The 72,089-nt window shown below is 44.1% G+C and overlaps 1 non-coding gene and 1 pseudogene across 1 annotated transcript; one reads left to right on the forward strand and one right to left on the reverse strand.

Annotated features, from left to right (window-relative positions):
• Positions 1 to 20,172: 20,172 nt before the first annotated feature.
• Positions 20,173 to 20,233, forward strand: LOC112204660 (U7 small nuclear RNA). Its single transcript, XR_002938332.1, has one exon. It is a non-coding gene; the product is annotated as a U7 small nuclear RNA (small nuclear RNA).
• A 14,332-nt stretch (positions 20,234 to 34,565) lies between these two features.
• Positions 34,566 to 35,316, reverse strand: LOC101057918 (peptidyl-prolyl cis-trans isomerase A-like; annotated as a pseudogene).
• Positions 35,317 to 72,089: the final 36,773 nt, after the last annotated feature.

The raw sequence follows: 72,089 nt of genomic DNA on the forward strand, positions 1-72,089 counted from the left end.
GAAGTGTACAAACCTTACCTCCCTTTACATTCCTTTAACCTCCCCATTATTGGATAATTGTCTTAATTATTTCCTCTTCATGCATTGGAACCACATCTGACATTGTTATAATTTTCACTTTAACTATCAAACACAATTTAGATAACTCCAGAAGAGAAGGAAAGTCTATTGTATTTACTCCTATTTTCACTTTTGTTGTTATTATTTTCTTTTCTGATATTCCAATATTTTTTCTTTTATTACTTCTTTTCTCTTAAGAGAACTTTCTTTAGCCATTCTTTTAAAGCAGGTCTACTAGTGACAAATTCTCTTAGTTTTGTTTCATATGAGGATGTCTTGATTTCCCTTTCATTTCTGAAGATGATATTAACTGGATATAGAATTCTGGGTTGACAATTCTTTTCTTTCAGAACTTGAAAAATGCTGTGCCAATTCCTTCTGGCCTCATGGTTTCTGATGAGAAATCTGCTGCCACTGGAATTGTTTTTCCCTTATACATAAGGTGTATTTCTCTCATGTTGCTTTAAAATATTTTCATTTTTCTTTAGTTTTCAGCATTTGACTGTGATGTGTCCTGGTATGGATTCTTTGGCTTTATCCTGTTTGAGATTCTCTAGGTTTCCTGAACCTTTAGGTTTATGTATCTTGCCTAATTTGGGGAAATTTCAGCCATTATTTCTTCAAATACTTTTCTAGTACTTTCTGCCCCCTTTCTCCTCTCCTGGGACTTTGATGACACAAATATTTTGATAATTTTCTACAGGTCTCTAATGATCTCTTCTTTTCTTTTTCCAGCCTATTTTCTCTGTTTTGCTATTGAACCCATCCATTGAGTTTTTCACTTGGTTATTGTATTTTCAGTTCAAAATTTTTGACTTGAATTTTTTTTATAGCTTTTAGTTCTTTGGTCAGATTTATATTTTTTCCATTTGGTTCAAGTATGTTCATAATTGATCACTGAAGCTTTTTTCTTTTTTATTAAGAGACTATGATTGCACCACTGCACTCCACTCTGTTGCCTAAGTTGGAGTGCAGTGGTGCAATCATAGCTCACTGCAGCCTTGGATTCCTAAGTGCAAGAGATCCTCCCACTTCACCCTCCCAAGTAGCTGGGAGTGCAGGCACATGTCACCACCCAACTAAATTTTTTAGTTTTATTTTTTGTAGATGCAAGGTCTTACTATGTTGCCCAGGCTGGTCTCGAACACCTATCCTCAAGTGATCCTCCTGCCTCAGGCTCCCAAAGCACTGGGACTACAGGCATGAGACATCATGCCTGGCCTCATTAAAGCATTTTTTTTTTTAGATGGAGTTTCGCCCTTGTCACCCAGGCTGGAGTGCAATGGCACAATCTGGGTTCATTGCAACCTCCATCTCCCTGGTTCAGGCAATGCTCCTGCCTCAGCCTCCCGAGTAGCTGGGATTACAGGGACCTATCACCATACCCAGCTAATTTTTGTATTTTTAGTAGAGACAGGTTTCACCATCTTGGCCAGGCTGGTCTCAAACTCCTGACCTCAGGTGATCCACCTGCCTCGGCCTCCCAAAGTGCTGGGATTACAGGCGTGAACCACTGTGCCTGGCCTAAAGCATTTTTATAATGGCTATTTTAAAATCCTTGTCAGATAATTCTAACATCTGTGCCATCTTGGTGTTGGTGTATCTGGTTATCTTTTCTCATTCCAGTTGATATTTTCCTGGTTCTTGGTATGATGAGTGATTTTCTGTTGAAACATAGACATTTGGGGTATTATGTTAGACATTGTGTCTCTTATTTAAATCTTCTGTTGAACAGACCTCCTCTCACATTGCTCTACTCATTACTGCTAGGTAGGTGTTGACCCCAGGATACCCCATTCTGCCTTCACTGATGCCTGGGACACCTCCTTGTTTTTGATAAGTAGGGGTGGAAGCTCAGCCCCCCTACTAGGCCTCCACTGATTATCCTAGATGGGGGGCACAGGGGTGCCTTGTTACTGCTCCCCACATGGACCCTACTGAGTCCATGGGAGGTCACTTCCTTACCCTGGGCAGGGATGAAAGTCTTGACTCTCCACTAGGCTTCCTCTGACACAACCCCAGTGGTGTCTGTCTCATCACTGCAAGCTTTTGGCAACAGTAGCATTCTGAACCCTCCAGTCAGCCTTTGCCGGTGGGAGTGAGAGTGGAGCCACAGCTTTATCTGTGATGTTTGGCTGGAGTAGAGTGGTTGTTTATCTAAAAGATTTCCTTCTTGCCAGGCTACCCCTTTTCTCTTCCTTTGGCTAGAAAGAGCAGATTTTTCTTGAGTTTTGTTTTGTTTCTGATTTTTGTTCCTATTGGTGTTTCTGTGTTACCAGCTTCTCTGGCATCCAGAATGGGGAATATGAGTCAGAAAGAAAACCCAGGAAACTCACTATTGTTGTTCTTCAGGTTCTGAGGTCCCTTGTCAGGCTAATTTCTTCCCTCCACCTTTCAGAGTCTGTGTGTTTTATATGTGAGGTCCAGGGTTTTAGTTGTACTTGGTGAGATGAATAGGGAAAAGTGCATCTGCTCCTTTTTTTTCTGGAAGTCAACATCTTGCATTTGTTTTTGAAACTATATTAACTCCTTCTGGAACATGCAAGGATATACATAAATAAATGGTGGCAGATGTCTTTCAAGTTCCACCTCAAATCTCATCTTCTCCATGGAGGCTTCCCTTAGGGTCTTCTTCTGGTTGATTACTGAACTCTATTTCTACTTCCATCGTCATAGTGATGTTATTATGTTTGTGCCCATCTCTGTATGCCTTCACAGAACACAGACTACACTCAGATTTGCTGGTGTATTTGTTATATGAGTGCATCCAAAGGAAGGATGCAGTAGTAAACTTTCGTAACAAGTGACAAGCTAGAATTCAATCACAAGCTGTGCTGTCTTAGGGATTCTCGTTTGTATACAAACTTTTCCATGTATCTCTGCTAAATTTTATTGCTATGACTTTTAGACATCTTCAATCATATAATTCAAACTTATCCTTAGATCTGGCCAAACAGGTTATACATTAAGTCTTCAGTAAATATTAGTGTAATGTATACTGGCTGGGGGAAAATCTCTTTCCTGATGTCCAAACAAATCCCCAAAGCTCACAGGATGGAAAGCTCCGGAGGCTATGCTCTTTAATCTTTGTACCACTAGCTTCCAGCACTCTATAGGATGCATGAAAAGTAAAAGAATTCTCACCTGTTAGTTTTAATGTTCTCTGTGAAGTAAGAGGCAAGGTCATTTACTGAGAGAGAAGGCAAATGGAACAGACATCTTGAAAGACAGGTGATGCAATGACTCACGGCTGTAATTCCAGTACTTTGGGAGGCTTTGGTGGGAGGATCACTTGAGGCCAGGAGTTTGAGACCAGCCTGGGCAATATAGCAAGACATCATCTCTACAAAAACTTTAAAAATTAGCCAGGTATGGTGGCTCATGCCTACAGTACCAGCTACTTGGGAAGATGAGGTGGAAGGATCCCTTGAGCCCAGGAGTTCCAGCTTACAGTGAGCCATGATCAGGCCACTGCACTCTAGCCTGGGTGACTGAGCAAAATTCTCTCCCAAAATAATAAAAAAAATAAAGAAAAAATAGGCTGGACATGGTGGCTCACGTCTGTAATCCTAGCACTTTGGAAGGTCGAGGTAGGTGGATCACCTGAGGTTAGGAGTTTGAGACCAGCCTGGCCAAGATGGTGAAACCCTGTCTCTACTAAAAATACAAAAATTAGCTGGGTGTGGTGGTGTGTGCCTGTAATCCCAGCTACCTGGGAGGCTGAGGAAGGAGAATCCCTGGAACACAAGAGGCAGAGGCTGCAGTGAGCCGAGATCGCGCCACTACACTACAGCCTGGGCAACAAAGCGAGACTTCATCTCGAAAAAAAAAAAAAAAAAAAAAAGAAAGAAAGAAAGAAAAAATAGAGAAAGGTGATGGCTTAGATTTTACCCAATGTAAAAAAAAATAGATTAATTTGTGTAGAATTGGAGGAATGAGGGAGAAAGGGTTGTCTGGGACCATTTAAGCTTTGAAGGAGTTTATTCCTGAAAAAAGAAAAGTGAACAATACTCAAGAACAAAGAAGAAATATAAAAATAATTTATTCTCATTACTAAGCCGTATAATCTTACAATAGAAAATTTAGAATACTGGCCAGGTGCAGTGGCTCGTACTTGTAATCCTAGCACTTTGGGAGGCTGAGGTAGGAGGATTGCTTGAACCCAAGAGGTCAGGGCCAGTCTAGGCAACATAATGAGAACCTATCTCTACAAAAAATAAAAAAATAAAATAAATTAGCCAGGTATAGTGATGCATGTTTATAGTCCCAACCTTTTAGGAGGTTGAGGTGGGAGGATTACCTGAGCCCAGGAGACTAAGGTGGCAGTGAGCCATTATCACCCCACTGCACTCTAGCCTGGGCAACAGAGCAAGACCCTATCTCAAAAAACAACAACAGGCTGGGCACAGTGGCTCATGTCTGTAATCCCAGCACTTTGGGAGGCCAAGGCGGGTGGATCACCTGAGGTCAGGAGTTCAAGACCAGGCTGGCCAACATGGTGAAACCCCATCTCTACTAAAAATACAAAAAAATCAGCCAGGTGTGGTGGCAGGCACCTGTAATCCCAGCTACTCAGGAAGCTGAGACAAGATAATCACTTGAACCTGGGAGGCGGAGGTTGCAGTGAGCCAAGACTGTGCCATTGCACTCTGGCCTGGGCAAGAGATGAGTGAAACTACATCTCAAAAACAAAACAAAACAAAACAAGAACAACAATAATAAAAATGTAGAGTACTATATACAGTTACGCATGAAAGTATAAGCTACCTTATGTAATGTCTTCTCCCCCTAGATAATCGCTGTTAACATTTTGGTATACACAATATACTTATAGTCTTTTTAAAAGCAGAAATATACTTTTTAAATGGTATCACGGTATTCATATCATTTTGTTGACTACATTTTGTGTTTTTATAAATCGTGAATAATTTTTCATGTCATAATTGTCTTTCCTACAACAGCATGTTTAATGGCAGCAGATAGTGCTCTATTATATACCTACTTTTTTTTTTTGAGACAGAGTTTTCTTACTCTTGTTGCCCAAGCTAGAGTGCAATGGCATGATCATGGCTCACTGCAATTTCTGCCTCCCGGGTTCAAGCAATTCTCCTGCCTCAGCCTCCCGAGGAGCTGGGATTAGAGGCTCACACAACCATGCCTGGCTAAGTTTTTGTACTTTTAGTAGAAACAGAGTTTCACCATGTTAGCCAGGCTGGTCTTGAACTCCTGACCTCAGGTGATCCACACACCTCGGCCTCCCAAAGTGCTGGAATTACAGGCGTGAGCCACCGCACCCGGCCATACCTACATATTTTATTTAAATAATTTCTCCTATTTATTGAACATAATGGTTTTACAGCTTTTCAGTATTATAAACAGCACTAGCATGACCCTCTTTGTCACTACGACTTAGAGCACAATCATGATAAATTCTAGAAGTAGAATTCCTAAATCAAAATTCAGGCAAAAATCTAAGACCTTTGAAATGTATTGCAAAATGCTGGTTGAATAGCTTGATATTACTGTGACTTTTATATTAGCCAACTTAAATGACCACTAGCAGTTTGTGAGAGTGAAGAAAGCATTTCTGTTAAGGGAGATGTGAGCATTTCTTCTATGCTGAATGGAAGATGACAACACAAAAGAAGTTGAAATTCTTTTTCTTTTTCTTTTTCTTTTTTTGAGACAGAGTCTCACTCTGTCACCCAGCCTGGAGTGCAGTGGCGTGATCTCAGCTCACTGCCACCTCTGACTCCCGGGTTCAAATGATTCTTCTGCCTCAGCCTCCCAAGTAGCTGGGATTACAGGTGCACACTACCATGCCCAGCCAATTTTTGTATTTTTAGTAGAGATGCCATGTTGGCCAGGCTGGTCTCAAACTCCCGACCTCAGGTGATCCACCTGCCTTGGCCTCCCAAAGTGCTGGGATTACAGGCGTGAGCCACCGCGCCTGGCCCTAAGTTGGAATTATAGGAGAGGGCCGGTCACAGCCTTGAGGAGATGGGAAGAGGTGAATGTGGAACATGAGAATATGGAGATGAAGGGACGCTTCTGAGATGGGAAGGAAAAGAACATATGGATTTGTAGTGAACTTGCAGGTATGGGGAGGTGGGACGTGAATGAAGTTCCCCGACACACTCAAGTTTCTCTGTGAAGTAAAAGGCAGACTCAGTTGTTGAGCAAGAAGAAGGCAGGAATGAGATATGGCCTTGAATAGGGTGGAAAAGTTTTGGAACAGCCAATGAGCAACGCAGGTGAGGGAGCCTGACCAAATACCTGAGAGGATTGCCGGGATGTTCTATGCACACATCCCAGGGCGGCGATCATGAGTTTATAGTGTTACCCATCTAGAGAGTTGTTCTTCAACCTGGAACTGCCCTGTGGCTGGGCTCTTCCCGTCATTCAGACCTTTAGCAAACTGGCATTCTCAGATAGAGCCTCTCCCATCATATTATCTAAAGACGCACCTGTTCTGTGCCTCTGGCACACCATTCCATTATCAAGGTACTTGTCACCATGGAAAGGATGTACTTTATTTATGTGTTTCTGTTTACTCATTTGTTTTTATTTGTCCTTTACTACACTGTAAGCACCTGAGCAGACACCTGTTTATATCATTCATCGCTGTGTTCTCAATGCATAGAACAATACCTAGTGCATTACTTACCTTTAAAATAAATATCGATTTTTTTTTTTTTTTAAACAGAGTCTCACTCTATCACCCAGGCTGGAGTGCAGTGGTGCAATCTTGGCTCACTGCAACCTCTGCCTCCCGGGTTCAAGCGATTTTCCTGCCTCAGCCTCCTGAGTAGTTGGGATTACAGGTGTGCACTACCACGCCCAGCTAACTTTTTGTATCTTTAGTAGAGACGGGGTTTCCCCATGTTGGTCAGGCTGGTCTCGAACTCCTGACCTCGTGATCTGCCCGCCTTGGCCTCCCAAAATGCTGGGATTACAGGCAAGAGCCACAGTGCCCAGCCTGATTTTTTTTTTTTTTTTTTTTTTTTTTAGACAGAGTCTCACTCTGTCACCCAGACTGAGGTGCAGTGATGCAATCTCGGCTCACTGCAGCCTCAACTTCCCAGGTTCAAGCGATTCTTGTGCTTCAGCCTCCTGAGTAGCTGGGATTATAGTATGTGCCACCATGATCAGCTAATTTTTTGTATTTTTAGTAGAGATGGGGTTTCATCATGTTGGTCAGGCTGATCTTGAACTCCTGGCCTTAAGTGATCCGCCTGCCTCAGCCTCCCAAAGTGCTGGGATTACAGGCGTGAGCCACTGCGCCTGGCTTATATTGTTGATTGAATAAAATGAGTTAATAGTTAGAAACATGATGGAATTTATTTGTGATAGAAAAACAAGGGAACAGCAAGGATGGTTGGGGAGAAAATGCAAAGCATCATGGAATAAGAGGATGGGAGGAGAGGGAAGAGCTGGGAACTTGCATTTAAAGCAGCGCGGCAGGAATCTGGAGACCAGCGTTTGACTGCTCTCAGGATTCCGGGGCAGTGGAGGTGGGATGCCCCAGTGCTGCAAGTGGTCTGGACACACTGGGCAACAGCTGCCTGGTACTTAGATGAGGAGTGACTGAGGAGGGGAATATTCACATACTGGGACAGATGATGGACGGAGTGGGTCCCTGTGATATGCCTCAAAAAATGCCACAGAAGGGCCTTGTCTTCCTGCACATATCCTAGGCAGAAAGGTGTGCCCTATTGAAAGGTGATGAAGGGCAAGCTGCCCTAACAATTCCACCTGATACCGTCAAGGAGATTCCATCTGAGAGCCAGGAATAAGTGCAATAGAACATTCTGAGCTGGCTGAGCTAGGCCACAGCTGGCTCTATGTCAGCCCATTTATGTGCAGAAAAACTTTTGTTCTGTAACCAGGAGAGGAAGAAGGAGTTTTGAGTAAGCCCATGGGAGGGTAGAGAGTAGAGGGGAAGAAAGAGTCAGGCATTGCAATCATTTCCTTTGTGGGCCCTTGGACTGGGCTCAGAGGGCTAGAAATAGATGCAATTGATTCTTGTGAGATTCATGGCAAGGGGTGATGGCCAGAAGATGATGAAACAGGACTTGAGGGCTTTGTAGGATGCTAGGCAGAGTAGAGCTGTTTTGAAACTCAAAGAAAGAGGGGTGGGCTAGGCACAGCGCCTCATGCCTGTAATCCCAGTACTTTGGGAGGCCGAGACAGGAGGATCACTTGAAGCCAGGAATTCAAGACCAACCTGTGCAGCATACGAGACCCTGTCTCTACAAAAAATTAAAAAATTAGCAGGGCATGGTGGCACACACCTGTAGGCCTAGCTACTTGGGAGGCTGAGGCAGAGGACAGCTTGAGCCCAGGAGTTGGAGGCTGTAGTGAGCCATGATCACACCACTGCACTCCAGCGTGGGCAACAGAGAGAGACCTTGTCTCAAAAAAAAAGGGGGTTAACTGAAGATGCCCAAGTTCCCCGGGCTTGGTGATGGTGGGCAGGGAGTGCCAACCTTCCCACCCAACTCACTCTGGTCCCTGTCTGCCTCTCTGCAGACAGTCCAACCTGCATGGGCTCCCTCCGAATGTTTCGGAGACTCTGTGAGGGGCCCGCACATGCTGCACGCATTCCTTCTGGCTATTGCTCCTCTTTGCTGCTCCTCTGTTGCCACTCCTTGCCAGCTGGTGACAGTAATGTGACTGTGCTCTCAAGCACTGGATGGGCCTGGCTCCAAAGTGTTGCTAACTCCAAGCTGTTCTGAGGACTCAACTTTATTGATATCTTGAGACTAAAAGGGATTACAATGCGGAAAACAAAAACTCAAAATTCAGTGTTGATATCACTGCTAGGAAGTCCCCAGCTTAGCCCCCGGCCTCCCTGGCATCGAGGGATCAGTCTTTCCAGAGTATAAGCCCCCTGCTAGAGCATGGGCCCCCATTCCATACCTGCAAGGCTGCCTCCTTTTCCACCATAGGTCAATCAAAGGTGAGAAATAACCCTTCCTTTCTACAGATTGTCCTATGCTTCTGTATGGCCCAGGTGAGGCGGTTGTAAGACCTGAGAGTATATTTCTCCTGGTCTGAGTTATTATTCTTAAGTGACATCATGTGTGGGATTTCAGCAGCTCTGGACTTATGATCTCCCAGAAGCAAATACCTGAGCAAAACACACACACACACACATGCACATACATACACACATACACACACATATACACACACACATATACACTATCCCCACCACCACCACCGACACACAGACCCCTCTCCCAAAAAATTCCAATAATTTTCAGGGACATTCCAATCAAAATACATACTTTAGTCCAGGCGTGGTGGCTCACACCTGTAATCCCAGCACCTTGGGAGGCCGAGGCTGGCAGATCACTTGAGCTCAGGAGTTTGAGACCAGCCTGGCCAACATGATGAAACCCTGTCTCTACTAAAAATACAAAAAATTAGCTGGGCATGGTGGCTCATGCCTGTAGTCCCAACTACTCAGGAGGCTGAGGCAGGAGAATCGCTCAAACCTGGGTGGCAGAGGTTGCAGTGAGCCCAGATCGTGCCACTGCACTCCAGCCTGAGTGACAAAGTGAGACAAACAAAAAACAAAATACATACTTTAAAAAATATATCTGCAAAATTACAGAGCTGCTAAAAATATATCCAGCTTACATAATGGAAAAATAATTTTAGCATCTCAGTCTGAAGCATCTTGATTTGATTTCCTTCCCTGGGTCAAGCCTTCCACAATGGGACAAAAATGGTTCCTCAGTGAGAATGAAGGACTGTGTGCCCCAATCCCAGAAAGAGCTTCTACCCTAGGATGCAAAACCCAGCTCTCACCTCTCATACAGCAGCTTTCCAGCCTCCGCAAAGGTGAGATACACACTTTATCTCCAGCCATAGGAAGAACTCCTGACAGTTCCAAAATAACAGTTTGTGCCATTAAAAGTGTGGTCCAGGATAGAAGAGTTGAAGGGTGGGCATTTGCTTCACCTCTCCATAAAAGCCAAGTCAAATCTAATGCCCCCCAGGACTGGAAATTTGGCGAAACCCAAAGGCAGCCTGGAACGACTCATGTCCTTCTTGTGGGGGCAGGGGTCGTGGCGAGGCTTCTCCCTGAAATGGTGTGAGCAGCAGCTGTGGACGTAAAGGAAGGGAAGGAGACAGCAAATGCTTTGTGGCGACTGCAGCTAAGAGGGTGTGGGCACGTGGGAAGCACTGTGGTCCCTAGAAATCCTGCAGTGGGGCTGGGAGAATCTGAGGCAAAATTATTTCTTATGCTCAAGCCAGTGGACAGTTGTGACACTGGACGCTGAGCATCAAAATAAAGTGCAACCTCCCCTGTGGTCACAGGTGGAGGGATGTCGGACACTCAGGTTACGTAAAAATGATACAAGGCTCAGTCCTCAGAGGAATGTTTCATGTCATGTAGAGTCCATGTCTTATCAAGAATACACTTCTTTCATTTTCCTCTGGTAAATATTTAAACACCATTCTTTTTTTTTTTTTTCTTGGGATGGAGTCTTGCTATTAATATGTTGTCCATGCTGGTCTCAAACTCCAGGGCAGAAGAGAGTCTCCCACCACCTCAGCCTCTCAAATAGCCGGGACTACAGGCATGCATCACTGCACCCAGGTTTTTTTTTTTTTTTTTTTTTTTTTTTTGAGACAGAGTCTCACTCTGTTGCCCAGGGTGGAGTACAGTGGTGCAATATTAGCTCACTGCAACTTCCGCCTCTGGGGTTAAAGTGATTCTCATTCCTCAGCCTCCCAAGCAGCTGGGATTAGAGGCGTGTGCCACCACGCCCGGCTAATTCTTTGTATTTTTAGTAAAGACGGGGCTTTGCTATGTTAGCCAGGCTGCTCTCGAACTCTTGGCCTCAAGTGATCTGCCTGCCTCGGCCTTCAGAGTGCTGGGATTACAGGCATGAGCCACCGAACCTGGTGTTAAACACCATTTTTTTTTTTTGAGACATAGTCTCACTGTCGCCCAGGCTAGAGTGCAGTGGCGTGATCTCAGTTCACTGCAACCTCCGCCTCCCGGCTTCAAGCGATTCTCCCACCTCAGCCTCCGGTGTAGCTGGGACTACAGGCGTGTGCCACCACAACTGGGTAATTTTTGTATTTTTAGTAGAAATGGGCTTTTGCCATGTTGGCCAGGCTGGTCTTGAACTCCTGACCTCAGGTGATCCACCTACCTCAGCCTCCCAAAGTGCTGGGATTACAGGTGTGAGCCACTGCGCCCAGCCCCCTTAAATCTGCATTTTAAAACAAGCATCCTTTGCTGGAGAATTTCATTTGGCTTTTTCTTGTTTGTTTGTTTGCTTGCTTGTTGTTTTGAGACAGAGTCTCACTCTGTTGCCCAGGCTGGAGTGCAGCAGCATTATCTTGGCTCACTGCAACCTCTCCCTCCCGGGTTCAAGCAATTGTTGTGTCTCAGCCTCCCAAGTAGCTGGGATTGCAGGCATGTGCCACCACTCCTGGCTAATTTTTGTATTTTTAGTAGAGATGGGGTTTCACCATGTTGGCCAGGCTGGTCTCAAACTTCTGACCTCAGGTGATCTGCCCGCCTTGGCTGCCCAAAGCACTGGGATTACAGGTGTGAGCCATCGCACCTGGCTGGATCATTTCTATTTGCCTTTTCAGACCCATTCTCCATCCTTCTTCAACCCATCTTAAGCCCCAGGATTCAGACCCATTCTCCATCCTTTTTCATCCCATCTTGAGCCCCAAGATTCAGACCCATTCTCCATCCTTCTTCATTCCATCTTGAGCCCCAGGATTCAGACCCATTCTCCATCCTCCTTCATTCCATCTTGAGCCCCAGGATTCAGACCCATTCTCCATCCTTCTTCATTCCATCTGGTGCTCCAGGAGATGACATTTATGGACTGCTTCAACTGTGCTTCCCTGTGCTCTGGAATCCAACTGGGTCTAGTGCGTGGTACACTCTGGCAGCAAATGAGAGAGTGGGAGGAGAGGGAGGTTGGGATATTAATTCCCCCTTGGCCATTTCCCTGCCAGGCTGCAGTTTAGCAGTGGTTGAGTCCTCTTCTACGCTGCTCCCTCCAGGTTCCTCTAGCCCTCCCTTTCCCCAACCCTTCAAGCCTAGTGGTGCCCAATGCCCAAGGTGTGCCCAAAACCAAGTGAATCAGAATCTCTAGGCAGGGGCACCCAGCACTCATACTTTAAAGCTTCCCCAGGAGATTCTACCGTGCAGTCCAGGTTGAAAAGAAAAAACAGCTCTAGAGCTTTTGTTTTTGTTTTTAGATGGAGTTTCGCTCTTGTTGCCCAGGCTGGAGTGCAATGGCACGATCTCAGCTCACCGCAACCACCGCCTCCGGGGTTCAAGCGACTCTCCTGCCTCAGCCTACCAAGTAGCTGGGATTACAGGCATGAGCAACCACGCCCAGCTAATTTTGTATTTTTAGTAGAGACGAGGTTTCTCTGTGTTGGTCAAGCTGGTCTCGAACTCCCGACCTCAGGTGATCCACCCACCTCAGCGTCCCAAAGTGCTGGGATTACAGGCGTGAGCCACCGTGCCTGGCAGAACAGATGCCAAGTCATCTGTCTCAGAAAGGGTCTGAAATTCTGCATGTCTAACAAGATCTCTGGGTGATTCACATGCACGTTAAACTTTGAGAAGCACTGTCCTCATCAATTCCTTCACTTAACAGACTTAAAAAGGGAAATCCAGAGACATAAAGCAACTAGCCTGAGAATACACAGGACCGGAACCAAGTCCTCCAAGTCTAATGGTTTTGGCATGGCCTACCATGAAGTCCCAGGCTGGAGAACTGAGATGACCCTGAGAGGCAGCAGTGAAGAGTCAGAAAGGAATACTTGCAGGAGGCTGGGGTTCTACAAAGAGGACTTTCTTTAAACAGGCACTACATTTGTTTGTTTTTTTTTCTCCCGAGACAGAGTCTCGCTCTGTCGCTCAGGCTGGAGTGCAGTGGTGCGATCTCAGCTCACTGTGGCCTCCACCTCCCAGGTTCAAGCTCTTCTGCCTCAGCTTCCCGAGTAGCTGTAATTACAGGCGTGCGCCACCACCCCCAGCTAATTTTTGTATTTTTAGTAGAGACAGGGTTTCACCATGTTGGCCAGGCTGGTCACGAACTCCTGGCCTCAAATGATCTGCACCTCTTGGTCTCCCAAAGTTCTGGGATTACAGGCATGAGCCACCACACCTGGTCAACAGGCAGTATGTTTGTATATATGTAACCCCTGGATATATGAGAGCTAAAGAAAGAGGAAATTTCCTGAGGCCTCACAGGAACAGGTGCAAAGAGCAGATGCTGGGAGAGGTCTCCACTGGGAGCTTTTGTGGAGGGAGGGAGGACAGGTCAGATGGTGTCAGCTCTTCCAGAGCCTGAGTCCCAGAGTATGTTCTGCAACACTTGGATCATTAGAAATGTGCTAACATTGTCACATCACTGAAACCAATCTTTGGGCAGGAAAAGACAAGCTCCTGTCCTCTGATTCGCAAATTTCCCAAGACTTTCATTTCCTATTAAACATTTAGAGCCTCTTAGCAGATGGGGTAGATTGTGTGTAAGAATGATCAACATGGTCGGGTGCAGTGGCTCACGCCTATAATCCCAGCAATTTGGGAGGCCAAGGTGGGAGGATCACCTAAGGTCAAGAGTTCGAGACCAGCCTGGCCAACATGGCGAAACCCATCTCTACCAAAAATACAAAAATTAGCCAGGCATGGTGGTGGGCACCTGTAATCCCAGCTACTCAGGAGGCCGAGGCAGGAGAATTGCATGAACCTGGGAGGCAGAGGTTGCAGTGAGCCGAGATGGTGCCACTGCACTCCAGCTTGGGTGGCAGAGTGAGACTCCATCTCAAAAAAAAAAAAAAAAAAAAGAATGGCCAGCATAATTCCTCTCCCTCCATACTTATGTTCTTCTTTTTTTTTCTTTTTTTTAAATGATATAAGGTCTTGCTGTGATACCCAGGCTGGTCTCAAACTCCTGGCCTTAAGTGATCCTCCTGCCTTGGCCTCCCAAACTCCTGTGATTACAGGTGTCAGCCACTGAATTGGCCCCATGTTTTTGAGTAGTCACCTCTCATACTGACTCCAGGTATGGCCACATGGCTTGTCTTGGTCAGTGGGACAAAAAAAAACATGCCACAAGCAGAGATGCACACTTGGGCTTGCCTCTCTTGCTGTGCTTTGGAACCTTGGGAGCACCATGTGGAAAGGCTGGGGCTGGCCTACTGGAGGATGACAGCCCCCATGGAGCAGAGACAAGACACCCCAGCTGAGACCCTCCTGCCCCCAGGCCAACCAGCCTGCTAATCCCCAGACGTCACGTTTTGGCCAATTGCCAGCTGACCAAAAACACACACGGGCACCCAGCAGAGATCAGCAGAGCCAGCCCAGAGCTTAATGATACCACCTGGCTGACCCTCAGCTAAGTCAAATGATTACTGGTTTAGGCCACTAACTTTTGGTGTGGTTTATGATACAACCAGAGCTAACAGATCCAAACACAACAGGTTAGCCTGAAATATTATAAACTGCTTGTTAGCCAGGCACGTCTTGCAGCACTGTTTTGTTGGCAGAATAATAGAAATAGAGAACATGCGAGTTGTGCCCTGCCATAGGATATCATGCAGCCATTGGAAGGAACCATTAAATCTGCACCCACTCATTTAAAGGGGTTTCAGAGAGGTAACAGTAAGTAAAAAAAAGGGCAAAATCACAGAGTAGTGAATATACAATAAGAACTCTTTTTTTTTTTTTTTTTTTTCCTGGCTGGGAGCAGTGGCTCACACCTGTAATCCCAGCACTTTGGGAGGCCAAGGTGGGTGGATCACCTGAGGTCAGGTGTTCAAGACCAGCCTGACCAACATAGTGAAACCCCATCTCTACTAAAAATACAAAATTATCCAGTCATGGTGGTGCATGCCTGTAATCCCAGCTACTTGGGAGGCTGAGGCAGGAGAATCACTTGAACCCAGGAGGCAGAGGTTGCAGTAAGCTGAGATTGTGCCATTGCACTCCAGCCTGGGCAACAAGAGCGAAACTCCATCTCAAAAAATAAATCCCCCACAAAAAAACATTTTTTTTTTTTTTGGCTGGGAATGGTGGCTCACACCTGTAATCCCAACACTTTGGGAGGCCAAGGTAGAAGGATCAATTGAGTTTAGGAGTTTGAGATCAGCCTGGGCAATATAGTGAGACCCCCATCTCTATTTTTTTTTTTTAAAAAGAACTTATTTTTGTCATACAGTGACAGAGTCCCATACAGATATGTTTGTTTATGCAAGCTAGGAGAAAAATATGGAAGGACACACACCAGAGAGTGGTGGAGATGCTGGTAGGAGTAGGGGAGGATAAAAGCAGGGGTTGGGGGAGAAAAAAGAAAGAAAAGATGGTATTTAAGTATCCTCATTTGGTAGGCAGCACTTTGGGAGGCAGAAGCAGGAGGACCACTTGAGGCCAGGAGCTCAAGACCAGCCTGGATAACATATAGAAACCCCGTCTCTACAACAAACAAACAAACAAACAAACAAACAAGCAAACAAACAAAAAGTCCCACGAAATGTATGATCCTGCTTATGCAAATGTATTCATATGCATTCATGCCTAAACATTTCCTGAAATGACAGTATCTAAACTGTTAGGATTTCAGTGACTCTTTTATTTTTTTCTTTTTTCTTTTTTTTTTTTGACAGGGCCTTGCTCTGTCACCCAGACTGGAGTGCACTGGCGTGATCTTAGCTCACTGCAGCCTCGAAACCCTGGGAGGGTTCGAGGGCGCAAGCAATCCTCCTGCCTCAGCCTCCTGAGTAGATAGGACTACACATGTGAGCCACCGTGCCCTGTTTTCTTTACACTTTTATGAATTGTAGGCAGGGCGTTGTGGCTCACGCCTGTAATCCCAGCACTTTGGGAGGCCAAGGCGGCGGATCACCTGAGATCGAGAGTTTGAGACCAACCTGACCAACAGTAGAAACCCCATCTCTACTAAAAATACAAAATAAGCCGGGTGTGGTGGTGCATGCATGTGATCCCAGCTACTCAAGGAGGCTGAGGCAGGAGAATCGCTCGAACCCGGGAGGAGGAGGTTGCGGTGAGCTGGAATCATGCCATTGCACTCCAGCCTGGGCAACAAGAGCAAAACTCTGTCTCAGAAAAAAAAAAAAGAATTGTTCAAATGTTATATTGAGTATATGGTATTTAATAAATTTGCTAATTTATAAAGCTATTTTCCTGTTGAAAAAAAAAGTGCTCCACACCTAGAGGGTGCTACATCAGGGCCAATGTGCAATAGAATCACCAGTGGTTCTTAAAAATCTGAATTCCTGTGTTCACTCTTGGTGTCCTGAATGAGAACCTCTGGGCATGGGGACTCGGAGTCTACATTACAAATCAGCACCTGGGGCAATTCTAACTGGCACTGAAAGTATGAGAGGCACTGCCAGAGCTTCTCCAGAATGAATAATCAGCAGTGCTTATTGAAAAGCTGCCCACACTCTGGGCAGCTAATCTGAAAAGCCGCGAACAGCTAAAGCAGCTGACGGACATTTAATCTGTAAGCATGTTCAAGGTCTTGTGCACTCAACAGAATCTTGCACCGCTCCTTCCTGACTTCTGGTTTCCTCTGCTTCCTCCCACATCCAGATGTCCAAGCCTCCTCTTTTCATTCCTGGCTCCCCCATGATCTGGGACTGTCTCTGCCTGGGCTCCTCTCCCAGGGCCACCTTCAGGGACCCTTTTCTACACCACCTTCCCATAAACCATTTGCAGTGGGTGCAAGCTCTACCTTTTTTGCTTCTTTTTTCTTTTTTTGAAATTTCGGGGGTACAAGCACAGATTTCTGCCATGCACATATTGTGTAGTGGTGAAGGCTGGGCTTTCAGTGAACCCATCACCAAAACAGTGAACACTGTACTCAACAGGTAATTTTTCAGCCCTTACCCCCTCCCACCCTCCTACCTTTTGGAGTCTCCAGTGTCTATTATTCCATTCTGTATGTCCATGGGTACCCATGGTTTAGCTCTCGCTTCTAAGTGAGAATATGTGGTATTTGACTTTCTGTTTCTGAAGCGCTACCTTTTTTTTTGAGATGGAGTTTCGCTCTTGTTGCCCTGGCTGAAGTGCAATGGTGCCATCTTGGCTCACTACAACCTCCACCTCCCAGGTTCAAGTGATTCTCCTGCCTCAGCCTCCCGAGTAGCTGGGACTATAGGCACACACCACCACGCCTGGCTAATTTTTGTATTTTTAGTAGAGACGGGGTTTCTCCATGTTGGTCAGGCTGGTCTTGAACTCCTAACCTCAGGAGATCAGCCTGCCTCAGCCTCCCAAAGTGTTGGGATTACAGGCGTGAGCCACCATGCCCAGCCGAAGCGCTACCTTTTAAGGGTCCTCTAGTTACCTGCATCTTCATGTGAAGTCCTTCTAGGAACACTCCTAAATGCCCAGGGTCCCCAGTGAGAGGATAAACCTGGAGGTAGGGTGTCAGGGAAGCCGACTGAGGTATGGGGATCAGGCAGGTGGCTGTCTATGTTACTGGGTACAAGACAGAGAGCCCAGATGTGAACTTGTGGCTTGTTTTCAGATTTCATGGTTAGATATAAGTCATGCCATTTTTTCTGACTTAGCACAAAATGATTTGAAGAGCTGTAAGCTTTTATATTGTCTGATTTACTTTTAAGTACTGTACTTCAGCAAAGGTCGTGTGTGTGTGCGCGCGCGCACGTGCGTGTGTGTGTTAGATTTGACCTTCACAATTCTTAATTGGAAACACACGATTTGGGGATGTTTAGTTAGCATCTGAAAGGCTAATCAGGAGCCCCTATTCCAGAGAGGAAACCCTAAGCCCTTCGGTTAGCTTTATTAATTGGCGCAGTGGATTTATAAGCAACTTTATACTGATGGGATGGCTGGGTTTAAGCTCCTTGGACTGGCTTCAGAGATTGTTCTGCCGTGATCGTCCTGCCACTGCAATTTCAGTAGCCCCTTATACTTTGCATGGTGCCCAAGATTTTGGGCACAGCCCTGAGTCCTGGTCTTTCAGAGGCTTCCCTCACCCGGTCCTGATTAAGTCTGTGAAGTCCAGCTCCTGGGATATCGTTGAATCTGCCTTAGGTAAACATTTCCTGCAATGTCCTGAAAGAACAGAGAGCTGCCATTCCACAGAACTTACAGAACAGGCTCTGCAGCTGTTACTTGCCAGCTTGCTGGTCAATATTTGTAGGTGGGACAAGAGCTCTAGTCTCTGAGACTTGCTTTCATTTTAACAAACTGCCTCGTTGAGCCACGGTTTCCTTGTAACAAACTGCAAATCGTCATCACCTACTTCTAACTTTTTGTGGTGAGCCATATCAATTAATTTTTTTTTATTTGAGACAGAGTCTCGCTCTGTTGCCCAGGCTGGAGTGCAGTGGTACAATCTCAGCTCACTGCAGCCTCTGCCTCCCGAGTTGAAGCAATTCTCCTGCCTCAGCCACCCAAATATCTGGGACTACAGGCACGCACCACCATCCCTGGCTAATTTTTGTAGTTTTTAAGTAGAGATGGGGCTTCACCATGTTGGCCAGGCTGGTTTCGAACTCCGGACGTCAGGTGATCCTCCTGTCTTGGCCTCCCAAAGTGCTGGGACTACAGGCGTGAGCCACCACGCCTGGCCTCCATTAATTCTTAAAACGGCTTAATAAGGCCGGGCATGGTGGCTCACGCCTGTAATCCCAGCACTTTGGGAGGCCGAGGTGGGCAGATCACCTGAGGTCAGGAATTTGAGACCAGCCTGGCCAACATGGTGAAACCCCATCTCTACTAAAAATACAAAAATTAGCCAAGTGTGGTGGTACGCACCTGTAATCCCAGCTACTCGGGAGGCTGAGGCAGGAGAATCGCTTGAACCCAGGAGGCGGAGGTTGCAGTGAGCCAAGATCTTGCCACTGCACTCCAGCCTGGGTGACACAGTGAGATCTTGTCTCAAAAAAAAAAAAGAAAAGAAAAGAACAACTGCGCAAAGGATGTGAAGGAAGGCAGGGCTGTGCCTGAGATGGAGCAGGGACCCCTCTGACCTGCCGCGTCCCACCCCCCACAACATAAGGGACCTCCCCCCACACCTCCCACCCCAGGGGAAAGGCCACCTCTCTGGGGTCCGGGACTAACAAGGGGAATGAAAGTGATTTGTACTTAACAATAGAGCTGCTAACTGACAATCTGAAAAGAACAAGAGCCAGGCAGGAATAGGAACCTTAACATGCACATGGTATTAGAAGCTTCAGCTCATGGCCGGGCGCGGTGGCTCACGCCTGTAATCCCAGCACTTTGGGAGGCCCAGGCGGTCGGATCACGAGGTCAGGAGATCCAGCTCATCCTGGCTAACATGGTGAAACCCCGTCTCTACTAAAAATATAAAAAATTAGCCAGGGGCGTGGTGGCGGGCACCTGTAGTCCTAACTTCTCGGGAGGCTGAGGCAGGAGAACGGCGTGAATCCGGGAGGCGGAGCTTGCAGTGAGCCGAGATCGTGCCACTGCACTCCAGCCTGGGCGACAGAGCAAGACTGTCTTAAAAAAAAAAAAAAAGAAGCTTCAGATCATAACAGAGAAGAAATGGAAAAGAGAATACAAGAAACAGTCCCATTGACAAGTGGTTTTAGGTCCTGGTTTTGTTTGTTATGCTTATTAGAGTAGAGTAGAACTACCTCAAGGGCAAATGGGCATTTTGTTACACAGAAATTTCTGGAGTTTCTTAATTTTTTTAATTTAATTTTTTGTTTTACAGACAGGGTCTCACTGTGTCACCCAGGCTGAAGCAGTGGTACAATCATAGCTCACTGCAGCCCCAAACTCCTGGGCTCAAGTAAACCTCCCACATTAGCCTTTCAAGTAGCTAGGACTACAGGCATGCACCACCACACCTGGCTATTCTTAAAAGTTTTTATGGAGACGGGGTCTCACTGTCCTGGCCAGTCTGGTCTTGAACTTCTGACCTCAAGATATCTTCCCACCTTGGCCTCCCAAAGCACTGAATTATAAGCATGAGCCACTGTGCCCAGCCTTGGTTTTAAATATAGATATATATATATAACTATAGAAAGCAACAAAAGTGAGATACAGTTCTTCCTCTTCCCTTTCTTTTTCTTAAAAGAAAATCTTTTGAGTGTTACAGCTCTTTTAGAATTTGTCTAGCCGGCTTTCCAGTTTTGCCGGAAAGCCCCCAAATAAATAAATAAATATAAATCTTTTGCATCAAAGGACATTATCAAGAATGTGAAAGACAACCTACAGAATGGGAGAAAATATTAACAAATCGTATATCTCATAAGGGTTCAATATTCAGAATATATAAAGAACTCTTACAACTCAACAACAAGAACATAACATAGGGCCTGGCATGGTGGCACACGCCTGTAATCCAGCACTTAGGGAGGCCGACACGGGTGGATCACCTGAGGCCAGGAGTTCAAGACTAGCCTGGCCAATATGGCGAAACCCCGTCTTAACTAAAAACACAAAAATTAGCTGGGCATGGCGGGCACCTGTAGTCCCAGCTACTCAGGAGGCTGAGGTGGGAGAATCCCTCGAACCCAGGCGGCGGAAGTTGCAGTGAGCCGAGATTGCACTACCACACTCTCCAGCCTGGGCAGCAGAGTGAGACTCCATCTCAAAAAAAGAAAACAAAAAAAAAAACAGATAACTCAGTTAAAAAACGGGCAAAGGACATGAATAGACATTTCTCCAGAGAAGATATACACATGGCCAAAAAGCACATGAAAAGATTTTCCATGTCATTGGTCATTAGGGAAATTAAATCACAACCAAAATGAGATATCACCTCAACAAGGATGGCTCAAATAAAAAAAAGAGTTGGTGAGGGTATAGAGAAACTGGAACCCTTCAGCATTGCTGGTGCAAATGTATAAAGGGTGCAGCCACTGTGGAAAACAGTCTGGCAGTTTCTCAGAAAGTTAAACATAGAGTTTCCATATGACCCAGCAATTCCGCTCCTAAGTATACACCCAAGAGAAATGAAAACATATGTCCACACAGAAATTTATACACAAGTGTTTATAGCAGCATTATTCATTTGTTTAAGCTTTTAATTTTTTTTGAGACAGAGTTTCACTCCCGTCACCCAGGCTGGAGTCTAGTGATGCAATCTTGGCTCACTGCAATCTCCACCACCAGTGCTCAAGCAATTTTCCTGCCTCAGCCTCCAGTGTAGCTGGGATTATAAGACCATACCTGGCTAATTTTTTGTATTTTTAGTAGAGACAGGGTTTTGCGATGTTGAGCCTGAGATCAGGTGATCTGCCTGCCTTGGTCTTGCAAAGTGCTGGGATTATAGGCATGATCCACCATGCCCAGCCAACAGCACTATTTGTGATACCCAAAGGTGGAAACAGCCCATCCATTGATGAATGGATAAACAAATGTGGTATACTTTTTTTTGGAGACAGAGTTTTGCTCTGTCACCCAAGCTGGAGTGCAGTGGTGCAATCTTGGCTCACTGCAACTTCCACCTCCTGAGTTCAAGCGATTCTCCTGTCTCAATCTCCTGAGTAGCTGCAATTACAGGCCCCCACCACTGCACCCGGCTGAATTTTGTATTTTTAGTAGAGATGGGGTTTTGTTGTGTTGGCCAGACTGATCTCAAGCTCCTGACCTCAAGTGATTCACCCACCTCGGCCTCCCAAAGTGCTGGGGTTACAGGCGTGAGCTATGGCGCCCAGCCAACTCTTTTTTTTTTTTTTTTTTTTTTTTTTTGAGACAGAGGCTCGCTCTGTAGTCCAGGCTGGAGGGCAATGGTACGATCTCGGCTGTCTGCAACCTTTGCCCCCTGGTTCAAGCGATTCTCCTGCCTCAGCCTCCTGAGTAGCTGGGACTACAGGTGCGCGCCACCATGCCCAGCTAATTCTTGTATTTTTAGTAGAGACGGGGTTTCACCACGTTGGTCAGGCTGGTCTCAAACTCCTGACCTTGTGATCCACCCGTCTTGGCCTCCCAAAGTGCTGGGATTACAGATGTAAGCCACGGTGCCCAGCCAACTCTTAACGAAGTGGTATTCAGCCATAAAAAGGAACAAAGTACTGACACATACTACAATATGAATGAACCTTGAAAACATTTAGCTACCTGAAAGAAGCCTGTTACAAAAGGCCATATATTGTATCATTCCATTTATATGAAACATCCAGGTTAGGCAAATCCATCAAGACAGAAAGTGGATTAGAGGTTACCAAGAGGTGGGTGGACAGAGAAATGGGGAGTGATTACTTAGTGGGTATAGGGCTTCCTTTTACAGGTAAAGGAAAAAATCTTGAAACTTGAGAGAGCTGGTGGTTGCACAATATTTTGAGTGCACTAAATGCGACTGAATTGGTCATTCAAAATGAACAAAAGTGGTTAATATTATGTAAATTTCTTTTGTTTTTTTTTTGAGACAGAGTCTCGCTCTGTCACCCAGGCTGGAGAGCAGTGCTGCAATCCTTGCTCACTGCAGTCTTTGTCTGCCGGGTTCAAGCAATTCTCCTGCCTCAGCCTCCCAAATAGCTGGGATTACAGGTGTGCACCATCACGCCCAGCTAATTTTTGTATTTTTAGTAGCGAAGGGGTTTCACCATGTTGGCCAGGCTGGTCTTGAACTCCTGATCTCAAGTGATCTGCCCACCTCAGCCTCCCAAAGTGCTGGCATTATAGGCATGAGCCACTGTGCCTGGCCATAAATTTCACTTCAAAAAAAAAAAAAGTGATCAGTTAAGGAAAAAAAAAAAAAAGATAGTTGGGCCTAGGTCATGAAGAGGCTGAAAACCAAGCAGCAGAATTTGTGCTTTATTCTGTAGGTAATAGGGAGCCATTGAAGGTTTTATCCAGTGACAGCCGTTGAGTCGGGTAGAACAGAGAGGAAGGGAGAAACTGGAGCTGGGTGGGCCAAGTAGAAGGTCACTGTCATAGTCCAGCTGCCAGCAAGAACTGACATGGCTCTGCAAGCAACAGAGAGGGAAGGAAAATATGAGAGAACCATTTCAGTACCAATAGGGTCTCAGCAACTGATTGGATATGGGCAGCAAGGAAAGCCAGGAGTGGATTGATTTTGAGGTATTGAACCGGGTGCCTGCATAAAGGTGGATTCATAGGAGAAGGAGCTGCTCTTTGAAGGTGTTAAAAAATGGAAGAGGGGCCAGGTGCGCTGCCTCACACCTGTAATCCCAGCCCTTTGGGAGGCCGAGGGGGGTGGATCACTTAAGGTCAGTTCAACACCAGCCTGGCCAACATGTTGAAACCCTGTCTCTACTACAAATACAACAATTAGCTGGGCATGGTGGCACACGCCTGTAGTCCCAGCTACTCAAGAGACTGAAGCACAAGAATCACTTGAACCCAGGAGGTAGAGGTTGTAGTAAACCGAGATCATGCCACTGCACTCCAGCCAGGGTGACAGAGCTAGACTCCATCTCAAAAAATAATAATTAAAAAATTTAATAGAAGAAGAAGGTGATGGGCTCAGATCAGTTTTAAGCCCTGGCTGGGGATCTAACGAAAAGCTCTCCAGCCGGGCACAGTGGCTCACACCTGTAATCGCAGCACTCTGGGAGGCTGAGGCGGGTGAATCACAAGGTCAGGAGATCGAGACCATCCTGGACAACATGGTGAAACCCCGTCTCTACTGAAAATACAAAAATTAGCTGGGTGTAGTGGCGCGTACCTGTAATTCCAGCTACTCGGGAAGCTAAGGCAGGAGAATCGCTTGAACCAGGGAGTCGGAGGTTGCAGTGAGCCGAGATCATACCACTGCACTCCAGCCTGGCGACAGAGCGAGACTCTGTCTCACAAAACAAACAAACAAACAAACAAACAAACAAACAAATGCTCTCCAAGCAGGAACCATGGCCTTGTTCTGGGGAGCAACTCAGATTCGGATGGAGGTAACTCAGGAGGTTCAAGTCACATCCACTCCCTGCTACTGTCCCCAGAGTAGGAGTCCCCAAGTCAGGCTCCATGGTATCCCCAATGAAGAGGGTAAAGCCAAGACCAGGCTTCTGTAATTAACTGTAGCTACTCAATGCTTCACCCAGCATGGAGTGGGAGAGTGGCTGAAATGTGGGTCTCAGTTCCACCGTGGTGAGCCCTGCCTGCCCCTGCTTTTCCCACAGGGTTTTTAGGAACACCACAAGCACAGAGGTGTACGGTTCCTGCAGGAAAACACAGATGCATGGCTGAAGTTACAAACTGAGGTTGGCCCTAGAGGCTCAGAACTGGGATTGCCTCTTGAAAGACGTAGGTTGAGGCTGGGCGTGGTGGCTCAATCCTGTAATCTCAGCACTTTGGGAGGCCAAGGCGGGCAGATTGCCTGAGGTCAGGAGTTTGAGACCAGCCTGGCCAACATGGTAAAACCCCATCTCTACTAAAAATACAAAAAAATTAGCCGGGCATGGTGGCACGTGCCTGTAATCCCAGCTACTCAGGAGGCGAGGCCAGAGAAGCGCTTGAACCCAGGAGGCGGAGATTGTAGTGACCCGAAATCACGCCATTGCACTACAGCCTGTGTGGCAGAGTGAGACTCCGTCTCAAAAAAAAAAAAAAAAGAGAGAAAGAAAGATGATGGTTGAAGTCAGAATGGATGAGACTGCAGAGGACACTGTTCAGAAGACGATGGCAAGAAGGGCCAACCACAGACTCGGGGGAACACCCTTGGAGGGAGACAGGAAGAGAACTAGGGAAGGACCTATTACAGAATTTGGAGGCCAGGCACAGTGGCTCATGCCTGTAATCCTAGCACTTCGGGAGTCTGAGGCAGGAGGATCGCTTGAGGCCAGGAGTTCAAAACCAGTCTGGTCAACATAGCAAGACCCCGTTTCTACATAAATATTTTTTAAAAATTAGCCGGAGGCTGGGGGCAGTGGCTTATGTCTCTAATCCCAACATTTTGGAAGGCCAAGATGGGAGGATCACCTGAGCCCAGGAGATTGAGACCAGCCCAGGCAACACATAGTGAGACCTCATGTCTATAAAAAAAGAAAAATAAACAAGAAATAAAAATAACGAAAAAAAAATTAGCTGGTGTGGTGGCATGCACCTGTAGTCCCAGCTTCTTGGAAGGCAGAGGTTGGAAGACAGCTGAAGCCCAAGAATTTGAGGCTGCAGTGAGCTATGATCATGTCCCTGCACTCCAGCCTGGGTGACAGAGTGAGACCCTGTGTCTAAAATAAAGAAGGAGGCCACCTTCAAGAGAACAGGGCGTGGTGGCACATGCCTGTAATTGCAGCTACTCGGGATGCGGAGGCAGGAGAATCGCTCGAACCCGGGAGGCGGAGGTTGCGGTGAGCCTAGATTGCACCATTGCACTCCAGCCTGGGCAACAAGAGTGAAACTCTGTCTCAAAAAAAAAAAGGAAGAAGTTTATTTTAATTTGCATTTCCACCAAAACAGACTCTGAGATGAGAATTTGGGTGCAATTATTGTCTTTGTGTTACAGGAAAGGGGTCCCGATCCATACCCCAAGAGAGGTTCTTGGATGTCGCACAAGAAATAATTCAGGGTGAGTCCTAAAGTGAAAGCAAGTTTATTAAGAAAGTAAAGGAATAAAAGAATGGCTACTCCATAGACAGAGCAACCCCAAGGGCTGCTGGTTGCCCATTTTTATGGTTATTTCTTGACTAACTGCTAAACAAGGGGTGGATTATTCATGCCTCCCCTTTTTAGACCATATAGGGTAACTTCCTGATGCTCCCATGGCATCTGTAAATGTCATGGCACTGGTGGGAGTGTAGCAGTGAGGATGACCAGAGGTCACTCTCATCGCCATCTTGGTTTTTGTGGGTTTTAGCCAGCTTCTTACTGCAGCCTGTTTTATTGGCAAGGTCTTTGTGACCTGTATCTTGTGCTGACCTCCTATCTCATCCTGTGACTTAGAATGCCTTAACCATCTGGGAATGCAGCCTAGTGGGTTTCAGTCTCATTTTACCCAGTCCCTACTCCAGATGGAGTTGCTCTGGTTCACACGCCTCTGACATTTGGGCTTGTGACTGAGCAAATTACTGCTATGGGCAATAAGGGTTCGGTCTTGCTGGGAACATGTGTGAGTCTGTGGAAAAAGCCCCAGAATTGTGTTAGAAAGGGGTGAATAAGGTGGTATATTTATTCATCAACCCCCTCACCCCCGCTTCATGCACTGAGGGTGTCCCCTGGGGGTTAACTCTGAGGAACAGCCCGCAGAGAAGCTCTGTTGTAGCAGAGCTTTCTGTAAGTGACAGCCAGTGTTGGTGTGTGTGCAGATGTGGGTGGGTGGGTGGCATGAGTGGAGCTCTGTCAGGGTTGGCTACAGGCTAGAGAGTCTCTTTGAAGGAAAAGGGAATCTAAGGGCACATTTCAGGGGGAGGAGGGAGCACACCAGCTTGGCCCAGATCTGGTGTCATGGAAGCTTGCTGGGCTGATCTGTAGAGACAGTTTCTTCCCGCATGGGGAAAAAATATGAAGATGCGCCAAGGGTGTAGCAGTAAAAAGGAGGCCTAGCATGACTGCGGCAGGCCAGTCCTCCCTGGCAATCACACAGACAGGCCTACATGACAGTCACGCAGACAGGCCTGCATAGCACTCCAGTTACACAGGCAGATATCCACAGTGCCACCTTAACATGGAGCAAATAGTTAAACCTAGGGAAATCAGTGCCCAGACATCAAAGCTAGAAATGAAACATACGGTCAGTCGGAGCCTTGAATGGGCTTCTCCCTAACCTGGAGCAAGCCAAAATAATAGAGACAGTCTTACATTCCTAGTGCCAAAACCCTTCTCGGGTCGACAAAATCTGAGACGAGTGAAAATAACTGAGGCAGCTGTTTGAATAGATTCATTGGAGAGTGTAAGGCAGCTCTCTGGACCAAGCTGTGAAGGAGATAAGCTAGAAATAATCACTCCGGTACCACAGTAGACAGGCCTTGAAGGTCCTGGGGCCCTTTTAATTGGACTGAGCAAGTATATATTTTTTTGCCTCTGACCTTCTAGTAGAAGCAAAATTAGTTATCAATAGCCTTAGGCAAATGTTCTACTGCACGTAGGCACATAGCCGCAGCCAATATAAGCACTAAGAAAATTGTAAGGCGTGGTCTAAAATAAATAAATAAAAAAAAGAAATTGTAACACTTTGAGTTGGTCTGGTGCAATTATCTCCGGCCTTCTCCCTGTATCCGGTTACAGCAATAAATTCCCTTCTTTCCTAGTTTCTCTGTTTCTCGTTATTGGTTCTCAAGAAAACACAGCCAGACCTTGCTTAGTTCCGGGAACATGACAGCTCCATTTGGCTCCTAACCACTCCCACTCCCATGGTATCTGTTAACTGCTTTTACTTATATCTGCACAAAGGATCCTAGGCCAAGCTAACTATGGGAGGAATTTAGTTTATAGTTTGTTTTGTTTTGTTTTTGTTTTGAGACAGGGTCTTGCTCTGTTGCCCAGGCTGGAGTGCAGTGGCAAGATCTCTGCTCACTGCAATCTCTGCCTCCCAGGCTCAAGCGAGCCAACTGCCTCAGCCTGCAGAGTAGCTGGGACTACAGGTGTGCGCTACCATGCCCGGCTAATTTTTGTATTACTAGTAGAGACGGAGTTTCGCCATGTTGCCCAGACTGGTCTTGACCTCATGACCTTAAGTGATCCACCCGCCTTGACCTCTCAAAGTGCTGGGATTATAGGTGTGAGCCTCTGCGCTCGGCCTAATTTAACTTTAAAATGAGGATGATAATAGTCCCTTCCCGAAACTAATTCCCAAGGAAATAAGAAGGGAGTACACACAAATCACAATGTTATGTTAAAGATTTATAGGCCGGGCGTGGTGGCTCACGCCTGTAATCCCAACACTTTGGGAGGCCGAGGCGGGTGGATCACGAGGTCAGGAGTTCAAGACCAGCCTGGCCAACATGGTAAAACCCTGTCTCTACTAAAAATACAAAAATTAGCCGGGCGTGGTGGTGCACACTTGTAATCCCAGCTACTCGGGAGGCTGAGGCAGAAGAATTGCTTGAACTTGGGAGGTGGAGGTTGCAGTGATTGTGCCACTGCAATCTAGCCTGGGCGACAGAGTGAGACTGTGTCTCAAAAGAAAAAAAAAAGATTTATAGGAATATTGTCACATGAGCAAGACAGAGAAGGTTCCCAACCTCCTCGGGTCCTTGCTGGTGCCCAGATATCTGTGGTCATCGGTCACCTCTTGGTCTCAACCCCCTTCCTCTTCCCCTTTCCCTAACATAACAGGGGCCCGAAGTTTATATTAATTCATGATGAGTTACAGTGTTAGGACAGCAGTCTGCCATCTTCATGATTTGCTGGCTCTCTAAATAAAGTCGCCTCCCTTGCCCTAGCACCTTGTCTCCTGATTTATTGGCTGTTGTTACAGGGTGTGAGGAGAGAGGAGAAGAACAGGGAAAGCAGGCAGGTTATTAAACACAGTCAATATTTCTGGCTCCATTGAAGTCACATGATTTGGAAAAAAAGTTGGGGAATTGAGGGGAGAGTTTTTTTTTTTAAGTTTTTATTTTTTTGAGATGGAGTCTCACTGTTGCCCAGGCTGGAGTGCAGTGGTGCTATCCCAGCTCACTGCAGCCTCCACCTCCTGGGTTCAAGTGATTCTCCTGCCTCAGCCTCCCAAGTAGCTGGGATTACAGGTGTGCACTGCCACACCCAGCTAATTTTTGTATTTCTAGTAGAGACGGGGTTTCACCAAGTTGACCAGGCAGGTCTCCAACTCCTGACCTCAAGTGATCCACTCACCTCAACCTCCCAAAGTGCTAGGATTACAGGCGTGAGTCACCACGCCCAACCAAGGGGAGACTTTTTATTTTGAAATGACAAGAGGAAAACCCTGGAAAAAGTTAGGATCCACAATTATATAGTTTCTGGAAAAAAGAAACCTAAAAGTGTATTTCTTGCTTATTTTCTTTTTACCCACGAGACTTGGAAAACAGAACAAATGTAATGCCCTGGTTCTAAACAGCATGTTAAGCTCAGCATTATGTGGCTCTCAGTGTTCAAGTGGCGCTTCCCTCTGATCACGAGTGAGACCATCAGAGTGTGGGGTGACTCGCAGCTGCCTGTCAGGCTTCCGCAGGAGGAAGACCCCAGCTGCTGCCCCGGGTGGGTGGCGAGATGCCAGCGGGAAACTTCATCTCCGCAGACACAGCAACTGCCCGACAGCCCCACAGGACTGGGGACAAGACACGAAATAAATTGCTTCTCCCACCACACCTCTGAGGCTGTGGACAGGGTGTTTGTGGGACCCAACTCAGAACTGAGCTGTCCTCATTCTTGCTACTTACTAATGCAATACTGGGCTGAACGGCCATCTGGTTCTGTTGGGATTCTGAATACAATCTGTGTGTAGGATTGGGTGGAAGTACCTGGCTGAAATCCAGATAAGGAAAGAATTGGGCCAGGGCCGGTGGCTCATGCCTGTAACCCCAACACTGTGAGGTGTCAAAGTGGGAGGATCGCTTGAACCCAGGAATTCAAGACCAGCCTGGGCAACATATTGGGACCCTAACTCTACTAAAAAATTAGCCGGGTGTGGTGGCATGTACCTGTAGTCCCAGCTTCTCAAGTGGGTAAGAAGGGAGAATCGCTTGAGCCTGGGAGGTCGAGGCTGCAGTAAGCCATGATGATACCACTGCCCTCCTTCCTGGGTGACAGAGATCATATCTCAAAAAAAAAGAAGAGGCTAGGCGTGGTGGCTCATGCCTGTAATCTCAGCACTTTGGGAGGCCGAGGCGGGCTGATCACAAGGTCAAGAGATTGAGACCATACTGACCAACATGGTGAAACCCTGTCTCTACTAAAAATACAAAAAAATTTAGCTGGGCTTGGTGGCGCATGCCTGTAATCCCAGCTACTTGGGAGGCTGAGGCAGGAGAATCACTTGAACCCGGAGGGCAGAGATTGCATTGAGCTGAGATCATGCCACTGCACTCCAACCTGGTGACAGAGCGAGACTCCGACTCAAAAAAAAAAGAAGAATATGAGAACTGCATTTGTTTCTCATTAGACTCACCATGTACAGAAATAGAATGTCCAGCACATTATTCCATGCAGTAAATTTGTAATCTTGTCAGAACAACTCTGGTGAATTTAACATTATTTATTATCTAAGAGGGAACGTGCTGCCTTGTTCATTTCCTGATGTTCCATGAAAGTGATTATGGGATGGATATCTCTTTTTTTTTTTCAGTTACTGATGTTAAATTAATTGACTTTAATTCCTGGGTTTTTCTCCCTTCTTCTCTCCTTCATTTGTCCTTCTCAAATACTATTTATTTATTTATTTATTTATTTATTTATTTTGAGATGAAGTCTCACTCTGTCACCCAGGTTGGAGTGCAATGGTACGATCTTGGCTCACTGCAACCTCCACCTCCCAGGTTCAAGCAATTCTCCTGCCTCAGCCTCCCGAGTAGCTGGGAGTACAGGCGTGCACCACTGCACCCGGCTAATTTTTGTATTTTTAGTAGGGATGGGGTTTCCTTTTTTTTTTTTTTTTTTTTTTTGAGATGTAGTTTTGCTCTTGTTGCCCAGGCTGGAGTGCAATGGTGTGATCTTGGCTCACCACAATCTCTGCCTCCTAGGTTCAAGTGATTCTCCTGCCTCAGCCTCCCAAGGAGCTGGAATTACAGGCACCCACCACAACCCCTGGCTGATTTATGTATTTTTAGTAGAGCCGGGGTTTCACCATGTTGGCCAGGCTGGTCTCAAACTCCTGACCTAAAGTGATCTGCCCACCTTGGCCTCCCAAAGTGCTGGGATTACAGGCGTGAGCCACCACGCCTGGCCCCTTTTCTTTAAAGAAAAAAAAATTATGCTCCAAAATTTTAGTCAAGTGAATTTATGATCGTGGCTGCCAAGCTACCATTTGCCTGGTCCATTACAATATCCCCCCTAAGAATTTCAAATCCATCAATAGATAACGAAGACATTGTAGAACCCTGTTATGACACCAGGTTGGTGGGCCTAGGTCAGCTGTTCCATGAGAGGCCCCAGCATGCTGTGTGCGGTGGGAGGTAGTACATGAGGTTGCAGGACAAGAGGCAGGTGTCACCCGTAAGTTGTGGGACCTTGGATAGGTGAGGTGGCCTCAGGTTTCAATCTGTATCTGAAGGCTGGGTGCACTGTCTCATGCCTGTAATCCCAACTTTGGGAGGCCAAGGTGGGAGGATTGCTTGAGGCCAGGAGTTTGAGAGCAGCCTGGACAACATAGAGAGACCTTGCCTCTACAAAAAATAAAGAAAAAAAATACATTGTAACTTCAATTAGAGGTCGGGCGTGGTGATCCACTAATCCCAACACTTTGGGAGGCTGAGGCGGGCAGATCACCTGAGGTCAGGAGTTCGAGATCAGCATGGCTAACATGGAGAAACCCTGCCTCTACTAAAAATACAAAAATTAGCTGGATGTGGTGGTGTGTACCTGTAATTCCAGCTACTTGGGAGGCTAAGGCAGAAGAATTGCTTGAATCCAGGAGTCAGAGGTTGCAGTGAGCTGAGATCGCACCATTGCACTCCAGCCTGGGTAACAGAGCTGTCAAAAACTAACTAAATAAATAAATAACTTCAATTAGCGACTATAAAAAAAGAAAAAATAAAATAAAATAAAAATAGCTGGGATGGTGGTGTGCTCCTGTAGTCCTAGGTACAGGAGGCTGACGGGGAGGATCACCTGAACCCGGGAGCTTGAGGCTGCAGTGAGCTAGAATTGCACTCCTGCACTCCAATCTGGCTACAGACCAAGACCCCAGGTCTAAAATAAAAATAAAAGTTTGTACCTGGAAATGAGAAAACTGGATTAGATCATCTCAAATATCTAAACATCTAAGGTGGCTAAACATAGTATTGGGTGGCCGAGGGTAATACAATTTCTGTATCTGATTTGGACAAAGAAGCCTACAGTAAGAATGAATTTAGGGGGGAAATTTTCAAAAAAAAAAATCTCTTTGGAAAAGTAAATGCAGTTCTCTTTGAGAAAAGGCACCTAGTTTGAGCATCCGCTGGAAATGCGAGTGGGTCAAGGAATGAGTGACTTTCAGCTAAAGAGAGTTATCAAGAAGCCAGGCGTGGTGGCTCATGCCTGTAATCCCAGCACTTTGGGAGGCTAAAACAGACAGACCACTTGAGATCAGGAGTTTGAGACCAGCCTGGCCAACATGGTGAAACCCCATCTCCACTAGAAATACAAAAAATTAGCCGGGCGTTGTGGCGGGTGCCTGTAATCCCAGCTACTCGGGAGGCTGAGGCACAAGAATCACTTGAACTTCGGAGGTGGAGGTTGCAGTGAGCCAAGATCACACCACTGCACTCCAGCGTGGGTGACAGAGCAAGATTCCATCTCCAAAAAAAAAGAAAAAAAAAGTCATCAAGACAAAACTCCACAGCTGTCTTGTTCAGGCTCAGGGAACAGGGAAGAGGGGACAGGGGTCTGAAGCTTCTGACCATGAAGTGCACTTATCTGCCTCTGAGATCATCCATTAAGCAGGCTGGGTTCTTCGTAGGGAAGGCCTGAGCCTGTTTGCCAGTCCTGCGGGGCATTAACAGGGGTCACACTTACCTAATGCTTATCATTTTCAAATGCCTTTCATTTATATTTCCTCCAGGATGAGGACGATACTTGACTTGTGCGTAAATATATTTCCTTCTTTTAATTTTGTTTGGAATGTCATATCTGTTAATGAATTTAAATTAGTGATGAATTAGTATTTCTGTTGATAGTTGATGGACAGTCAATTTTATAGGAGAACCTAATTGACCAACCTGGGTCATAGTTGTACATTTTCAGCTCCTGACTTCCTGGTGCCACCAGTTGGAGTTACTAGTGCCCTCCTGGGAGGAAAGAGTTAACAAGCAGATCTGGTAGCCTACTCCTGGCATGTATCAGGGTACCATGATCGACCATTGGCCAACTCTGGGAATGTGGCCCTTGGAATGTTCTTTGTGATAGTTAGTGATTGGTGATTTTCTCATACACACCAGGAGCAATGGACTGTGCCAGATCAGATGGTCAGATTTCTTCACACAAACATCAGAAATGAGTGGCCGGGCATGGCGATTCACACCTGTGATCCCAGCACTTTGGGAGGCAGAGGCTGAGGCTGAGGCTGGAGGATCACTTGAGGTCAGGGATAGAGACCAGCATGGCCAACATGGTGAAACCCCATCTCTACTAAGAAAAATACAAAAATTAGCCCGGTGTGTCATGCACCTGTAATCTCAGCTACTCGGGAGGCTGAGGCAGGAGAATCACTTGAACCCAGGAGGCAGAGGTTGCAGTAAGCCGAGATCATGCCACTGCACTTTAGCCTGGGTGACGGAGTAAGACTCTGTCTCAAAAAAAAAAAAAAAAAAAAAAATCAAGATTGAGGATGGGCACCTAGATTCTGTGTTGGGTTCTCAATTTTGGTTGCCATGGCTGGTTGCTAAGAGAATATGCGTATGTGACCATCCTCTCCCAGTAAACCTTGCACCCTGATACTCCAGTGGGTTTCCCCGGATAGAGATATTCCACACACGTTCCTGTAGTGTAGTTTTGCTGCCAGAAAAAGAAAGCACTCCTGTGGTCTCGGACAAGGAAGGACATCCGAAGCCTGTGTGAGACCTCTCTGGACTCCTCCATTGCATGTCTATTTCCTGCTTGCTTTTATTCTGTATCATTGGCTGTAATAAATCTGAGCCATGAGTATAATTTCCTATTGAGTCTTGGAGCTCTCTAGCAAGTTACTAAATTTAGGGAAGTGGTGTGCCTCAGCATACCCCCCTAAATCTCTGTCTTAGCTGTAGAGAGAACAATAATACTTTTCCTGGTTTCTCCTACAACCCTAACTTGACAAAAATTAAGTCCCTACTCCAGTTTTGAGACCACTAATTTCTATAAACCTGTTCTTTAAAAAAATTTCTTTAAGGCAACATTTTCAGCTCTGAGATTTAAGTTAAGTGGAGCTGCTGATACAGCTCCGATGAGTGAAGGAACACCAGGTTCTTCGTCTCAAGTTGAATTAGAAAAAACAGCAGGGACACACGTGGAGTAGTTTTAATGACTGGAGAGTTTAATAGGCAAGAAGGAAGGGAGAAGACAGAAGGAGACAGAGGGAGGGGGGCTCTAAACCCAAAAGAGGAAACCCCACCTGCCACGGATACCAGCCAGGTATATATACAGAGGCTGGAGGAGGTGGTGTCTGATTTGCATAGGGCTCAGGGGATTGGTTTGGCCAGGCATGTCATTCACGTAGCCGGTGAAAAAGCTGGCTCTCCCACCCTAGCTTTTTAATATGCAAATACAGGGTGCCATGATGTTCTACACATGTGGGGATATGCGGGGGCGGCCATGTTGCCAGGAACATGTGGGGCAAGGGCAAGAAGGCTGCAGGAATGGCCATGTTTGGGTGGACCCAGTTTCTAATGGCCATCATTTGCTTATCAAAGGTTGCCAGCCTGGCTCTAAGAGCTGGGGCTTTACAAGAAACTTTTCCAGAGATGCTTTAAAAAATGAAAACTTCCAAAGGACCCCTTTTTGTCTCTGACTAAAATAATTTCTTTTCTTGTTTTTTTGTTATTTGGTTTTTATTTCATAATCATAAACTTAACTCTGCAATCCAGCTAGGCATGGGAGGGAACAAGGAAAACATGGAACCCAAAGGGAACTGCAGCGAGAGCACAAAGATTCTAGGATACTGTGAGCAAACGGGGTGGAGGGGTGTTCTCCTGAACTGCAGAAGGAATGGTCTGGTGGTTAAGAGAAAACACAAGTCAAACTTATTCGAGTTGTCCACAGTCAGCAATGGTGATCTTCTTGCTGGTCTTGCCATTCCTGGACCCAAAGCGCCCCATGGCCTCCATAATATTCATGCCTTCTTTCACTTTGCCAAAGACCACATGCTTGCCATCCAACCACTCAGTCTTGGCAGTGCAGATGAAAAACTGGGAACCATTTGTGTTGGGTCCAGCATTTGCCATGGACAAGATGCCAGGACCTGTATGCTTTAGGATGAAGTTCTCATCTTCAAATTTCTCCCCATAGATGGACTTGCCACCAGTGCCATTATGGTGTGTGAAGTCACGACCCTGATACATAAACCCTGGAATAATTCTGTGAAAGCAGGAACCCTTATAACTAAATCCTTTCTCTCCAGTGCTCAGAGCACGAAAATTTTCTGCTGTCTTTGGGAACTTGTCTGCAAACAGCTAAAAGGAGACGCGGCCCAAGGGCTCGCCGTCGATGGCAATGTCGAAGAACACGGTGGGGTTGACCATGCCTAATAATACAAGGTTTTCCTCGGCAGCAGCGTCTGTCTGGCTCCATCACCAAGGCTGGAGTGCAGTGGCACAATCTCGGCTCACTGCAACCTCCACCTCTCGGGTTCAAGCAATTCTGCTGCCTCAGCCTCCCAAATAGCTGTGACTAAAGGTGCCTGCCACCATGCTCAGCTAATTTTGTATTTTTCAGTAGAGATGGGGTTTCACCTTGTTGGTCAGGCTGGTCTGGAACTCCTGACCTCCAGTGATCCACCTGCCTCGGCCTCCCAAAGAGCAGGGATTATAGGCTGTGAGCCACCGCACCCAGCCAATAATTTGTTAATAACTCCTACAACACTGCCAGATAAAAAGAACCAAATAAATGAAAATAAGAAATGACAAAACAGGCCAGGCATGGTGGCTCATGCCTGTAATCTCAGCACTTTGGGATGCCGAGGTGGGTGGATCACTGGAAGCCAGGAGTTGTAGACCAGCCTGGCCAACATGGTGAAACCCCGTGTCTACTTTAAAAAAAAAAATTAGCTGGGCGTGGTGGTGGGCACCTGTAATCCCAGGAGGTGGAGGTTGCAGTGAGCCAAGATCGTGCCACTGCACTCCAGCCTGGGTGACAGAGCAAGACTCTGTCTCAAAAAAAAAAAAAAAGAGGAAATGACAAAACAGACAAGGAAGGAAGAAAAGACACAGCAAAGCCTCTTTGGAGGTCAAAGTTCCATCTGATAAGTCTCCATATTCCCATGCTGTTCACTTTTTGGACACTGGGTGTCTTTATCCAGAAAGCAGAAAAAACTCTACCAGGAAAAGAGCATGCTTGAATAGTGTAAGTAAATGAATTTAAAAAAAAAGGCACCCAACACTACTAGCCTTTGACAAGGTTCTGAAAGTAAATCAGAAAAGGAGGCGTGAGAGTAATTGAGTTGCCTTAATAGGCTTTTGTGTTTGAAATAACTGCAAGAGTATTGATTACCTCCTTCAGTCAACATTCTTGTGAAAGTTCTCATTCTGCATCCCTGCTGGGCAAGAGGCCATTTCTCCCAAGGTAGCTGGGGCATCCGTTATTGATGAAGTGGACTTCAAGTGACTAGTTAGGAAAGTCCTCAGGGTTCCTTTCCCAGTCGCCTGGACACAGGCTTGTGGACAGAGCAGGAGGCAGACCAAAGCCTTTCTTCCTCTTGCCCTCAGAGGAGTGGGGATATTTAGTTTCTTCTGTAGATTGAATGTTTAAGTCCCCTCAAAATTCACATGTTGAAGCTGGGCACAGTGGCTCACACCTGTAATCCCAGCACTTTGGGAGGCCAAGGCAGGCAGATAATCTGAGGTCAGGAGTTCGAAACCAACCTGGCCAACATGGTGAAACCCTGGCTCTACTGAAAATACAAAAATTCGCCCAGCGTGGTGGTGCACGCCTGTAATCCCAGCTACTCGGGAGGCTGAGGCAGGAGAATCACTTGACTCCGGGAGGTGGAGGTTGCAGTGAGCAGAGATAGTGCCACTGCACTCTAGCCTGGACAACACAGCAAGACTGTGTCTAAAAAAAAAAAAAAAAATTCATATGTTGACACCTAATCCCTAATGTGATTGTATTGTAGGTGGGGAGGTGATAAATTTCTATTTATCTTGCACCTCCCAAAGGTGATTAGGTCATAAAGGTGGAGTCCTCATGAACAGGATGAGTGCTCTTACAGAAGAGGCTTCATGGACCACAGAGAGTGCAAACACTATATGATGTGGTCTCTGTCCCAAAAAGCTTATGATACAGTTATCAGCATCATGGTCACTGTTCTCACTGCTTTCTGCGGAGTTCTTACATCCGAGGCAATGTGAGGATCCACTGATTCATGTAACTCACATGATCATGGAAGAAGGTGCCTGATATGTGAGTCCTAGAACTCCTCATTCTGTATTGCTCTCTCTCTTTTAATGAAGCTTCCATTTCTAGACTACTCCTCTCTGGCTTTTCTCCTATTGCCTCTCCATGAAACGTTAACAGAAACAACTCTTTTGCTTCTCATCATCAGCTTGTGAGGAGGCATGACAGAAGTGACACATTCATAACAAAGAAGATGGGAGAAGACTAAAAGATGTAAAGAAATAAAGTACCTATTGCAGTGCTTGGCACAGAACAGTTTCTAGAAAAATATTAGTTCCCTTTTTTTTCTTTTGTTTCACTGTGTCTGCACTAATAATTAGTGCCACTAGATGGCAACTTTTGGTCTAAAAACTACCCAGACAATCACTTTCAAATCTTAAAATACTTTTTGGATTCTCTGTAACTGTATTCCACAGTGACTTTTAATGTAACAAAGTAAGAAAAATCTATTTGGGTTCCAAATAATGGAAAATGTAAATAAGTGAGCAGCAAAGTGCTCTTTGGGCAGAAAAACTGTCTAATGCTATGTCCTGGCCAGAATTTGGCATATAATTCTGCTTAAGAGTATTAATTATTGTGACTACTACTTAAGCACACTGAATGTTAAATTTCTATTTATCTTGCAGTATTCTCAGCATTCCCTGGTGACAATGCTTGTTTCATATTTAGGAGCTCCCCATATTTGCAGCAATCTATTCTTAGAAATAATTTTGTTGGAGAGTTCATGGCCACAGATCACTCAGATACTGTTCCCCAAGAATTGAAAGGACAGAATCCTCAGCAAGCATTTTTTAAATTATTTCCTTTCGTTGCTATATAAGAGTTGTATATATTTGCTCAGTAAACTCTTGCAGGAGAATTTAGAGTAACATTTCAGCCTTTTCTCTCAAGTTTGTTATTTTAAAAATGGCTGGAAACATTTATTGAGCACTTATTGTACTGCCAGTTATTATGTTGCATATTATATAATAATCCTATGATAAGTTGGTGGTATTTTTATTTTTTCCAACCAATTTATGTTTATTCCAAAATTGCGAAGTTGGTTAAATATTTGAGAAACAAACAATGTAACTTATGTACTAAGAGAATAAAGGAGGAAAATTGTATAATTTACTCATTAGATGCAGGAAAGTCTCCACCAAAATTCAATACTCATTCAAAGTAAAAACTCATTGCAAACTGTGAATAGACGGAAACTTCTGGCTGTGGGCAGTGGCTCATGCCTATAATCCCAGCACTTTGGGAGACCAAGGCAGGTGGATCACCTGAGGTCAGGAGTTCGAGACCAGCCTGGCCAACATGGCAAAACCGCATCTCTACCAAAAATACAAAAAATTAGCTGAGTGTGGTGGTGCACACCTATAATCCCAGATACTCAGGAGTCTGAGGTGGGAGAATGGCTTGAACCAAGCAGGTGGAAGTTGCAGTGAGCCGAGATTGCACCACTACACTCCAGCTTGGGTGACTGGTCTCAAAAAATAATAATAATAAATTTATTAATAATAAAATTAAAAATTAAAAACTTCTTTGAATCAAAGGACACTATCAACAGAGTGAAATAATAATAAAATTAAATTAAAAAACAAACTTTAATTTGGTAATGGGTATCTGCAAAAAACCCTACATTAAATCCTACTAATTTTTTGGTAATTAAAGGCAATTTTAATAGAAAACTTGCTATTCTATTATTTTTCCCAGTACAGTATTTTTTTTAATTATGGTAAAATATAATGAACATAAAACTTACCATTTTAGCCATTTTAAGCAGCATTAAGGTACATTCACATTGTTGTACAACCATCATTGCCGTCCATCACCAGACATTTTCATCTTCCCAAACTAAAACTCTGTACCCATTAAACAACAGCTCGATTCCCTCAGTTTCCCAGGCTCTGGAAATCACCATTCTGCTTTCTGTCTCTGTGACTTTGTCTACTCCAAGGACCTCATATATGTGGAATCATACAGTATTTTGTGACTAGCTTATTTCACTTAGTCCTGTAGCTTATTTCACATAGGATAATGTCCTCAAATTTCATCCACATTGTAGTATGTGTCAGAATGTACTTCCTTTTTAATGCTGAATAATATTCCATGGTAGGTATATATCACAATTTGTTTATCTACTCATCCATCAATGGACATTTGGGTTGCTTCTACCTTTTGGTTATTGTGAATAATGGTGCTATGAATATAGGTATACAAATATCTCTCCAAGGCCCTACTTTTGATTATTTTGGATGTATACTGAGAAAGAAAACTGCCAGATAATGTGGTAGTTCTATTTTCAATTTTTTGAGGAGCCGTCATGCGATTTTCCACAGTGGCCGCACCACTTTACATTTTTACCAGCAGTGTAGGAGGGTTCCACATTCACCATTTCTTGCCAACGCTTGTTATTTTTTGCTTTTGGTGTTTGTGATTTTTGTTTGTTTGTTGTTTGTTTTTGAGAGCAGCCATTCTAATATGTATGAGGTGGTATCTCATGAGGTGGTTTTGCTTTGGATTTCCCTAATGATTAGCAATACTGAGCATCTTTTCATGTGCTTATTGGCCATTTGTGTATCTTCTTTGAAGTTCTTTGCCAGTTTTTAAATTGGGTTGTTTTGTTGTTGTTGAGTTGTGAGAGTTCTTTATATATTCTAGCTATTAACTCCTTATTAGATATATGATTTGCAAATGCTTTATCCCATTCCATGGGTTTTTGGCTTTTCACTCTGTTGATAGTGTCCTTTGATTCAAATAAGTTTTTAATTTTGATGTAATCCAATTTATGTCTTTTTTATTGTTGTCTGTGTGTTGGTGTTATATCCAAAAAGTCACTGCCAGATCTTATGTCATGAAGATTTTCTTGTATGTTTTCTTCTTAGAGTTTTATAGTTTTAGGTCTTATATTTATGTTTTTGATCTATTTTGAGTTAATTTTGTATATGAGTCCTACTTCATTTTTTTTGTATGTGGATATCCAGTTTTCCCAACATCAATTTTTGAAAAGACTGTCCTTTCTCCATTGAATGGTCTTGTCACCCTTGTTGAAAATCATTTGACCATATATGTAATGGTTTATTTTGGGGCTGTCTACCCCATTCCATTGGTCTATATGTCTTTTTTTTTTAATGCCAGTACCACACTGTTTTGATTATTGTAGCTTTGTTGAAATCAGGAGGGGGCGAGTCCTCCAGCTTTGTTCTTTTTTAAGATTGTTTTCAGCCAGGTGCGGTGGCTCACACCTGTAATCCCAGCACTTTGGAAGGCTGAGGCAGGCGGATCACGAGGTCAGGAGTTTGAGACCAGCCTGCCCAACATGGTGAAACCCCATCTCTACTAAAAATACAAAAATTAGCCGGGCATGGTGGTGCACGCCTGTAATCTCAGCTACTCAGGAGGCTGAGGCAGGGCAATTGCTTGAAACTGGGAGACGGAGGTTGCAATGAGCCCAGATGGTGCCACTGCACTCCAGCCTGGGTGACAGAGTGAGACTTCATCTCAAAAAAAGAAAAAGATTGTTTTGGCTATTTGGGGTCCCTTGAGATTTCATATTAATTATAATTTTAGTATGGATTTTTCTATTTCTGCAAAAAATATCATTGGGATTTGGATAGGATTTGAACCTGTGGATTGCTTTGCATAGTATAAACATCTTAACAACAGTAAGTCATACATTCTATGGACATGAGACCTTTTTCTATTTATTTGTGCCCTAATTTTATTCACCAATGTTTTATAGTTTTTATTGTACAAGTCTTTCGTCTCCTTGATTAAGCTTATTCTAAGCATTTTATTCTCTTCGATACTATTATAAATAAAATAGTTTTGGCCAGTTGCAGTGGCTCACGCCTGTAATCCCTTTGGGATTACAGCCTGTAAACTTTGGGAGGCTGAGGCAAGTGGATCATGAGGTCAAGAGATCAAGGCCATCCTGGCCAACATGGTGAAACCCTGTCTCTACTAAAAATACAAAAATTAGCTGGGCGTGGTGGCGCATGCCTGTAATCCCAGCTACTCTGGAGGCTGAGGCAGGAGAATCACTTGAACCCAGGAGGCGGAGGTTGCAGTGAGCTGAGATCGCGCTACCGCATTCCAGCCTGGCAACAGAGCGAGACTCTGTCTCAAAAAAATAAATAAATAAATAAAATAAAAATAAATAAATAAAATAGTTTTTAAAATTTATCTTATCAGACTGTTAATTCTTGGCATATAGAAATGTAACTGACTTTGCATGTTGATTTTTTATCCTGCAACTTTGCTACATTCATGTATCAGTTCTAATAATTTTCAGAAATATTTAGGGTTTTCTTTTTCTTTTTTTTTTGAGTTTTGCTCTTGTTGCCCAGGGTGGAGTGCAATGGCGCGATCTCAGCTCACCGCAACCTCCACCTCCCAGGTTCAAGCGATTCTCCCACCTCAGCCTCCCGAGTAGCTGGGATTACAGGCATGAGCCACCACGCCTGGCTAATTTTGTATTTTTAGTAGAGACAGGGTTTCTCCATGTTGGTCAGGCTGGTCTCGAACTCCTGACCTCAGGTGATCTGCCCGCCTCGGCCTCCCGAAGTGCTAGGATTATAGGTGTAAGCCACCGTGCCCGGCCTATATGTAGGGTTTTCTAAATGTAAAGTCTTATTATCTGTGAACAGAAATAATGTTTTTCTTCCTTTCAAATATGGATGCCATTTACTTGTTTTTCTTGAGTAATTGCTTTGCCTAGACCCTCCAGTACTGTGTTGAGTGGAAATTGTTGGCCAAGCACGGTGGCTCATGCCTGTAATCCCAGCACTTTGGGAGGCCGAGGCAGGTGGATCACCTAAGGTCAGGAGTTCGAGATCAGCTTGGCCAACATGATGAAACCCCATCTCTACAAAAACACAAAAATTAGTGGGGCATGGTGGCAGGGGTCTGTAATCCCAGCTACTAGGGAGGCTGAAGCAGGAAAATCACTTGAACCTGGGAGGCAGAGGTTGCAGTGAGCCAAGAGCCAAGATCGAGCCATTGTACTCCAGCCTGGGCGACAGAGCAAGACTCCGTCTCAAAAAAAAAAAAAAAAGAATTGTCTTGTTCCTGATCTCAGGGAAAAAGCTTTTAGTCTTTAGCCATTGACTATGATGTTAGCTGTGGGCTTTTCATATATGACCTTTATTATGTTGAGGTAGTTTCCTTCTACTTGTTCAGTGTTTTGTATCATAAAAGGGTGTTGGATTTTGTCAAGAGTTTTTTCTGCATCAGTACAGATTATCATGCGTGTTTCCCTTTTCAATCTGTTTTTATGGTGTATTATTATTATTATTATTATTATTATTATCATTATTTTGAGACAGAGTCTTGCTCTGTCCCCCAGGCTGGAGTGCAGTGGCAAGCAATCTTGGCTCACTGCAACCTCTGCCTACCAGGTTCAAGCGATTCTCCTGCCTCAGCCTCCCGAGTAGCTGGGATTACAGGAATGTGGCACCACACCTGGCTAATTTTTGTATTTTTAGTAGAGACGAAGTTTCACCATGTTGGTCAGGCTGGTCTCAAATTCCTGACCTCAAGTGATTTGCCCGCCTCAGCCTCCCAGAGTACTGGGATTACGGGCATGAGCCACGGCTTCTGGCCTATGGTGTATTATTAATACATGGATTGATTTTTGTGATTTGAGCCATCCTTCCATTCAAGGATAAATTCCACTTGGTCATAATGTATAATTCTTTAAATGGGCTGTTGAATTCTATTTCCTAGTATTTTCTTGCAGATTTTTGCATCCCAGTGATTTCTTTTCTTGGAGTGTCTTTGTCTAGCTTTGGTATTATGATAATGCTGGCCTCGCAGGGTGAGTTAAAAATTATTCTCTCTTCTTCCATTTTTTTGAAAGAATTTGAGAAAGATTGGTGTTAATTTTTCTTTAAATGTTTGGAAGATTTTTTTCAGTGAATTGTTGGGAGGTTTTATATTGCTGATTTAGTCTTCTTTATAGTTCTAGGTCTGTTCAGATTTTCTATTTCTTCATAATTCAGTCTTGGTAGGGTATATGTTTTTAGGAATTTGTCCATTTTATCTGGATTATCCAATTTGCTGGTGCATAATTGTGCATAGTACTCCCTTATAATAATTTTTATTTCTGTAAAATTAGTAATAATGTCCCCTCTTTCACTTCTGATTTTAATTATTTGAGTCTTCCTTCTTTTTTACTTCCTCAGTTTAGCTACAAGTTTGTCCATTTTTTTATTCTTTTCAAAAAACCAACTCCTGATTTTGTTGACTTTCTCTATTATTTTTCGATTCCTGTTTTGTTTAACTCTGCTCTAATCTTTATTATTTCCTTTCTTCTGCTGGCTTTGGGCTTAGTTTGTTTTTATTTTTTTTCAACTTCCTTATGGCATAAAGTTAGGTCGTTGATTTGAGATCTTTCTTCTTTACTAGTTTGTTTATAGCTATAAATTTCCCTCTTAGCACTGCTTTCACTGCATTTCATAAATTTTGGACTGAGTACTCTGTCACCCAGGCTGGAGTGCAATCTCAGCTCACTGCAACCTCCACCTCCTGCATTCAAGCAATTCTCCTGCCTCAGCCTCCTGAGTAGCTGGGATTACAGGCACGCACCGTCACAACTGGCTAATTTTTGTATTTTTAATAAAGACGGGGTTTCACCATGTTGCCCAGGCTGGTCTCAAACTTCTGACTGTCAGAGTTAAAGAAAGAGGAAAGAAAGTTGAAACGCCGCTGGCAGTTAAAGACAGGTTTTCTTTAGTCAAAACCTGAAGACGTTCCTGGCAGATTGTGGTCAGGAGCACTTTCTCTTACAGACTAAGAGTACATATCGGTTTTAGGGTTATCACAAGCTTGGAATGTTTATGTGTGTGGAGAAGTTTATGATGGGGCTGGAATCTCTCTGGGAGGGGAGGTTATTTTGGGGCAGACATCTTTCTGGCCCGAGGGGGGTTATCTGGGCTAGCATCTTCCCGTCTGGAGGGGGCTAATTTAGGGGCTAGCATGTCTCCGGTCAGGGAGGAGTTTGGAATGTTTCTGGTTGGAGATGTTATCTGTGGTTTATGGTCATGTTGACCATAGCCATTAGGCTGATGCCCCTTGGATTTAGGTGATTTTTTATTAAGGTGAACTTTAGAATGAGCGGCTTGTCCAAGATGCCAAGATGGCGATGCTCCTGCTGTCACTGACCTCAAGTGATCCACCCATCTCAGCCTCCCAAAAGGCTGGGATTACAGGCATGAGCCACCCGCCCCCTGCTTTGTCTCATATATTTTCTAATTTCCTCTGTGATTTGTTCTTTGATCCATTGGTTGTTTGATTTCCACATATTTGTGGATTTTCCACTTTTCCTTCTGCTATTGATTTCTAATTTTTCATTTTGATGAAAAAAGATACTTTGAGGCCGGGCACGGTGGCTCACACCTGTAATCTCAGCACTTTGGGAGGCCGAGGCGTGTGGATCACTTGAGGTCAGGAGTTCGAGACCAGCCTGGCCAACATGGTGAAACCCAGTCTCTACTAAAAGTACAAAAATTAGCCGGGCATGATGGCAGGTGCCTGTTATCCCAGCTACTCGGGAGGCTGAGGCAGGAGAATTGTTTGGACCCAGGAGGCGGAGGGTGCAGTTAGCCGAGATCGCACTACCGCACTGCAGCCTGGGCAACAGAGGGAGACTCCATCTCACACACACAAAAAAGATACTTTGTGTGATTTCAATTCTTTTAAATGTATTAAAACTTGTGGCCTAACATATGGTCTATCCTGGAGAATGATCCATCTGCAGTTTAAAAAAAATGTGTACTCTGCTATTGTTGATTGGAGTGTTTTGTATATGTCTGTTAGGTCCATTTGGCCTATAGTGTTATTCAGCTCCTCTATTTCATTATTGATCTTCTGCCTGGTTGCCCTACCAAGATGGTGGTATTATTCTTTTCATTTTACAGACAAGGAATGGAGGAAGGCAAAGATATATAAAGTAGCTTGCTCAAGTTCATAGCTGGTTAAGTGGCAGAATTAGGTCTCAAAGGTCTAGATTCTCCAAGGGACATGCTCCAAACCACCAAGCAGGCTGGGCACAGTGTCTCACACTGGTAATCCCAGCACTTTGGGAGGCTGAGGCGGGTGGATCACTTGAGGTCAGGAGTTCGAGACTAGCCTGGCCAACGTGGCCAAACCCCATCTCTACTAAAAACACAAAAAATAGCTGGGCATGGTGGCGGGCACCTGTAATCCCAGCTACTCAGGAAGCTGAGGCAGGAGAATTGCTTGGACCCAGGAGGCAGAGGTTGCAGTAAGCCGAGATGGCGCCACTGCACTCCAGCCTGGGTGACAGAGTGAGACTCTGTCTCAAAAATACAAACAAACAAAAATCCACCCGGCAAGAGATAGCTTTTCATACTATCCATACTGTGATCTTTCCACTATTTAACCCCAAACACTTACTTGTTAAACTCTAATAATTGACCAATACCACACACACATACACATGCTCACTCACTGCCTCTAGGAGACTCAGGATTTCGACTGAAGGAGGCAGTGGGAGCTGTGACAGCCTCTGCAAACTCCAAAAAGGGACTTGGAGCCCCTTTCAGTACCTAACTCAACACTTAATGGGTTTCATTTCAGGCATAGCAATTACTCACCAGCGGAGGCAAAATATACCAGCTCTCAAAATATAAAGCTCTTTAAATATACAAGCCCTCTAAATATTTTAGAGACCTGTATCTATAAAATATACAAGTCTTGCTGGGCACAGTGCCTCATGCCTGTTATTGCAGCACTTTGGGAGGCTGAGGAGGGAGGATTGCTTGAGGCCAGGAATTCAAGACCAGCCCAGGGAACATAGGGAGACCCTGTCTCTACTAACTAACTAACTAAATAAATAAATAAAATATAGAAGTCTGTAAAACCTGAAAAGTCACAAAATATGTTACTCAAAAATTGAGCTAATTCAATGACATCAGGTTACAGGATGTTAGGAGAGATGGTTAACACTTCTAAGTACATTGATGGCATTTTGGTGAAAGATTTCCTTTAGCTGAGGACCTTGTACTTTTTGCATGGGGCACTTATTATTAATCATTAGCTATGGAAAATGAAAGACTAATTAGCCCTGCTGGAGAAGAAGTACAACAAGAAAAAAAGGAACAGAGCCAGGGCCCAGGGAGATAGCCCCACCCAGCAGGGACCATTTCCTCATTCCCTGGGCAAACAATCACCCAGGTACCCCCGAGTGCCTGGGGGATGGAACTGCTTATTTCTATTTGCCAAAAAGCGAAACATCTATTTTGAAAGCTTATGTTATGGGGTTTCAACATTTATAGCTATTCCACTGGTGTCTAAATCAAGAAATTTTAAAAATTTGACCGACGTGGCCATTTAATTTAAATTCTGCTTTTAGTGAAAGTAAGAGTCACACGGTGCTATGCTCAGGCTGTTTTTTCAGGTACTTATTAATAATAACTCACATTCGCTTTCACATACTGTTGTCTCCTTTCACTCATACCACTGCCATCTTGGGAGGTGACACATGGGCCACCTCTCCTCTCTCTCTCTTTTTAAAAGAACACTCTTTTAAGTTGTCATACTGTGTCTTGTTGCTGCAACAGTATGAGTTCCTGTGAGATTTTCACTTTAGTTTTGATTTCCACCCTGTGCGCCCCATCCTTTGGCCTGTGAGGCAAGACTAAGGACTTGCCTTATAGCTCATAGCTCATAGCTCACTGGGTTTTGCTCACTGGGTTAGAAATTGTTGCATATTTGATGGAATTTCATAGGTAGAAGAGGGTCTAAGGACAGAGAAGAGGGGAGGATGAGGGACATATTTTTCCCGGTAAGGAAGGAAGGAGGAAAAATGAGACGTCACTTCAGGAAAGGACTAAACTTACATATGAAATGAATCCCTGTAGAGGTAATGGCATTTTATAATATATGAATTCACAAGTAGAGAACAGCTTTGCTCTTGGTGTGCAGTTGGATGTGATAATCCTTCTATACTGATGTTCTCATCTTTAACATGAGGGTGAAAGTTTCATGTTTGGAAGGTTGAGCTTGAAGCTGACAAATTGGGAAAACCTTAGGTTTTATTATTTTTAAAAAATACCAATTATAATTAGTAACAACACCCTTGAATAATTTTGGAGTTATTGCCACATAACATTAATCTCTCCAATTTTGCAACTTCAAATCTCTAAAGGATACTGCCCCAACTCCATTCCACCAACAGACATTGTACAGACACGCTTGAATCTTTACTCTGCACGGCTTTAAAGATGGTTCCATTATTTCTATTATTATTATTTTTTTTTTTTTTGAGATGGAGTCTCACTCTTTTGCCCAGGCTGGAGTGCAGTGGTACCATCTTGGCTCACTGCAACCTCTACCTCCCAGGTTCAAGTTATTCTCCTGCCTCAGCCTCCTGAGTAGTGGGAATTACAGGTGCCTGCCATCACATCTGGCTAATTTTTGTATTTTAATAGAGATGGGGTTTCAGCATGTTGGCCAGGCTGGTCTAGAACTCCTGACCTCAAGTGATCCACCTACCTCAGCCTCTGAAAGTGCTGGGATTGCAGGCGTGAGCCACCTTTCCTGGCCTGGTTCCATTATTTTATTTTTTTATTATTATTTTTTTATCTTGGCTCACTGCAACCACCATCTCCCGGGTTCAAGCGATTCTCCTGTCTCAGCCTCCTGAGTAGCTGGGATTACAAGCACCTGCCATCATGCCTGGCTAATTTTTGTATTTTAGTAGAGACAGGGTTTCACCATGTTGGCCAGGCTGTTCTTGAACTACTGACCTCAAGTGATCCTCCTGCCTTGGCCTTCCAAAGTGCTAGGATTATAGGGGTGAGCCACCACGCCCAGCCTCCATTATTATTTTCTGTCAAAACAAACCTACATTTTAAAAAATTTCATTTATTTATATTTTGTGTGTGACGGTGTCTCACTCTGTCGCCCAGGCTGGAGTGCAGTGGCACAATCTCGGCTTACTGCAGCCTCCGCCTCTAGGGTTCAAGCAATTCTCCTGCCTCAGCCACCCAAGTAGCTGGGATTACAGGCGTGCACCACCATGCCCTGCTAATTATTGTATTTTTAGTAGAGATGGGTTTTACCATGTTTGCCAGCCTGGTCTTGAACTCCTGAGCTCAAACAATTCACCCACCTCAGCCTCCCAAAGTGCTAGGATTACAGGTGTGAGCGACCGTGCCCAACCCAAACCTACATTTTAAACTTTAGTTAGACTGTAAACTTCATAAGGACAAGGAGATGCGATATAAATAATAGCACAGTGGCTCTGATCTTGGGCTCTAGAGCCAGAACATTTGGGTTCAGGTTATCTACATCCTGTCAATCAGCTGTGACTTTGGGTAACTTACTTAATCCCTTTTGAATCTCAATTTTTTAAATATGTAAAATAGAGATAATAATATCTACCTTTTAAGATTCTAGTAAGGGTAATTCATTGATTTAGCAACTTTTTTGCATTTGGTAATTTTATGTTTTTAATTGACAAAGTATAATTGTACATATTTATGGAGTACGTAGTGATGTTTCCATACATAGAATTTATAGTGATCAGATCAGGATAATTAGCATATCCATCATCTCAAACATTTATCAGCTATTTTCAGTTATTTGTGTCAGGAACTTTATTTTTTTTTTTTTTGAGACAGAGTCCCACTCTGTCGCCCAGGTTGGAGTGCAGTGGTGTGATCTCAGCTCACTTCAACCTCTACCTCCCAGATTCAAGTGATTCTCCTGCCTCAGCCTCCCAAGTAGCTGGGACTACAGGTGTGTGCCACCACGCCCAGCTAATTTTTTGTATTTTTAGTAGAGACAGGGCTTCACTGTGTTAGCCAGGATTGTCTCGATCTCCTGACCTCGTGATCCACCTGCCTCAGCCTCCCAAAGTGCTGGGATTACAGGTGTGAGCCACTGCACCCGGCCTAAGGAGCTTTCAATATCCTCCTTCTAGCTACTTGAAACTATACAATGCATTATTAACTATAGTCATCTGCAATGATGTAGAATACTAGAACTACTTATTCTTCCTATCTAGCTGTAATTTTGTATACTTTAATGAATCTCTTCCCATCTCTCCCTTCCTCCTACTCTTTCTAGACTGATGTAACAACATTTATTGAACATCTACTATTTATCAGTCACTGAAGATACAGTAAACAAACTTTCCTGCTTTATTTTTCCTTGTAACACTTATTATCCTCAACATATATTTATTTGTTGATTTGATTAGTGTCTGTCTCCCACCTTGTTAAGGAAAAAAACAGCCAGCCGAAAGTGGAGTCAGTAGTGCTGAAGTTCCACATTGCCAAATTGAAATATAAGTTGTTTATTTGTAAGATCTGGCCTTCCAAGAAATCAGGAGAGAGACAATAGCTAAATCCCATTAAGCCAACAAGATTTTGCTTACATCCCTAGTAGGAAAGTAACCTTGAAACGACCAATGCGCTCTTTTTTTTTTTTTTTTTTGAGATGGAGTCTGGCTCTGTCACCCAGGCTGGAGTACAGTGGCACGATCTTGGCTTACTGCAACCTCCACCTCCCAGGTTCAAGTGATTCTCCTGCCTCAGCCTCCCAAGTAGCTGGGATTACAGGCATCTGTCACCTCATCTGGCTAATTTTTATATTTTTAGTAGAGATGGGGTTTCACCGTGTTGGCCAGGCTGGTCTCAAACTCTCTGACCTCAGGTTATCTGCCTGCCTTGGCCTCCCAAAGTGCTGGGATTACAGGCGTGAGCCACCGTGCCTGGCCTCCAATGTACTCTTTGTTCCCTGTTCCCACTTCCTTCTACTTTTTTCTGCCTATAAAACTCACCCATTCTGTTTAGCTCATTGGAGCTCCTTCCTATTTGTCTGTATGCTGCCCAGTTCATGAATCACTAATAAAAGTCAATTCAGTCTTTGAAACTCAATTCGAAATTTTGCTCTTTGACACCCTTCATCTTGCCCCAGAAGCTTCCTGGAGACAGAGACATTATCTGTGGTGTCCCTCACACCTGGACTAGGGTCTAGCATACAGGAGGAGTGCCGTATATGACACTCCTTAATGACAGAATGAATGACTTCTTAATGTCAGAATGAACGACACTCCTTAATGACTCCTTAATGACAGAATGAATGAATGGATTGGCGAGAGGCTTCCTTTCTGAAAGCCCAATGCTTGGAATGCCCTACATCCAAGAGGCAGGTTAGGTGCCACTTCTCTTTTCTCTGGTACTCTTCTTCACTGTCTCTTTGAACTTCCTTGGCAGGTGAGATCAGAAGGGCTAAGGATGCAGTTCCACATTGCAACTGCCAGTGCCTGAGAGAGCCTTGCATGGCGAAAACATTATCATTCTTGTTTTTCCCTTTGCTTCTCCTTTTTGGGTCAACATTTTCTCATCTTCATAGTGGGAAGATCAAAGATGAGGCAAAGCAGAGAGGAGGCCCTTTAACTAGGCTCTAGACTTGACCTAATCTAGGCACAAAGAATTCTTTACATGGTCTATTATCTTTCACTGTTTGGATTGAGGTCAAATCTCAATAATGATGAACGTTAATATACCACTGTTGTCCTCTGGGCATGTTTTTCCCTTAATGGACTTATAGGGAAAGGTGGCTTGTCAAGAACATGATTAAGATGCTCAGGGCCAGGCATGGTGGCTCATGATTGTAATCCCAGTACTTTGGGAGGCCGAGGCAGGTGGATCACTTGAAGTCAGGAGTTGGAGACCACCTGGGCCAACATGGTGAAAATCCTGTCTCTACTAAAAATACAAAAAATTAGCTGGGCATGGTGGTATGTGCTTGTAATCCCAGCTACTCAGGAGGCTGAGACAGAAGAATTGCTTGAACCTGGGAGGTGGAGGTTGCAGTGAGCTGAGATGGTGCCACTGCACTCCAGCTTGGGTGACAGAGTGAGACTCCACCTCAAAAACAAAACAAAACAAAAAGATGCTCAGTGTCCTGAGTCCCCAGATGAATACCACCATAATATCATCCAATTTCCACACTTTTGTGCTAAGCCAGTGTTTCTCAAGCTCAGGTTCTGTTTTGCAATATGTTCCACGAAAGAAGCATTCCATACCGAAAAAATTTAGGAAATTTTAGAAAGGCTGCATTCTGTATTGGAATGTTTCTAACAACACAGCTTATTAACGACTCTGAATAGTCCTGCAGTAAGGAAATTTGTTTAAAATTATTTAACCCAGTCCATCAAAGAAACATTTTGACCTTGGAAATCTGTTTTGACCTTGGACACCTGTTTTTGCATATGCAGCTAATGGCCTGAAGAGTGCACTGGGGAAACTCCATGGTTGAGAATGAAAAGACATTGAAGCAAAAGACCTAGCCACTGGCCTCCAACTCTGACATGATGTTGGTTACAGTATTTTCTTTTCTTTTTTTTTCTTTTTGAGACACAGTCTCGCTCTGTCACCCAGGCTGGAGTGCAGTGGCGCAATCTTGCTCACTGCAAGTTCCACCTCCTGGGTTCACGCCATTCTCCTGCCTCAGCCTCCCGAGTAGCTGCGACTACAGGCGCCCGCCACCACACCCAGCTAATTTTTTGTATTTTTTTAGTAGAGACAGGGTTTCACCGTGTTAGCCAGGATGGTCTTGATCTCCTGACCTTGTGATCCGCCCACCTCAGCCTCCCAAAGTGCTGGGATTACAGGTGTGAGCCACCACACCCGGCCGGTTACAGTCTTTTCAATTGTGAGGGTTTGATACCTTACAGGAAGGGAGGAACTGTTGCCTTTTGCACTGTTTTGGTGGATGCATACACACTCACATATCTCCCCAAAATACTTTGAAATATGTATTCTTAACAATTCACAACATTTTGAACTTTTCCATAAAGTTCTTAACTTTACGTTCCAGGCCACTGGAGCTGGACTATGCTGGAAACCATAGTCAGCTCCATACACAAATTGGATTGCATGTGAGCAGTTTAGCATCCATTAGCCTGCAGTAACAATTAAACTACGGATTTTATTCCAAGTTTTATGAAAGGAATTCCATTAAATGGGACTTGGAATATATATATTTCTTCTTCTTCTTATCTTGGTGTTTTTCAGGCCTGGCTTACTCAGGAATCAGCTCTGGGTGTGTTATTTCTTCTGTTATAAATTGCCTTCCTGTTATGTTACATTAAACAAGTCATAGTTGATGGAATTTGTGATAAAAAGCTAGTCTTCTGCTCAATTATATTTTTTCTAGCTTTCCTAAGGCAGAGGCCACATTTTATTTTTTTCTCCCCAAATAAGGACTTGTTGACTTGAAATATAATGAAAATATTAAAATGTCACATTTTATTTTCATATTTGAAACTCATTTTATTTAAACTCTCTTTAAGTATTCTCTAAGTATCTACTGTCAGAGTACCAGTAAAGAAGTTGTGGTACATTCATGCAATGCACTGTTATGCAAGCAACTATTAAACATTATGTTATAAAAGAATAATTTAATGACATGGAAAAGTAGTATATATTTAGAGAGGGTAAAAGCACGTAATCAGTATAGCATAGGATAAGTCTGTAAGGACTATATCAATGGCTGGGCACCGTGGCTCACGCCTGTAATCCCAGCACTTTAGGAGGCTGAGGCGGGCAGATCACAAGGTCAGGAGATTGAGACCATCCTGACTAACACAGTGAAACCCCGTCTCTACTAAAAATAATTCAAAAAATTAGCCGGGCGTGGTGGCGGGTGCCTGTAGTCCCAGCTACTTGGGAGGCTGAGGCAGGAGAATGGCGTGAACCCAGGAGGCGGAACTTGCAGTGAGCGGAGATCGTGCCACTGCACTCCCAGCCTGGGCAACAGAGCGAGACTCAGTCTCAATTAAAAAAAAAAAAATTAGCAAGATTCTCTGATTTTTGGAAGGGGAGAGGGTTTAAACATTATACCGGCCTGTCTCATTGCACATCTAGGGATACCCCAGGGACCATAACAATGCAAGGTGAGTGTCCTTTGCCATCCTCTGGCTTTTGGCCTTGTCCTACCCCAGATGTTTGTTGTCCTCATTCTGACTGCAAGTTGCAGTGAGCCCTTCATGGAGACCCAGATTTCCATGTTTGAATCCATCTTTCTTCCTTCCCTTGTAACCAAACTATAAAATACTCTAGTGTCCTAATTTAAACTTTAATGATTGGCAATGGCTTATCTCCTATCATGGAGTGAATGTCTGTGTCTCCCCCAAATTCAGATGTTGAAATTCCAACCCCCCCATGTGGTGGTATTAGAAGGTGGAGCCTTTGGGAAGTAATTAGGTCATGAGGGTGGAGTCCTCACAAATGGGATTGGTGCCCTTGTAAAAGGGACCCTAGCTCTTTCACCCTCTTCCCGCCATGTGAGGATACAAGAAGTCAGCGGTCTGCAACCTGGAAGAGGACCCTCACCATATCCTGGTCTGCTGGCACCTTGATCTTGGACTTCCAGCCTCCTGAACAAAAATAATTTCTGGTGTTTATAAGCCACCCAATTTAGTGATAGTAACCCAAACAGACTAAGACATCACCCTTGAGATTATTTGCATTTTAATAGAACACAATACCTTACCTTAAAAAAGTTCACTGTAAACCCTGGACCCAAGGAGATAGGATTGTGCAGAGGATGTCTTCCAGAAAAAGCACATTCCCAGAGCAGTAACCAGGACCTGAACCGTCTCTAGTTACAGTTCAACCACGGTGGAAAATCTAAAGCAATAGTTCTCAATTTACCAGTGCTTCAGAATGCCCTGGAGTGATGTAAGGAGGTGGGGGGAAATTAATGAGGTGGTGGGGAGCGGTGGGAGGACCCAGGGGTAGCACACTGTGCTATTGGTTATGGGTAACCTGAAATATTTACATTCTTTAGGATGAAGCTAAGGTGCTCTTGGCACCCTTCAAAGCATTGTGGGTGCCCTGACAGCGTGGAAATTTCCCCAGCCTCCTTTGTGGCAGCCCAGCAGCCCCACCTGGTGGGTTATGGAGGTAGAGGCAACAGGTCAGTTTTTTAAGTAGGAGGCCTGTTTGCCTGAATGGAGACTGAAATCCTAATGGGCTTGGGCAGGTCGTATTTTAATCTGTACTTAATTCTCTAGGCAGTTTACAATGGGTTTTTATTTATTTATTTATTTATTTATTTTTATTATTATACTTTAAGTTCTAGGGCACATGTTCACAACGTGCAGGTTTGTCACATATGTATACATGTGCCATGTCGGTGTGCTGCACCTGTCAACTCATCATTTACAATAGGTATATCTCCTAATGCTATCCCTCCCCCCTCCCCCCACCCCACGACAGGCCCCAGTGTGTCATGTTCCCCACCCTGTGTCCAAGTGTTCGTTCTCATTGTTCAATTCCCACCTATGAGTGAGAACATGCGGTGCTTGGTCTTCTGTTCCTGAGTTATTTTGCTGAGAATGATGGTTTCCAGCTTCATCCATGTCCCTGCAAAGGACATGAACTCATCCTTTTTTATGGCTGCATAGTATTCCATGGTGTATATGTGCCACATTTTCTTAATCTAGTCTATCACTGATGGATATTTGGGTTGGTTCCAAGTCTTTGCTATTGTGAATAGTGCCGCAACAAACATACGTGTGCATGTATCGCTATAGCAGCATGATTTATGATCCTTTGGGTATACGCCCAGTAATGGGATGGCTGGGTCAAATGGTATTTCTAGTTCTAGGTCCTTGAGGAATCATCACACTGTCTTCCACAATGGTTGAACTAGTTTACAGTCCCACCAACAGTGTAAAAGTGTTCCTATTTCTCCACATCCTCTCCAGCACCTGTTGTTTCCTGACTTTTTTTTTTTTTTTTTTTTGAGATAGAGACTCGCTCTGTCACCCAGGCTGGAGTGCAGTGGCGCAATCTCGGCTCACTGCAAGCTCCGCCTCCCGGGTTCACACCATTCTCCTGCCTCAGCCTCCCGAGTAGCTGGGATTACAGATGCCTGCCACCATGCTTGGCTAATTTTTTGTACTTTTTAGTAGAGACGGGGTTTCACCGTGTTAGCCAGGATGGTCTCAATCTCCTGACCTCGTGATCCACCCGCCTCGGCCTCCCAAAGTGCTGGGATTACAGGCATGGGCCACCGCGCCTGGCCATTTCCTGACTTTTTAATGATCGCCATTCTAACTGCTGTGAGATGGTATCCCATTGTGGTTTTGATTTGCATTTCTCTGATGGCCAGTGAAGATGAGCATTTTTTAATGTGTCTGTTGGCTGCATAAATGTCTTCTTTTGAGAAGTGTCTGTTCATATCCTTCACCCACTTTTTGATGGGGTTGTTTTTTTCTTGTAAATTTGTTTAAGTTCTTTGTAGATTCTGGATATTAGCCCTTTGTCAGATGGGTAGATTGCAAAAATTTTCTCCCATTCTGTAGGTTGCCTGTTCACTCTGATGGTAGTTTCTTTTGCTGTGCAGGAGCTCTTTAGTTTAATTAGATCCCATTTGTCAATTTTGGCTTTTGTTGCCACTGCTTTTGATGTTTTAGCCATGAAGTCCTTGCCCATGCCTATGTCCTGAATGGTATTGCCTAGGTTTTCTTCTAGGGTTTTTATGGTTTTAGGTCTAACATGTAAATCTTTAATCCATCTTGAATTAATTTTTGTATAAGGTGTAAAGAAGGGATCCAGTTTCAGCTTTCTACATATAGCTAGCCAGTTTTCCCAGCACCATTTATTAAATAGGGAATCCTTTCCTCGTTTCTTGTTTTTGTCAGGTTTGTCAAAGATCAGATGGTTGTAGATGCGTGGTATTATTTCCGAGGGCTCTATTCTGTTCCATTGGTCTATATCTCTGTTTTGGTACCAGTACCATGCTGTTTTGGTTACTGTACCTTGTAGCATAGTTTGAAGTCAGGTAGCATGATGCCTCCAGCTTTGTTCTTTTGGCTTAGGATTGACCTGGCAATGTGGGCTCTTTTTTGGTTCCACATGAACTTTAAAGTAGTTTTTTCCAATTCTGTGAAGAAAGTCATTGGTAGCTTGATGGGGATGGCATTGAATCTATAAATTACCTTGGGCATTATGGCCGTTTTCACAATATTGATTCTTCCTATCCATGAGCATGGAATGTTCTTCCATTTGTTTGTGTCCTCTTTTACTTCGTTGAGCAGTGGTTTGTAGTTCTCCTTGAAGAGGTCCTTCACATCCCTTGTAAGTTGGATTCCTAGGTATTTACAATAGGTTTTTATTTTATTTTTTAAGAAACAAGACCTTACCCTGTCACCCAGGCTGGAGTAGAGTGGCACAATCATAGCTCACGGCAGCCTCAAACTCCTGGCCTCAAGCAATGCTTCTCAAAGTGTGGTCCCCAGTCAGCAGCATCGGCATCACCTGGGAAGCAGGAGCAATGCAAATTCTCCAGTCCCGCCTCAGACCTACTGAATCGGACACACTGTGGGTGCTGCCCAGCAATCTAGGTTTTAACAAGCCCTCCAGGGCCTTCTGAAGCGCTGGTAAATTGAGAACTGTTGCTTTAGATTTTCGAACGTGGTTGAACTGTAACCAGAGACGGTCCAGGTTCTGCTTACTGCTCTGGGAATGTGCTTTTTCCAGCCCGGAAGACATCCTCTGCACAATCCTATCTCCTTGGGTCCAGGGCAAGCCCAGCCTTGCTCTTTGAGAGCAGTAAGACTCCAGGGAAATGCCATATGAGCTGGTGGGATTCCACCAGCATAAAAGGTGGAAATGGAGCCTATAGTGACCACTGCCCCAAACTCGCCAGCGCCCTCATGTGGAGGCACAACTGCAAAGATGCACTGAGTCACTCCCACGCGCGGCTCCTGTCCATCAAGATCCAGTCTGGTTAAAACACTAGGCCTTGCCCATAGATAATAGACAGCGCCACTTCCTTCCGTCCCTTTCTTCCCTTTCCTACCGTGCTATGAGGGGTTGATGCCCTTTGATTTCCCAGACAGACTGATTGCAAGAGCTGAACCTTACTTAAAGATGTGACTTCGGCTGGGCGTCATGGCGCTACATGTAGTTCCAGCTACAGGGGAGGCTGAGGCTGGAGGATCGCTAAAGCCCAGGAGTTGCAGTCCAGCCAATCACTGAGGATTTTTTTTAAATGCAAATTCTGACTCTGTAGGTCTCAGGGGGAGCCCCAGAGCCTGCATTTTTAATAAACGCCACAAACGCACTCTTGCTGCTAATGTGAGAACAACACTTTGAGCGGATATGATTAGGTTGCCCTCTAGTGATAATCCCATGGAAATCCAGGGTGTTTCTAGCTTCACGATGAACCGGGTCAGCTGGGACTTTTTAGAAAATTAAGACTATTAAAGGCCGGCATGGTGGCTCACGTCTGTAATCCCAGAACTTTGGGAGGCTGAGGCAGTAATCACTTGAGGCCAGAAGTTCGAGACCAGCCTAGGCAACACGGTGAGACCTTGTCTCTACAAAAATAAAAAAGTAAAAAATTAGCCAGTTGGGGGTGGTGTGTGCCTGTGGTCCCAGCTACTTGGGAGGCTGAGATGGGAGGATTGTTTGAGCCCAGGAATTGGAGGCTGCAGTGAGCTACGATTGCACCCTGCACTCCACCCTGGGTAACAGCAAATTAATTAGAAATTTTTAAACCAGCTTTACAGAATAAGAATATCAGGCTTTTTCCTACACTTAAGAGTCAGGCTCTCCTCTACCATATATAAACGAAGAATCTTTCACTCCTAATCTTCTGCCAGCTTTCAAGACCGGGGTACTGGAGACATCTTTATCCCACATTAACTTTTCTCCAAATAATCTCAACTACTTCCTATGATACTGGTTTCATCATGTTGCTTCTTTTTTTTTCTTTCTTTCTTTTTTTTTTGAGACAGAGTCTCACTCTTTTGACCAGGCTGGAGTGTAGTGGTGTGACCTCGGCTCACTGCAACCTCCATCTCTTGGGTTCAAGAGATTCTCCTGCCTGAGCCTCCCGAGTAGCTGGGGTTACAGGCGCCTGCCACCATGGCCGGCTAACTTTTCTGTATTTTTAGTAGAGATGGGGTTTCCCCATGTTGGCCAGGCTGGTCTCAAGCTCCTGACCTCAAGTGATCCGCCTGCCTCGGCCTCCCAAAGTGCTGGGATTACAGGCATGAGCCACCGCACCCAGCCCATCATGTTGCTTCTTGTCTTGAAAAACATTCTGCAGCTCTTTGTGCCAGTGTCAAGTTTAAACTCCACAACCTGGCACCCAGAGCTTCTACAACATGGCTCTAGTCTTTTCCAGCCTCATTGGAATTGGATACTTATATATGCATAATAACTTAACAATACTATATGTTTTATATAGTATTGTTACATATATAGCACCCAAAAATGCTAATGCTGAGATATATATTTGGAAACAGGGTCTTACACTGTCATTCAGGCGAGTGTAGTACAGTGGCATGATCACGGCTCACCTGCAGCCTCAAACTTCTGGGCTCAAGTGATCTTCCCCTCTCAGTTTCCCAAGTACCTGGGACTTACAGGCACATGCCACCATGCTCAGCTAATTTTTAAATTTTTTTGTAGAGACAGGATTTCACTATGTTGCCCAGGTTGATCTCGAATTCCTGGCCTCAAGTGATCCTCCCGCCTTAGCCTCCCAAAGTGCTGGGATTGCAGGCGTAAGCCACCATGCCCAGGCTACAATATTATATTAGTGTAAATACACTATACAAATTTAGTCTGTTTTCATACTTTTAATGAGCAACATACCTGCCACATGCTGGGTGCTACAGAGGTTGCGATACACAATCTTGCCATCAAGCAGTTTAGATGTTTTTTATCTGGCCCTTTTTTACATACTATTAGTTTATAGAAATAGTTCAGGTATTGACATAGCCTATTGTGTGACTATGTATAGTGTTTTGAATTTTTTAATTTTTATTTATTTATTTTTTGAGTCACTATCTCCCTCTGTCACCCAGGTTGGAGTGCAATGGTGTGATCTTGTCTCACTACAACCTCCACCCTGTCCCGTGCTACAGTCATCCTCCCACCTCAGCCTCCTGAGTAGCTAGGACTACAAGCATGTGCCACCATGCCCGGCTAATCTGTGTATATTTTGTAATATACAAAATAGGTTTCACCATGTTGCCCAGGCTGGTCTCGAACTCCTGAGTTCAAGCAATCCTCCCATCTCAGTGTTCCAAAGTGCTGGGATTAAAGGCATGAACCACCATACCCAGATAGAATTTTTTTTTTTTTTTTTGAGACAGAGTCTCACTCTGTTGCCCAGGCTGGAGTGAAGTGGTACACTCTTGGCTCACTGCAACCTCTGCCTCCCAGGTTCAAGCTATTCTCCTGCCTCGGCCTCCCACGTAGCTGGGACTACAGGGGTCCACCACCATGCCTGACTAATTTTTGTATTTTTAGTAGAGATGGGGTTTCACCATGTTGGCCAGGCTGGTCTCGAACTCCCGATCTCAGGTGATGTGCCCACCTCAGCCTCCCAAAGTGCTGGGATTACAGGTGTGAGCCACCGGACCCAGCCTAACCAGAATTTTTTGATGTTATTAATGTGCTGCTGTGTATACATATCTGGTTTTGGAGGAGGAGAAGGGGAGAATCTATCTTCTTGAGCTAATATACCCTAAAGTAGAATCATTGAATTAAAATTATAGAGTTTTATAGCTGGTTATGTATTGACAGATTTCTTTCCAGAGACTGAAAATATTTCCAGGTTACCCATAATATATTTACATTAGTTTTCATGAAATACATACTTCATTGGGTTTTACAATTTTAAAATGTATTTGTTACTTTGGCAGAGGTATTTAGGGCTACCACTAGCCTCTAAGTGCCTTTGTGTAAATTAGAAGAAAGTAACCACACAAGCACATTGTGTGCAGTACATCTTTTTTTTTTTTCTGAGACAGGTTCTTGCTCTGTTGCCCAGGCTGGAGTGCAGTGGTGCGATCTCGGCTCACTGCAGCCTCTGTCTCCCGGGTTCAAGCGATTCTCCCACCTCAGCCTCCCAAGTAGCTGGAACTACAGGTGTGCACCACCACACCCAGCTATTTCTTTTCTTTTCTTTTCTTTTTGTATTTTTGGTAGAGACGCAGTTTCACTATGTTTGCCCAGGCTGGTCTCAAACTCCTGGGCTCAAACGATCCACAAGCCTCAGCCTCCCAAAGTGCTGGTTACAGATGTGAGCCACCATGCCCTGTCTGTGTGCAGAGCATCTTTGCATGAGGAAAAAAGTGCTAGTCTTCTGGATGGATGCAGCCTCACAACAGGACAGTGACTTTGTGGGTGGAGCATGGACTGTGCATTAGTCCATTCTCACACTGCTGATAAAGACATACACAAGACTGGGCAATTTACAAAAGAGAGAGATTTAATGGACTCATGGTTCCACATGGCTGGGGAGGCCTCGCAATCATGTCAGAAGATGAAAGGCATGTCTCACGTGGCGGCAGACAAGAGAAGAGAGCTTGTGCAGGGAAACTCCCCTTTTTAAAACCATCAGATCTCATGAGACTTATTCACTATCACAAGAACAGCATGGGAAAGACCTGCCCCCGTGATTCAGTTACCTCCCACTGGGCCCCTCCCACAACATGTGGGAATTCAAGATGTGATTTAGGTGGGGACACAGCCAAACCGTATCAGGCTGGATCCACAAAAATAGCATCAGCCCCCTGTGCAGGTCTTTAAAGTGCACGCTCTGGGCTTTCATCTGTGTGACTCTGTATTTATTTAACAAACATTTGAACCTCTGCTAATATAGGTAAAATCATACTTTAATGCAAACATATAAAGAACATATGTCAAATATTTTAGTCAACTCATTAATTAATGAGGAAGCCGGTAGGATATTAATACTGGCTCAAGGAGCATTTGTGGAACTGGGCACTTATAAGCCCTTAAAATCTTTTATTTTTATTTTTATTTTTTTAGAAACAGGGTCTTGCTCCTTTGCCCAGGCTGTACTTGAACTCCTGGACTCAAGGGATCCTCCCTCCCCAGCCTTCCAAGTAACTGGTACTATAGGTGTGCACCACAACATCCGGATGATTTTTTATTTTTTAATTTATTTTTTTGAGATGGAGTCTTGCTCTGTCAGCTGGAGTGCAGTGGCGTGATCTCAGCTCACTGCAACCTCCGCCTCCTGGGTTCAAGTGATTCTAGTGCCTCAGCGTCCCAAATAGCTGAGATTACAAGAGTGTGTCACAATGCTGGCTAATTTTTGTATTTTTAGGAGAGACGTTAGCCAGGCTGATCTTGAATTCCTGGCCTTAAGCGATTTGCCAGCCTCAGCCTCCCAAAGTGCTGGGATTACAGGCATGAGCCACCATGCCTGGCCCGATTTTTTATTTTTTGTAGAGATGGGGTCTTGCTACATTGCCCAGACTGGTCTTGAATTCCTGAGCTCAAGCAATCCTACGGCCTCAGCCTCCCAAAGAGCTGAGATTACAGGCGTGAGCCACCATACCTGGCCTTAAAATCTTTTGATTGTTAGGATAAGATTGACAAGTTAGATTTTAAAAACTCTTTAATATCCTACAAGGCAATAAATTTTAACTTTTGGGCTTATCTTTTCCACTAGACAGAAACTATTTGCACCTCTACTAGACCTGTTTAGGTTAACCTTTAAGGAATTGTAAAACAGCCCAATTGATTGAAATTAAATCAAAGAGCAAACCTAGCACCACACTGAAAGAACACTCAGAAATCTCTTTTGCCTATTTTCAATTTTGCATAATTATTCTAACAATCTCCCTCATCTGCAATCAAAAATAATCTCCAAAGATGAGTCCCACTCACAAAAGGGCTTGTCTAGATAGTTGGCTTGATTGTTTACAGAGATGTAGCAAGAATATTAATTAACTATTAGGCCAACTTGAGTTTGCTCTACAAACCTAGAGCCCTCGAATACTGAGCAACTACCAAGTCCAAGACACCCTACCAGGTCTCACCTGCAGTACCTGTTTAGACCTGACTGAAAGAGAATCCTTCTCAATTATAACATATCAGGTTTGGTCTTGATTGCACAGTTGACTTTTCCATTATATTTCTGGTAAAAAGGAGAACAGATTATTCTTGAACCTATGCAAATATTGAAGCTTTCTTTTTATCAGTGGTGATGGGTTTATTCTTGCAAATGAAATGTCACTTTCTAATTATTTTTTCTAGCTGAATTATAATGATATGAAGAACGTAGTAGGTTTTCTGGTTTCTCATGCAGAGACCTTGTTTCAGGCATGAACTTAAAATATGACTCCAGGCCCTGTGGCCACCAAGCTTCTCCTGCCACTTACAGGCAGTGGAGTCACCCTGCACTTAGAATTCTCCAGGTCTGAATTCTCACTCTGCCACTTCCTAGCTATCCGGCTTTAGACTCATTTATAAAGCTCTTTGTGCCTTGATTTCCTCAACAACAACAACAACAACAAAAGAGAGTAATAATAATAATTGCCTTATAATATTGTTAAGAAGATTGAGGTCATATGTGCACAGCTTTTAGCTCATACCTGGCTGATAGTAAGTACTCAATAAATGGTTTTTTTGTTTTGTTTTATTTATTTTTGAGACAGGGTCTTGCTCTGCTGTCCAGGCTGGAGTGCAGTGGCGTGATCACAGCTCACTGCAACCTCAAACTCCTGGGCTCAAGTGATCCTCTCACCTCAACCTCCCAAGTAGCTGAAACTAAAGGCACACACCACCACATCTGACTAATTTTTTTAATTAATTTATTTATTTTTGAGATGGAATCTCACTCTTGTCGCCCAGGCTGGAGTGCAATGACACGATCTTGGCTCACTCCAATCTCTGCCTTCCAGGTTCAAGCAATTCTCCTTCCTCAACCTCCCAAATAGCTGGGATTACAGGTGCCCACCATTACGCCCAGCTAATTTTTGTATTTTTAGTAGAGACAGGGTTTCACCACGTTGGCCAGGCTGGTCTTGAACTCCTGACCTCAGGTGATCCACCCACCTCGGTCTCCCAAAGTGCTGGGATTACAGACCTGAGCCACTGCACCCAGCCATTTCTTTATTTTTTATATTAACAAGGTCTTGCTATGTTGCTCAGGCTGGTCTCGAACTCATGGCCTCAAGCAATCCTCCTGCCTCAGCCTCCCAAAGTGCTAGGATTATAGGTGTGAGCCAGTGTGCCTGGCCAGTAAATGCTATTACTAAGGATTAACTGTTAAATTAAGTAACAGCAAAGAAGTAAGAAGTTCTGCAGAGGACGGGAGAGTTGTGTGTCTTCGGTGACTGCCCCTGAAGGTTTGTCTTGAGTATTTGGTGTAGTAGATCTGCGTAGACTTGCAAGACACCAAGTTGTCAAAACCACTTTCTGACAGAGAAAATTTTATCCATGATCCTTTTTGTGCACCTTATTGCTATTTCCATCACCAGTGAATTTTTACTTTACAATGATCATTTAGCAAACATTCCTTATTTTGTGTTATGCATTTCACTTAAGAAAAGAATTGGCCACATGTTCCAAGAAAGAAAAAAAAAAACCAAAAACCTGTTTTGTACTCCATATGCAAAGCTGCTGTCATAGTCACTGGTTTTGCCAGTGTTTATTGTGTATTATGTTTTGCTTCAATTGACATAATTTCATGCTGCATTAGCCAGATAAGAAGGATTTATGGTGAATGATATCAAACAGTTTCAATCAGCAAAGATGCCAGGTGTGTGGTGGTGGAAAATTGTAATGGGAAGATTCTAACCTTGTTCATAGAGCACACTAGTTACCCAAAACATTATTTTAACATCTGTTCAAGTCACACTCATTAGCAGGCATTTGCAGTATTGTGAATGAAATACTGATTTCCAAAGATAAGGCATTCAACAGTTGCCTGATTTGGAAACCAAATGGTTCCTGTCAATTTGCATGACAGTGTCAGTATGGCTGCAAAGGATGCTGTTCTGGTTTGACTGAAAGAGTGGAACCTACTGCCGGATATCTAGAAATCTGGTAGGTTTGGGGGTCTCCCCTTTCTCTCCACATCCCATTCATCGCCAAGTCCAGCAAACTCTTCTACCTGGCCATCCCTTCTCTCTCACATCTTCTCTGTAGGTCCTGCCCGGGTATAGGTCTGCATGGCTCTCACGCCATCGTCCCTGCCTCTAACCTTTTCTACTCCAATGGTCTCTTCACATTGCTCCTGCTTGAATAATTTTTTTTCCAACATACAAATCTGATTACAGGTTGAGGATCCCTAATATAAAAATCTGAAATCTGAAATGCTCTAAAATCAGAATCTTTCTGAGCGTCGACATGACACCAAAAGTAGAAAATTCCACACATAAGTACTTAACACAAACTTGGTTTCATGCACAAAATTATTTACAATATTGTATAAATTACCTTCAGACTCTGCATATAAGGTGTATATAAAATGTTAATGAATAATGTTAATGTATAAATCGTATGGATGTATGAATTGTATAAAATGTATGAATAATGTATAAAATTACCTTCAGACTCTGTTTCGTTAAAACATTAATTAGTTTCATGTTTAGCCGTGGGTCCTAACCCCAAAATATCTCATTAAGTACATGTAAATATTTCAAAATCTGAAAAAATCCGAAATCTGAAGCACTGCTCATCCCAAGCATTTTGAATAAGAGACACTCAACCTGTATTTTACTTCCCACAACAAAGTTACTCAGTGACTCCCTGCTAACCACATGATACAATCTAAACTTCTGGGGCTGGCACACAAAGGCCTTCAGGGTTGCCCCTGCCGTCCTGTGAAGCCTTGCAGGCCCATGTTCCCTTCCACAAGCTTCACCCTCTATATTAGGGAACTCTGTGGTTTCCTTTACTCACCCTTCACATTTCTGTTCAATTGCTTTCCTTGGTAACTTAAACAAATCAACAAGCAAGAAACAAACAACCCCATTAAAAAGTGGGCAAAAGACATGAACAGACACTTTTCAAAAGATGACATACACGCAGCCAACAGGCATTTGAAAAAATGCTTAACATCACTGATCATTAGAGAAATGCAGATCAAAACCACAGTGAGATACCGTCTCACACCAATCAGAATGGCTATTATTAAAAAGTCAAAAAATAACAGATGTTGGTGGGAATGTAAATCAGTTCAGCCATTGTGGAAAGCAGTTTGGCAATTTCTCAAAAAACTTAAAACAGAACTACCATTTGACTCAGTAATCCCATTATTGGGCATACACCCAAAGGAATATAAATCATTCTACCATAAAGATACATGCATGCGTGTTGTGGGAAGTCAGCAACCCGAATGGAGGGACTGGCTGGAGCCAAGGCAGAAGGACATAAATTGTGAAGATTTCATGGACACTTATCAGTTCCCAAAATTAATACTTTTATAATTTCTTATGTCTGTCTTGTCTTTAATCTCTTAATCATGTTATCTTCTTAAGCTGAGAATGTACGTCACCTCAGGACGACTATTGTACAAATTGATTGTAAAACATGTGTTTGAACAATATGAAATCAGTGCACCTGAAAAAGAACAGAATAACAGTGATTTTCAGGGAACAAGGGAAGATAACCATAAGGTCTGACTGCCTGCAGGGTCGGGCAGAATAGAGCCATATTTTTTTTCTTGCAGAGAGCCTATAAATGGACATGTGAGTAGGAGAGATATCACTGAATTCTTTTCCCAGCAAGGAATACTAATAATGGATACCCTGGGGAAGGAATGCATTCCTCAGGGGAGGTCTATAAAAGGCCACTCTGGGAGTGTCTATCTTATGTGGTTGAGATAAGAACTGAAATACGCCCTGGTCTCCTGCAGTACCCTCAGGCTTACTAGGATTGGGAAATTCCAGCCTGGTAAATTCTAGTCAGACCAGTTCTCTGCTCTCGAACCTGTTTCCTGTTAAGATGTTTATCAAGATAATATGTGCACAGCAGAACATAGACCCTCATCAGTAGTTCTAATTTTGCCTTCACCTTGTGATCTTTATTGCCCTTCGAGGCATGTGATCTTTGTGACCTACTCCCTGTTCGTACAGCCCCTCCCCTTTTAAAATCCCTAATAAAAATTTGCTGGTTTTGCAGCTCGGGGTCGTCATCATGGTCCTACCAATATGTGATGTCACCCCCAGAGGCCCAGTTGTGAAATTCCTCTCCTTGTACTCTTTCTCTTTATTTCTCAAACCGGCCAATATTTAGGGAAAAATAGAAAGAACCTACGTTAAAATATTGGGGGTTGGTTCCCCCGATACCCATGTATGTTCATTAGAGCACTATTCTCAGTAGCAAAGACATGAAATCAACCTAAATGTCAACCAACGGTAGACTGGATAAAGAAAATGTGGTACATATACACCATGGAATACTACATAGCCATAAAAAAAGAAGGAGATCATGTCATTTGCAGCAACATAAATGGAGCTGGAGGCCATAATCCTGTCAGTATGGCTGCATACTGTTCCTGTGAACTAACACAGGAACAGAAAACCAAATACCACATGTTCTCACTTATAAGTGGGAGCTAAACATTGAAAACACATGGACACAAAGAAGGAAACAATAGACACTGAGGCCTTATAGAGGGTGGAGGGAGGGAGAAGAGTGAGGATGGAAAAACTACATATCGGGTACTATGCTCATTACCTGGGTGATGGAATAATTTGTACACCAAACCCCTGTGACATGAAATTTACCTGTATAATAAACCTGCACATGTACCCCGAACCTAAAATAAAAGTTAAAAAAATAATAATTCCCAGCCGGGCATGGTGGCTCATGCCTGTAATACCAGCACTTTGAGAGGCCAAGGCAGGTGGATCACTTAAGGCCAGGAGTTGCAGACCAATCTGGACCACATGGTGAAACCCTGTCTCTATAAAAATTAGCTGGGTGTGGTGACACATACCTGTAATCCCAGCTACTCAGGAGGCTGAGTCAGGAGAATTGCTTGAACCTGGGAGGCAGAGGTTGCAGTGAGCCAAGATCGTGCCACTGCACTCCAGCCTGGGTGACAGAGTGAGACTCTGTCTCAAGAAAAAAAAAAAGAGAATTCCCTGACCCTGTTTGGTAAACCTAGGGGCTATTCCCCTCTGTTCCTACTGCACTTTGTACATAGCTCCAATAATAATACATAAAACATTATATTGTGGCTGGGCACAGTGGCTCATATCTGTAATCCCAACACTTTGGGAGGCCGAGGTGGGCAGATCACTTAAGGTCAGGAGCTCAAGACCAGCCTGGCCAAAATGGCGAAAACCCATCTCTACTAAAAATATAAAAATTAGTCGGGCGTAGCGGTACGCACCTATACTTGGGAGGCTGAAGCACAAGAATCACTTGAACCAGGGAGGCGGAGGTTGTAGTGAGCTGAGATTGCACCACTGCACTGCAGCCTGGGTGACACAGCAAAACTCGGTCTCAAAAAACAAAAACAAAACCATTATAATTTTACTGGTTATTTAGTATCTCTCTCGCCACCAAAATGATAGCTCTTTGGAAGCAGGGTCTATTCCATTCATTTTCATCTTTGAATTCCCAGGGCCTGGCGTGTTGTGGACAGGGAATATCTAATTGTTAAATAAATTTTAAACGGTAAATTAAATCATGTTAATGTAGAATTTCACAATAATTTAACTAAAAAGTAACTAAAAGTATCTAAAAAATAGTAGCTATCTTTCATTATGTATTTACTATTTGCCAAGCTTAAAAGTATTAAGCAAATACTTCATATTTGTTATGCTAGTGTTTTCCAAATTTCAGTGCATACTATTTTCCTTAATTTACTCATTTTTACTACTAATAAATATATTTTAGAAGAAAAGTTTATATTATTACCACATGTGGAAAACTGGTATCACTTGCCATAAATGGAAATAAAGTAAATCCGTATATGGAAATAAAGTAAATCATTAAGTAAATAAAGTAAATGTAAACAGTAGTATATTTACTAAATGATTCTCCAATGAGAAAAAAATTATTTAAGATTGGTCAGGCAAGGTGTGGTGGCTCATGCCTGTAATCTCAGCACTTTGGGAGGCCAGGCGGGCAGATCACTTGAGGTCGAGTTCAAGATAAGCCTGGTCAGCATGGCGAAATGCCATCTCTACAAATAAAAAAATTACCTGGGCATTGTGGTGTGCGCCAGCTACCAGGGAGGCTGAGGTAGGAGAATCACTTGAACCCAGGAGGCAGAGGTTGCAGTGAGCCAAGATTGTGCCACTGCACTCCAGCCTGGGTGACAGAGCAAGACTCCACCTCAAAAAAAAAAAAAAAGAAAGAAAGAAAGATTGGTCAAAAATAAAAGTATTCAGCTCAATTTCACATAGCTGAAGAAAATTTTGAAGATCAACATTAATGAAAATGTTTTAGTTTTGATGTTAACTTGCATCAAGAATTCTAATTCACGTGCATTCATAATTTGAGAGGTGATTACATATAATTTACTCTTTTGAGAGTTTCTAACCAAAGTGATGTAAGTAACTTTTGTTCAACAAATTTAAAAGAAGCCATCTGAAGAGACTGCCAGAAAATGCACTTGTGTCGAGCTATTTGATAATGATGCCCAAAATGATGGGGAAAACATTCCTTATTCACTTGAGGCTGCCAATGGGATTGGGAAAACATTTATTAAAATCTTTTTAAAGTTAAGTTATTTGAGTCTTTTTTTAGTTCATCATTTTCTCAGCCAGACTTTGTGCCTGAGTTTAAAATCAATTTGTTCTCCTAACAAAAGGGACCATGTGCACCTCAATTAAGGAGTGCCCCTGCAGTGATCCAGTTTCATGACCATTATGTACTTTTGTCTCTCCTGTGGAATAGGCAGGTCATCAAATAATATCGTTTCATTCAACATTATTTTATTATGTGGATGAGAAAAAGAAATTGGTCCTGGGCCAGAGCCACTGTTTGTGTGGTTTGCCCATTCTCCCTCTGTCTGCATGCATTCCCTCTGAGTACTCCCGCTTCCTCCCACATCCCAAAGCCATGCTGTATTAGTCTGCTCTCATGCTGCTAATAAAGATATATCCAAGACTGGGTAATTTATAAAGAAAAGAGGTTTAATGGACTCACAGTTTCACATGGCTGGGGAGGCCTCACAATCATGGCAGAAGGCAAATGAGCAGCAAAGGCATGTCTTACATGGCAGCAGGTAAGAGAGCATGTGCAGGGGAACTCCCCTTTATAAAACCATCAAATCTCATGAGATGTATTCACTATCACGAGAACAGCATGGGAAAGACCTGCCGGTATGATTCAGTTACCTCCCACTGGGTCCCTCCCATGACAAGCGGGAATTATGGGAGCTACAATTCAAGGTGAGATTTGGGTGGGGACACAGCCAAACTGTATCACATGCACATTAGGTGAATTGTTGTGTCAAATGGTCCCAGTATGAGTGAGTGTGGGGGTGTGTGAGTGTGCCCTGTGATGGAATGGAGTCCTGTCTGAGGCTGGATCCCATCTTGTGCCCTGAGCTGCTTGTATAGACTCCGGCCACTCTTGACCCTGAATTGGAAATAAGCAGGTAAATAATTATCTTACTTGTTTTTATTGATCTTTCTTAAATGTATGTAGAGCTCACATTTATTTCAATGTTTAATATTAGAAGTGCTTTGCCTCAGCTAACATCATACTTAATGTGAAAAAACTGAAGGCCTTTCCTCCAAGGATGGGAACAAAACGAGGATGCCCAGTTTCACCACTGTTATTTAACATAACACTGAAAGTCCTGGCCAAAGCAATAAGGCAAGAGAAAGAAATAAAGGGTGTCCAGTTTGGAAAGGAAGAAATCAAATTAGCCTTGTTCACAGATGACATGATCTCATGCCTAAAAAAACCTAAAGATGCTACGAAAAAACTGTTAGAACTGATCAGTGAATTCAGCAAAGTTGCAGAATATAAAATTAATATACAAAAATCAGTAGCAAGGCTAGGCATGATGGTTCACACCTGTAGTCCCAGCTACTCAGGAAGCTAAGGCAGGAGGATCATTTGAGGCATGACTTAGAGAACAACCTGGCAACCTAGTGAGACCCTGTCTCTACAAAAAATTTTAAAAATCAGCCAGGTGTAGTGGCACAAATCTGTAGTCCCAGCTACTCCTGAGGCTGAGGCGGGAGAATTGCTTGAGCCCAGGAGTTGGAGGTCATAGTGAGCTACGATAACATCACTGAACTCCAGCAAGGGCAAAAGAGCAGCAGATCCTGTCTCTTAAAAAAAAAAAAAAATTAGTTGCATTTACATGTACCAACAGCAAACACTCTGAAAAAAAAAAAACAACATTAAAGTGTTTTGGTCTTTACTTAGAAGTGTGGTGATGTTTTTGTGAGCAGAAATATGCCACAAGAACTTAACTCTTTTTTGTTGTTGTTTGTTTTCTTTGTTTGTTTGTTTTTTGAGACAGAGTCTTGTTCTGTTGCCCAGGCTGGAGTGCAGTGGTGCCATCTTGGCTCACTGCAAGCTCTGCCTCCCAGGTTCCCGCCATTCTCCTGCCTCAGCCTCCCGAGTAGCTAGGACTACAGGCGCCTGCCACCATGCCTCGCTAATTTTTTTTGTATTTTTAGTAGAGACGGGGTTTCACCGTGTTAGCCAGGATGGTCTCGATCTCCTGACCTCGTGATCCGCCCACCTCTGCCTCCCAAAGTGCTGCGATTACAGGCGTGAGCCACTGTGCCTGGCCTTCTCTGTGTTTCTAACAGTGCATAGATTTTACTTCTTGGAGGATAGCTTGAACAGACCGACCAAGTCCTCCTGGCTTTAGCCCTATGTGTACTCAACAGGTGACCATCGACATAACAATCCACACTAGTGAACTGTACCCACTGCATGATGCTCTTACGTGTGTGAAGAATTATGGCACAAAATTCAGTTACTGAAGGTTTAAATGTATCATTCATGGTAGGCAGAATCACGACCCCATGAAGATGTCCATGTGTGAATCCCCAGAACCTCAGAATCTTACATGGACAAAGGGACTTTGCGATGTGATTAAAGTTAAGGACCTTGAGATGGGAGATTATCCTGGATTATCTTAGCGAGCCCAAGCTAATCTCATGTGCCCTTAAAAGTTGAGAACCAGCCAGGCACAGTGGCTCATGCCTGTAATTCCAACAATTTGGGAGGCCAAGGCAGGAGGATTGAAGGATCACTTGAGGCCAGGAAGCAGAGGCTGCAGTGAGCTATTATTGTGCCACTGCACTCTAGCCTGGGTGACAGAGCAAGACCTTATTTCAAAAAAAAAAAAAAAAAGAAGGAGGAGGAGGAAAAGAAAAATGAAAAATAAGTTGAGATCCTTTCCCACCTGTGGTCCAAGAGAGATGTGACAAGGAAAGAAGGGTCAGAGACATGCAACTATGAGATTTGATCAAAAGAGTGTTTTGATTTCTAACTGGTTATTACCAAATCATTACCAAGTAAGATAAAGGAATTAAACCAATAGTAACAACCATCCCCAATTCCTCTGAAGTTGTTTAAGAGGAAGCAAGCCAATTAAAGCTAATGTAACAGCTTTAGAGGGAATAGACTGAAGTTGGGGGCGGGGGCTTTTTTTTTTTTTGATGGAGTTTTGCTCTTGTCATTCAGGCTGGATTGCAATGGTGCGATCTTGGCTCACGGCAACCTCCACTTCCCGGGTTCAAGCGATTCTCCTGCCTCAGCCTCTCAAGTAGCTGGGATTACAGGCATGCATTACCAGGCCCGGCTAATTTTTTTTTTTTTTTTCAATTTTTAGTAGAGATGGGGTTTCACCATGTTGCTCAGGCTGGTCTCGAACTCCTGACCTCAGGTGATCCACCCACCTCGGCCTCCCAAATTGCTGGGATTACAGGCGTGAACCAGTGCTCCCGGCCAGTGGGGGCATTTTTAAAGAAATGCTGGACTCACCCTGGAGTGCTCACTTATCCGCCCTATACTGTAGAGTCAAGGCTTCTGACTTAGTAAAAAGCTGCTTAACATGGGACATTCCTTAGAAGCCAAAGAGAAGAACTTTCTCTCTCTGATACACTAACAGTTGAATAAACATTTATTTCCCTCCTAATCCCTTAAATCAATGTGCCAGCAGAGTCAGAACAGTTAAGACATGG

This window comes from Pan troglodytes, chromosome 8, assembly GCF_028858775.2.
Source record: "Pan troglodytes isolate AG18354 chromosome 8, NHGRI_mPanTro3-v2.0_pri, whole genome shotgun sequence".
Taxonomy (NCBI): Eukaryota; Metazoa; Chordata; class Mammalia; order Primates; family Hominidae; genus Pan; species Pan troglodytes.